This window comes from Lithobates pipiens, unplaced genomic scaffold (assembly GCF_037356315.1).
Source record: "Lithobates pipiens isolate NorthernLeopardFrog02 unplaced genomic scaffold, aLitPip1_a1.2 Scaffold_8, whole genome shotgun sequence".
In the NCBI taxonomy this organism is placed as follows: Eukaryota; Metazoa; Chordata; class Amphibia; order Anura; family Ranidae; genus Lithobates; species Lithobates pipiens.
In genome coordinates, this window is record NW_027507903.1 from 225,016,490 (window position 1) to 225,085,434 (window position 68,945).

Sequence of the window (68,945 nt, forward strand, 5' to 3'; positions counted from 1 at the left end):
GGAAATTCTTCATGAAACACTAAATCTAATGACAGCAACAATTCTGCAAATGAGCAAATTTCAGTGTTTTTGGATTTGATTACATTATTGAATATTTTTTATTATTATTTATTATATTATAAACTTTATCATACCCGGAATGTCTGCTAGACTCTGGTTTGAACAGATTTAAGAGAGTTATTCCTAAGAATTACAGGACTGCAATATAAAACGCCAAATTTCCATGCAAAATAATTGTACCGCTTTCAGCACCTAAAACCAGAATGAATCATACCGCCAGGGAGGTTAATGAAACACAATCTACAGGGATAGAGACAATTGTAAACACGCACCCGCACTCACTCAGGTTGAACTGGATGGACTGGTGTCTTTATTCAACCTTACTAACTACTAACTATGTAAAAAGATACCAATGCTTATTTGAAAATGTGACCTTCTTGCTATAAACCTCACAAACATGATGCTGCAATTTATGGATTGTCAGTACCACAGGATCACAAATCCCTAACAAAAATATACTTGAACTTGCTGTGATCTTGTTCTCCCTCTGTGAGTGGCCCGGGTCGCACACCAAAAGTAACATTAATGCCTTGCGGCATATAAAATAACTGCTGATTTGCCAGATCCAGTATGGGAAAACAGGTTAGCAAAGTGCAGTTTGGAGTTTCTGTGGGAACCTTCAAATGTAGTCTGAGAATCTGTTTTATATTCTTCAGTACTTCTGTCAGAATCATGTTTTCTAGATGATTCACCCAGCCAGATGGAGAGATAGCAAACTTGTACAGTTCAAAACCCACATAATCCTCTAACGCATTTTCCAAAATAATCAATGCTATGTGCAATTCCTATCACATCCCAAAATCACAGCAGCTGAGCGTTAAAGTCAAAACAGTTATAAAGTTGTGACTTCCTAGTCTTTAGATTGGGGTTGGTCTGAGAAATAAGAGCATTAAAGTTAAGACAGCTGTACAGAAGCAATGCATAGATAAGGCACGTATTAAAAGTGCATAAATGAAATGGTTCTGTTCTTGATATATATGGGATCTGCATAGCTGCATTACAGTAACCTTAATATATAAAGGCGGATTTTTTTTTAAAAGGAGTATCTGTGTTAACAAAATGTGTTATTATTCACTTAAAATATCCAATTATGTAAAAAGCTCATTCCTGTTCGCTACTTAAAAATTTACCACAATTTTTAAGTGAATACTCTCAACTATCTTAGTAAATTAGCCCAATCGGTAGTCATATTTATTTAGTGTTTAAGCTATTAAACTTTCCAGTATGTTTCGGGCTGGATGCCAGCACCATAAGCCATGTGTTAGCCACTCAGCCATATTTTCATCTATCACACATTTCAATAAATGCAACATTTTATTTTACAATTTATGTCTTTATCAGGGATAAGCAGGGTTATTATGCTGAAAATATCTCTCACCACAAAATTACCAATTTCATCCTCAGTAAAATCTTGCAGAAACAGAAACCCTCAGTTTTGCATATCAAGCTGCTAAAATTAGTTTAGTTTGTTTTATTTAGTATTCTTTGTATTTGTTTTTCAAGTTCTTTTTGTACATTTAGTTATTATTTGTGTACTATCTTTGAATGTATATGTTTATTTTTATTTTCATTGTAATTTCCTTTCTGTGAAATAAACATAAAATTATTATGCTAATGAGGGAACATTTTAGGCACATAAACAAGTCCAGTTTAGGTGGGTCAATTGTACCTCTAAAAAACACAGAAACCACTTTAATGGCAAAATTTCTTCAGAAAACTCCTGAAATAAAAAATCATAATTTCACTCATCCCTAGTCTTTATGTGTGGATTTTGTTTTCGATATTTTGGAAAAAGAAATCCACATATTCATACATGTCCTATATCCTTAAAGTGCTACTATAGTCTATTTTTGTTTTCTTTAAAAATGACAAACATGTTATACTTAAACATTTCAGGCTTAAATCCGAAGCCCTTAAGTCTTTCTTTCATTTCCATGAATTTATGACGGAGGTGCGCTCGGTTGTTGCCTTCTCTTGTCCATCATTTACGTTCTTATAAGGAAGGGTGATGACAGCGATGTGAATCTGAAAGTCTCTCCCACTGCACGAATATTATCCAGGTGGTCTGTGGAAGCACTATTATCAAGTTGATGGTTGGATACATACAGGCTTTAAATAAGCTTGTCTCTGGTAAGCGTGCAATTCATGTGGTGGTGGATCATGTGTTGGTGGTGTCTGTTTAACTACAGTTTCTATTCACAATTTTTGGATTTTATTGGACTTTATTTTTCATTATCAATATTGGACTGTCTTGTCACTTTATACTAATAGTGGTGTATATATATCACATACATATTAGTAAGCACAGCTTTTTTCTTATTTCTATGTTATACTTACCTGCTATGTGAAATGATTTTACACAGAGCAACCCAGATCCTTCTCTTTGGTTCCCTCTATGGTGCTCCTGGCTTCTCCCTCCCTATGGGGGCACCCAAGCCAAGCCACAGCTCTGTGTGTCCATTCAGACACGGCCCCACCCCTCTCTCTCCTGATTAGCTAAATTACTTTGATTGACAGCAGTGGGAGCCTATGGTGCTGTTGCTGTATCTCAGCCAATCGAGAGGGAGAGTCCCAGGTGGCTGAGGCACTCGAACAACATTGCTGGAGAGAGATGGGGCTCAGGTAAGTATTAGAGAGCCTACTACACACAGAAGGCTTTTTATCTTAATGCATAAAATGCATTAATATAAAAAAAACTTTTGCCTTTACAATCACTTTAAGGTCATTCTTATGACATGGCTGAGTACAGTGCTCTTTTGAACCATGCTACACTGTAGTTAAACTTGAAATTCTATTCCTCTTTCATGTTACAGTAAAAGTGTTTATCTGTATAAAGTTCAATTCATTATGAGAGCAAGGTGGTCATATTTAGGATTCCCAAGCAAAGCAATGGTCTCTTCTCCTGTGTTTTAGAAGAGATTTAGATTTCCCTAAATCAGTAGCAATTATGTCTAACTTAGATAAAGGGAAAAACAAAGGGGAAATGATTATTGCGGTGCCAACAGAAATCAATCAAAATTTTGTTAAAATGGTAAATTTTATTACAAAAAATCAAATACATGTAAAGCACACATACATTTCTAAAAATTAAACATTAAAAGGGAGCACATAAGATTTCCTAATGGACAAGTTGGTAAAGGTCTGTGTATAGTTGCGGGTCAGGTCTTCCCTACATGTTTCACCAAGACATTGGCTTCCTCAGGGGAATAGGACGTGACCAGTATAGGGAAATATCTCTATAATGAAAGAAGATATTACATAACATATGTACAGATTACAAGTGTAACATAATAGATACATGATGCATGAAATTGAGAGTTAAAACAACATGGCATGACAAAATAACCCCTCTCACAGCACAGTTGGGAATCAACACCCCAATGCCCCAAAAGACCCCATACCTACCCCAATTTGCCCAGCTGTCAATGTCGGCAAGGGATCTGCCAGAAGGGCAGCTACCTAACACCTACGTCGTGTGGCTGCAGGGGGTAAGAGGCGGCCAATAAAAAACTACAATAAAAAAGGATATAGTTAGATAGAGACAATATAGCTCACTCTGAGCCAATATTAGTCCTAAATAGGTGGGCCAACATGGCCTCAATACATACCAAGATTAAATCTAGAAGAAATTCGAAACTGGGGCGTTGAAAGAGCAAGAGTTGGTCCAATCAGTCAGGGACAGATTGGAATAATTGATGTGACTTGGGTAGAGCAGCTATAGGTTAAAACGAAATATAAGGAATACTAAAAATGAATAAATGAGCTAATACAAAAATCAGGGGTAAAATAAATAAATAAATCAGAAAAACCAAAAAGAAGGGAATATGAAAAAGAGTAGTAGACTGTGGCTTACCAATCAAAGGTAATGGATGTATCTAGGCTTCAGGAAATTAATCAAATAAATGATAGGCAATATGTATAGAGCAGTGCCTGGGTTGAAAGCCAGACCACTCCAAAACTATCCAAATAAAGGATCCTGCAATGTTGAGAGCAAAAACAAGATAAAACAAAAAAGGTTGCTTTAAGAATATAGTCTAAAATAGCGGGGATGTGTGAAGTCACAGAAGGCTCAATTAAAGTACTGACCTGGTAGCGCGCAGCATGTGTTCAAAGTGGGGGGCGGGTAGGGTGGGGGGTTGGGGGATATTTATGCGGGCATGCCTGCGGTAACTTGGGTGTTGTATATGGCTTTGGCTTTACTATATATGTATGAGATGACGAGTTTTTGTGAATTGTGAAAGCTATTGTAAATCTTTAAAAAAATTTAATAAAGAGAAATTAGTACAAAAAAGTACTGACCTGGTGTAAGAAAAATGAAGGTAAAAGCGCCCCTGGAACCAGCGATAAGCCGATGGCTTAGCCTGCCATTATACACCCCACCAGGTTGGCCTGTGACGCCACCGACCTGGCGCGGACAGAGAGCGACCAACGCGCCTGTCCGATATCCACAATCCAGGGCTACAATCCCCATAAGGCTGTGCGTGATGTAAAGCGTGTTACCTGGCCCAATCAGCGTGGCACGGGGGAATGTGGGCAGAGAAAAAAGGTGCTATCTAATGAGAGGATAGATAGTGATGGAACAAACACCAAAGGGGTAGGTGTAAATAGAGGCCAGATGGTTTGAGAAGGAGATGGGGGGAGATTGATGGTCGGTAGATGGGCCTAAATGTCATAAGACAAAAAGGCCCTTGGGTGTCCATACAGCCAGGGGTGGTGATAATTTGGACCACCCAATGAGGCGAACCCCATACACAGCAAAGGCAGCAAGGACAACAAGGGGAGACACAGGACAGAATGGAGAGATGGATAGTGGAGTGGATAAGAGGGGATAAGAATGTGGGACAGGAAAATGCTGTACATAGGCCCAATGCAAGCAAAGCCCATCCCACAGCATACAGAGTAAAAACTTTCAATTCATGCAGCATGTAGCACATGTAACACAAAGTTAACAAGGAAAAATGCATACAGCAAAAATACAAAAATAAGCAAAAATGATAAAGACATTGGAAACAGCAAAGAAACAAAGAAACAGTTGCTATAAAGTCTAGTAAACATATATTCACAACGATTGAAGAATAAGAAAAAATTAAATTAAATAGTACCAATCTGATAGATGACAGTGGACCTGAAAATTGTATAAGTGGATTCTAAAGGTGGTAAATAGTGAATTGCCAAATTGAGAGTAAGGGGAAGGGTATAGGGATACTCGTTCCGGTGGAATTGATTATAGGCATAAGGTACCATAACAGAAACCAAAACAAATCAAGCAGAGGTACAGTACAGTAATGGGTCCAAAGAGATATATCAAGATACAAGTATGAAAATGATTGAGTGTATATAATAATTTATAGGCATCTTCGAGACTATAAAAAGGACTTGAAACTGATATATTAATTTAAACCCAGGTACTTGATGGTGTCTAAGGTATGTATCCACTTGGTTTCTAACCACAGCAGAGTGGTATCAATTCCTCCACCCCACATATGTAACAGTGCATGTTCAGGTGCAGCAAAACGAACGATGCTATAGTCAAAATACGTTGACAGCCAATGTATCTATTCAAAGCAGTGGTAGCTAATCGTTTAACCCCCCTGACAGTCTTCCCGAGTCTGGCTCGGGGTGGAATTTTTGTACCATTAGCGGTAACCCCGAGCCAGACTCGGGACTGCATCGCTGGATCCAGGAGGACGCTTACTTACCTTCTCCCTCGGATCCAGCGATGTCCCCCCGCTGTACGAGCAAGCCGTGTCTTGCTCGATCTATCACGGAGCCGATCTCCGTGCCCTGCGAGCGTTGCGACGCACGGGGACGGAGATCGGCGCCAAATTCAAAAAGTGAAACACACAGTATACATACAGTATAATGTAATCTTACAGAATACATTGCTGTATGTAATAATTTCACATCCCCTTTGTCCCTAGTGTTCTGCCCAGTGTCCTGCATGCAGTTTTATATTATAAAAACTGTTCTTTATGCCTGGAAACTGGAGATTGTCCATAGCAACCAAAACTGTCCCTTTACATCAAAAATGGTTTTAGACCAGCTAGAAAATAGCGATAATAAATTAGAATCACTTGAAGAATTGAGCGACAGTGATTTGTGGGGAGATCCGTCATCAAATACTGAAAAGTAATGACAGTGACAATTCTGCAACTGAGCAAATTTCAGTGTTTTTGATTTGATTACATTATTGAATAATTTTTATTATTGTTATATTATTATTTGGTACAATTATTTATAGTTATTTATTATATTATAATTTATGATATAATTTTTCAAACTTTATTATACCCGGGATGTCTGCTAGACTCTGGTTTGGACAGATTTAAGAGAGTTATTCCTAAGAATTACAGGACTACAATATAAAACGCCAAATTTTCATGCAAAATAATGGTACCGCTTTTAGCACCTAAAATCCAAAATAATCGTACCGCCAGGGAGGTTAAATAGGGGCTTGACATTGTCCCTAATTCTCTTAAAAAAGGGACTTTTTGTCTTGCCGACGTAAAAACATCCACATTGACAAAAAGCCAGGTAAATGACTCCCACAGTTTTGCATGTGGCTCTGTGTTTAACTGTGTAAACATTACCGTTAGGAAGGATAACATCTCTAGAATTAGAGATAAAGGAACATATATCACAATGCCCGAAAGGGAATGTACCTCGAGATATAAACTTATCAATATTTCTGGGCAAGTGGTGGCTAATTACCAGGCAGTCCTTGGTAGAACGGGACTGTTGGTACGTAACCTCGGGGTAGGGTTTAATGTATTTTTTGATGGTGCTATCAGTAGTAAGTAAGGGCCAGTTTTTAGTTAGGATGTTTTTCATTTGTACATGTTGTTGAAAGAATTGAGTAACAATTTGAACCAGTTGATCAACAACTGCCGATCTTTTAGAGTGAATAAGGTCTTTTCTATTTAATTTAACTACTTTATTGAATGCTTTTTCAAAAAGGATCTACTATATCCTCTTTGGTGTAGTCTAGAGTGTAGATCATTAGCTGCATGATGGAAATCAGCATCTAATGTGCAGTTTCTTCTAAGTTGTAGAAACTGACTGTAGGAGATCCTATCCAGCAGTGGACTTGGATGTGCACTGCTGGCATGCAAAACTGTATTGCCGGCACAGGGCTTACCAGTGATGAGTGGAGATTTCCCACAGCATCAGTGTGAATTTGTAGATCAAGGAAATTAATCCTTGATTGACTACACTCCATTGTAAATTTCAAGTTGTAGTTGTTAACGGGCAGTAAGTTCATCAGCCGTGAGAATTCATCCCTTATGCCGGTCCAAAAAATTAAAATATTGCCTATACAGAGATGTCATGCTAAGACATGCTGGAGTAGGCCTAATAACCGATTGTTGGCAAAAAGATCCCTCTCCCACCCCCCAGGTACAAGCTGGCATAGGAGGGGGCACACTTGGTCCCCATAGCCACCCCCTGTACCTGGAGGAAGTGGGAGGAACCAAACATAAATACATTATGTGTAAGGATGAACTCCAATGGCTGAAGGACGAACTGGCTATAGAGATCAGAGGTTGGTCCATGTTCTTTGAGTTGGGTATGAATAACTTCATCTCCCTTTTTATGGGGAATAGAGTTATAAAGACTCTCAACATCAAGAGCTACCAACCATGTATTGGGAGGCAGTTGTTTGCCATCAATGTTGCGAAGCAAGTCAATGGTGTCTTTGACGTAAGAGAATAAGGAGATCACATGAGGGTGTAGATATTTAGCCACTAAGACGCTGGCATTTTTAGTTAATCCCTGGCAGCCTGATACGATAGGCCATCCGGGAGGATGGTTTAATGATTTGTGCACTTTGGGTAGGGAATATAACGTAGGTGTCCTAGGATCTTTAACGTTAAGATAACTCCAAGTATTTGAGTCAATAATGCCACTTTGATAGGTCTTGAATATTAAATCATAGTATTCACGAGTGAAATTTTCGACTATGGTTTTAGAAATGGGGCGATACCACTGTCTGTTGTCAAGAATGGTGGGACACATGCTTTCATATGCCTCAACATCCATGACAATGACATTGCCCCCTTTGTCAGCCAGCTTAATGATCAATTCAGAATGACATTGGAGGTCCTTCAGAGCATTACCGTGTTCAAAAGATAGATTATGTAGATGTAAATCATCCAGATCCAGATTTTTAATTTCCGAGGTGATCTGTTTTACAAATGCCCAAATGTTTGGGTTTTTATGAAGTAAAGGAAATGCTCGCGATTTAGGTTTAAAGGAGGTTGGGGGAAGGAGACACTGGGGATGGTGACTCCAGGCAAGGTAAGCAGAGGTGACTCCTCATCACCAGTGTGTCTCTCCTCCCAAAGCAGCATCAGGTCATCCATGGCCTGAAGCTCAGTCTGAGAATATTCCATGGGTGGGAAGTCAGACTGTTCCAATGAAATAGGTTTGTCATAGATAACCTTGAACATGAGCCTTCTGGCAAACAAATGTATGTCTTTTATCAATTGAAAACTATCAAGATCTGTAGAAGGACAAAAGATGAGTCCTAGTTGCAGATCATGAACCTGTGCATCGGTAAGATGTACCGAGGAGAGGTTTATTACTTCTAAACCTGAGGTTCCCTGATTGGAGGCGGTAACGTTGGATTCAATGCTAGTTCTGGAGTTTTCACTAAAAAATTGGTGCAATTTTTGGATCAATGGATTGCGCACTTATAGGGAACATAGTGGACAGAGTAGGTTCACTTACCCTACATGTGGAGGAACATGAGGTGGAAATAGGTGCTGGTAAAATGGTGCCCAGTGCATGATGTGATAGAGAGTTGGGTATAGAAGGTATAGTGGATGGTCTTCCAGAAAAAGGTGTAGACGAGTGCACAGTAGTGGTGTTAGTACAAACCACCGGAGGTTGGCGTATGCAAGTAGGTCCAAAGTGCGCCTCTTACCGCCTGCAACCACATGACGTAGGTGGTAGGTCACCGCCCTTCTTGCGGATCCCTTGCCGACATTGCCAGCTGGGAAAATTGGGGTAGGTATGCGGTCTTTTGGGGCATTGGTATGTTGATTCCCACTTGTGCTGTGAGAGGGGATATTTTGTCATGCCATGTTGTTTTAACTCTCAATTTCACGCATCATGTATTTACTATGTTACACTTCTAATCTGTACATATGTTATGTAATATCTTCTTTCATTATAGAGTTATTTCACTATACTGGTCATGTCCTATTCCCCTGAGGAAGCCAATGTCTTGGCAAAACATGTAGGGAAGACCTGACCCACAACTATACACAGGCCTTTACCAACTTAGCCATTAGGAAATCTTATGTGCTCCCCCTTTAATGTTTAATTTTGATTAGAAATGTATGTGTGCTTTACATATATTTGATTTTTTGTAATAAAATTTACCATTTTAACACATTTTTGATTGGGTTGTGTTGGCACCGCAATAATCCTTCTCCCTTTGTTTTTTCCTTTATCTCAAATAATTACTGGGATGAGGTGCCTTATCTATACATGACCATACCTGCCACTTTTTGCAATTTTATGTCTACTTTAGCTTGAGAACATATATAGATATACTCAGAAGATGACCATAATTGCACACAGGCCACTAGTTTTATATATATATATATATATATATATATATATATATATATATATATATATATATATATATATATATATATATATATATATATATATATATATATATATATATATAAAATACCAAAAAGTCCCCAGCACAAAGATCCATGTAGTAAGGCCTCCAGCTTCCAATCTGATCCTGGATACCAGTTTGGCTTCTGTTTTTGCCTAGGCCTAATGTACTATCTTTTGTATTTTCCTGATCATTGAATGATTGGGTAATATCACATTTGAAAATGCCAGTGAGTATTCAGAATCAGATTAGTGAGCTAATGGAGATGTACAGTATATGATGACAGATTACGGTTGTCAACTGCATTTTGTGCAGTGACAAATTCAAACCATCCAAAGGGACTGACAAAAGCTCTAGTGTGCTATGATTTTGTGATTTACCTAATTATCTTTAGACCTTTTAACTCTTACTGTTCTGCCTGCTAAAAACATGTAGTAGCACTTTGGCCCCTGCCTTCTGCTGCAGTAGATGACTGGCAGCATTAATAACTCAGAAGAAGAGCATGAAAATGTAATATTTAAAGTGGATGTTTAATCTGCTCATATTTTTCCATCGCTGCATCCTCTTTCCCTCCCTCATAAACATGCTAATGAAATTATTACATAAAAGCTTTCCATTTCATTGCATAGCTTATTTAGACCCAGTGGCATCATTAATAGGTCATTTTGCTTTCTTTATCCAGGGACAGTAAAGCCCCATACATGCAGGTCGAATGTGGGGCAGCATCGGCTGGTTCAATAGAAACCAGCTGATATTTGGCCCATGTGTACTGCAGATAGTCTGACAGAAGCCAGCCTTTGGGGCGGCTTCTGTCGAGGTAGCATGACCGAAAAAGGTCTGCCGATCAGCTCCCAATCATTGCTCCCAGCCAATGGCTGAGAACGCTGACGAAATGTTCTGGCGGGGGGGGCTGTCCCCCTTCCAGAACACAATAGATTAGCAGAGGTGATTGCTGTACTAACATTGGATTGTTAGTATAGCAGCTCCGACCTATGCTGTCAAGGTTTTTTTCATTCAGCCAGCTGGGCTGAACAAAAAAAATCTACTAGGCTTAAGGAGGGGGAGGAAAGCGCTAGATGATGCTGGGTGACCTCCAGCCAGGGATTGAAACTAACTTGTTGCAGCTTCTAATACACATGGTGAGAAGCTAAATGCAGTGAAATCAAGTTATTTCAGTACAGAAGAGAAGCCTGGTCAACTGTGTAATACTGAATGTAAGGCTGAAATTCAGCTTTACAGAGAGGGGCAGTGGAATATCCAGAAAGTTAAAACTTGTAAGATAAAAACAGCAAAGAGTCACTGCCTGTTGGCCATTTCTGATTTGTGATCACTTGGATATGTCTGGTTGCCAGATATCACTGATTTCCAAGAAAAATCACACTCTAAGTTCTCATTTTTTAATGGTATATTTGATTATGGTATATTTAAAGAGTATATGTATACATACTACAATTGTTTTGGTAGCATATGGGAGGGTTAAAACAATATTTGTGTTTTTCCATTTTTTCCTGGTAGACAAGGATATCTTCCCAGTGAGAGGAAGCTCCACTCCTAGACAGTCAGAAGGGAACAAGGGTCCCCATTGAAAGACTTCTCTTCCTGTTCTGGTTATTGAAGTCATCCTCCTTTTCATAGTCACTGCTATATCCGTGCTTGCTGCAGACACGACATCTTCTTTGGGGGGGCTCGTTAGGTAGGGGTACTCTCATGCAGCCAGCTTACTGCATTTGGTTGGGGAAGGTGAGGTGGAGCACCATCTGGAAACAGAAGGGCTCTAACGATCTCTTCCTGGAATTTAAGGAAGGATCCAGTCCATCCTGAAGCTCTAGCACATGAGTGTTCAGCAAAGCCAACTGAAATAAATAAACAGACACTTTCCTGAACCAGTGTCTGGCCTTACTGCAACTAGTTATGGCGCCAACAACTGGTTGTTGAGGTCCACCCCTCCCATGTTAAGGTTATATTCATGGACACAGAGGGGTTTCTCCACAACACTAGCCGCCGCAGTAATTTGGATCGTCATGTCTGCATGAAGGGAGGTAAGAACGAAAACATTCTTATTATCCCTCCACTTCATAGCGAGCAAGTTATTACATTTCAAGCGGGGTCTCTCCACCAGCCTAAGACAAGAATCTACAAGCTGCTGGGGAAAGCCCCGGCGATTAGATCGCATGGTTCCACATGCTCCAATCTGATGATCAAACAAGTGACTAAAAAGTGGCACGCTCGTGTAATAATTGTCAGTGTACAAGTGGTACCCCTTTCCGAATAAGGGTGAAACCAAGTCCCAACAATCTTGCCAGAGCTTCTTATGTAGTCAGGGCAGTTTGTCAGCTCTACGTGACTATGTTTGCCCTCGTAAACCATAAAACTACATGTATAGCCTGTGGCCCTGTCACAGAGCTTATACATCTTGACCCCGTATCTTACACGCTTGCTGGGAAGTTACTGTTTGAATGACAAGCGGACAGAAAACTTAATCAGGGACTCATCAATGCAGACAACTTGATGGGGAGTGAACAAATCTGCAAAATGTTGATTGAAGTGGTTTACGAGGGGCCAAATTTGTAGAGCCCCTCCAGGGTCTCCATGAGGACGACAGAGTTCATTGTCGTTGAAATGCATGAACCGCAAAATCTGCTCATATCGTACCCTGGTCATGGAGGCAGAGAACAAGGGCATATGGTGAACTGGGTCAGTAGACCAATAAGACCGCAACTCACTCTTTTTAGGCCCATGAGGAGGGATAGGCCCAGAAAGAGCTTAAATTCAGAAACCGTAATTGGTTTCCAATCTCTGGCAAGAGAGGACTGGGAAATAGTGCAATGTATTGACCAGCGCAAAAATTGCTTTGGTCCACAATAGATCTATAGAGATCTTTGGTGAAAAACAGCGAATAAAAATCAAGTGACGTAAAATCAACTGTTTCCACCTGAATGCCAGGTTGGCCAGTGAATGGGGGAAGTACAGGTGCTGCAGAAGTGTGTTTGTCTTCTTCTTTGTGGCAGGGGGACACTACTTGTTCTTGCCACCTCACCAGCTTGAACTGCACTTATGGGACTCGCCAGGTCACCATGTGATACTGCAGTGCTGGTTTGACTATGACCAGGGTGTACTAGGCCACTGGCTCTTGCCAGTTCACCAGAAGGATGAGCGGCACTAGTACTTCTCTGCTCCATACAATGGACATATGGTTCTTGCACCTCAATGACAGAAGAAGAAGATCGGGGTCTGGTACGCCTGACCTTTGCAGTGACCACAACCCGTCGTCCGAGCTATCTGTCATGTAGCTGCTGTCGTCTACAGGATCGTATTCTGAGCCTAAATCTGACAAATGAGTGACTTCCTCTTCACTATCTGTCATGCTCAGAAACGTGTAGGCCTCTTCACTAGAGAACCTTCGGTTTGCTGTTTTGGGCTCTAAATTCAGCACTAGTGAGACTTACAGGTAAAAAAGCTCCTGACTGTAAGCGACTATATCAAAACGCTACCAAAAAAACAGTTTGGGATCACAGGGATCAGGCTCGACTCTGCCAACACTGCAGTTATTTGTGTTTAGTGATGTGTAAGTGACAGTGATCGATCGATACTGCACTTGGATGGGCTGGGCTGGGCGGAGGGGAAAAGCGCAGATGCTAGAAGGTATCTGGGCTGATCCCTCTAACACTGCATTTTTGGGAACCCTAAACTGCTGGGGATGCTAGTATAGATCTGATCAGATCAGATATTGATCCGTTCAGATATTATACCACTAAGGGAGGTGTATGCTGCGTGCATGGGTGTTAGCAGTACTGGCACTAACCTGACACTGCCTGGGGTGACGCAGACCCTATCTGACCCTAAGACTTAACTTATATCACCCGCCGGGTGATCAGGGGAGGTTAAACCTTTATTAGGTAATAAACGGCGGGACACTATAAAAAACAAACTAACTAACCAGCATCACCCATAAGTTATACGGTGATCACTTGTGAAAGGGGTAACTAGGGGGCAATCAGGGGGTTAAAACCTTTACTAGGTAGTATATGGGGTACCAAGCCTGTCGATGAAACCTTAATAGTTACCTGCCTAACTAGCGTCAGCTGTGACACTAATACGGTGATCAGAAAAAAGATCGCTTAGTGGCACTGGCGACAGGGGGTGATCAAGGGATAAACCTCTATTAGGGGGGGTTAGGGGGTACCCTAGACCTAAAGGGGCCTAACACTAACTGACCTACCACTTATAACAGTCACAAATGACACCAATGCAGTAATCAGTAAAAAAAAACTGCTATTGGTGTCACTGTGACAGGTGGTGCAGGGGTGGTGATCGGGGGGGGGGGGTGATCGGGGGGTGAAAAATGTGCCTGCGTGTTCTACTGTTAGTATAGTGTTGGTGCAGACCTACTTGATGTCTTCTCTCCTCGGCACTGGAACGAAAAGACCGACACAAGAAGAGATGACAACACTTCCTCTGCTTCTGTTTACAGTTCAGAAGCAGAGGGAGTTTCTGATTCACCGGGAGTGATCCTGAGGGGGTGGCCATGAATCAGTGGCCTCCCCCTCAGCACGGATCGCTCCTGGAACAATGCTGACCACCTCGGGCATGCGCCCCCCTGCGCACTGGAGGCAAATAGTGTACCCATACGTTACCTTGCCTGCCCGTGCCATTCTGCCGCATTATATCTGCGCGAGGCAGTTGGCAAGTGGTTAATGGACGCATTTTCTGGGACCCGAACGGAGGAAGTGGGAGCTGGGTGCCTCTAAAAAGAGAGTATCCACTCCTCCCCAAAAAAAATACATGCCAAATGTGGCATGTCAGGGGATCACCATCACTTAAAGCGGAAGTTCCATTTTTGGGGGGTACTCCGCTTTAATGAGGAGGAATCTACACTAAATTGTGAGGTAGTAGGGCTTAAAGTCTGCTCCTACTTAGGCCGGCCATACATGGTTCGAATCGATTCAAACTGTTAATGAGCAGGCTGAATGTACCAAGCAGATCGATCGATCGATCTGCTGCATTGATGGAGTCAAACGGTAGGGCTTTGGCGTGAACAGAGGAGTGCACGGATAGGACAACTGTGATGTAGAGTAGAGGCTTTGATGTATAAGAGTAACTCTGATAATATAGGGGTGTCTGATAACTCAGTGGAGGGGGGCTCAGATGTATGGGGAAGACTCTGATGTATAAGAAGGACTCTGAAATATAAGAGGAACTCTGGAGTGCGGGACCTCTGACATGATGGAGGGCCCCTGGTGTGAAGGGGGCTCTGACATGATGGGGGGACCTCTGATATGATGGGGGGCTTCTAATGTGAAGGGATAACTTTCGATACACATTATTCTAGACTCAGGTTTTACATTGATGAAAAAACATTTTTATATGTTTTTTTATATTTTAGACTGGGTGCCTTGGGATTTTGCACACTTTTAAATCTGAATTCCAGGAACTTAGCAACTTTGCAAAAAGCTTAAGCACATTATGCATGCAGCTCAATTAGGTGTATGTCATCTCTGTTTATTGCACTCCCGGAGGATACACCCTGGCTGTGAAAGGAGAGAAGCACACACAGCAGCTATAGCTGCCCCTCCCCTCTGCTGCCTGTTCACAGAAGCCTTTGTATTTTGTGAATGAGTTTACAAAATACAAAGGCTTCTGTGAATGGGCAGAAGAAAGGGAAAGGCAGGCATAGCATTTTCAGCAACTCTGCTTTTGAAGGAATTGAGACCACAGCGAGCAGCGTTGGAGCTCCATAAGTTATCTTCCTGGAGCACAATAAACCTTTCAGATGTGAAATATAGACATAAGAGTATGAGGCAACTTAACATACGGTATGCCTGCTGTTTTTGAAAAGTATCTGAATTTTCAGAATTCAGCTTTAAAGGCTGCCACAACCGAAAAAAAGTTAAACACAGTTACAAAGTGTTCAGGTGTAATAAACTGAACTTTAAATTAAGTTAAACAGTGTGTTATGTTTATGTAGAACTTTTGTTACAGTTTATCCTCAATAAACACATTCCTAAAATAGCAGGTGTCTAAATAAGATTGTATTGACTGCTGTAAAAAAAAGGTTTGCGGATTTATAAATTAGTGAACAGTAGTTTATAACTGATATGTTGAAACACAAAAAATTCTGATTATCCCAAGTATGACACCCACATTTTAAGTTTAAATAAACATGAGGGCCAGTGAACCAAAGCACTGCAACCCAATTTCCAGGCTCCAGGCCTCTTATGTTTAGAATGGAACAATCCCTGAGGTACAGCCTCAGGCTGTCTAAGCTTAATAATGAGGTCAACCTTGGGAAACCTATTGCTTAGAACACTTTTAACAAACAGCTGATTTTGCAGCAGTTGCAGAAATGGAAGCAGGAATTAAGATTCACTAGTTATGTTTCTGTGACTCTCAGTTATGGGTCAGTGAGTTTTGTAAATAATTCAGAAGTCTGCTTCAATATTTTTTCACTTATCATTTATGCATTGCATTATCTGTGTATCCCTCAAAAGAAAGGCTAGTACCAAATAAGAGAATTTCCTTCACCCGGTATCCAGGCCGTTCTTTCACTTCTCCCTGTCACTGTCAATGATAACGTCTCAGCAGATTTCATAGAGCGCGTGCTTACCTAACAGCAATTGTTCTCAGACTGCCCTTTATAATCAAAAATTGCTATGGTACACGAAAAGGTGAGAATGTTTTTGATGTTGTGTGTAGACATTTCTGTAGCTTTTCAATTAAAATTCTTCAAATCACACATGAAGATAAAAGATAGAGTTTAACCAAGTAAAATTAAAGAGTTAGTTTACCTTTCCACAAAACTGCCTATGCAGGTAAGGCATAACTGTAGATGAAAACCAACTGTGCAGCTTTGATTAAAGATGGATAATGCCACTGTAGATGTAACCCATTGATGACCTCCTGGAGCCTGGCCAAAAAACCCACAGCAGCACTGAGCTCACATTTGAATTGGAGGGAGCTTGCTTCTATGATAGTAGGGTCAAGCAGCAGTAATGGCAGTGATCACCTTAGCAACATCATAGCAACAAGTAAGGATGAGGGAACACCATTTCTGAGAGTTGTCTGCCAGTTTCTGGGAGGTACTTGAGGTACTTAAATGGCCTACACCTATCAGGGGCATTATTCAACTTCAATCAAAGCTGCACAGTTGTTTATCACCTACAGGTGTAACTTGCAGTACTTGCATAGGCAGTTTCTTGAAGCAATGAACTAACCATTTAGATTTGATCCCCATCAATGTCACTAGTTGCTGTACAACCCCAGACTTCATTGTGTTCAGCCAACAAGTTAAGTTTCTTTGGGGAATGCCAAACTCGTACCAAGCCAAACAAACTGTTCTGGTCTATGATTAGTTAGACATTTTTACCAATTATCCACGGGTAATCGCAGCATGATTACATGTGAACAACCAGTAATGGTTGCAAGTGCTGTAAGGCTTCCATTGCTTTGAATGGGGCTTCCCACCCACAGATATTCACAGGAAACACCGCACACGATGATAATCACAGTCGGCCCAAGGCTCAAGTGTGAATGAGATCTTATTGTCCAAGCTTCCTCGGTTTGTTCTACTTAGTTTTTAATTCTCGTACTGTAGCTGCTCTGTTACTGAATGCTCTTGAATCAACCACTATTTTCCAGTTCAGTAAGAAACCCTTTTTACTGAATATAGTTGATCTTGATGTTGTTCAATAGTTAGTTAAATAACCTAAAAGCGTTACTGTTAAGCTTTAAAATATATATAATGAGCATAAAAATCTGCAAATTACTTTCAGAATCTTTCTTCTGGACCTGAAACGGTGAATGGAGACGTACCGGACTCCTGCTGTGAGCCGCTGCGTGTTCTAGTGTGAACCCAGCCTTAAGCACAGCTGATAGGCTAAATCGTTTCACTGAACAAAACAAGGTTTTGTGGGTCACAAGCTAATGCCTATAATTATTATTAGCCAGCATCAGACACTCTCTGCCCTCCTATCTAAGTGATCTCAGGAAACAGCAATCGCCTGTGTTTTAAATTGTTAAAGATGTGCTATTGTGCCCCTTAATGTAACACATTCTGCTCTACCTTCATTCTTCTTTAATAAGGATTAAAGGGTAAAATATAAAAATCCCTTTAAATAACATGCTTGGAGATAGTTTTACGGGATGGCTTGGGGGTGGCTTCTTGGCACATAAAGTGGCACAACTGTAGGATATACACCAGCAAAAGTGACATTTAAAAAAAAAATAGTGGCCACTAAATGACAGATTCTTTTTGTAAACAAAGAATCCAGGAGATCCCTGGCGACATCATGGGCCACATACAATATGGTCATTAATAAATGTCAATGACATCACCCAGCATACCCATCCCGTGTGTTGACATTTGGCAGCCAGCTATCATTTGTGGCGAGAGTCCAGCAGGAGAGGATTGTTTTTGTGTTTTGGGGGGTCATCAAGGAATTATTTGTTGTGATAAATTATGAATCTACATTGCTGGACTATGAGAATGATGTTGGATGTACATAGTGAAACATGTTTTTAGGGTGTCTGCATGTTTACTTACAAATTTTATTTGTGAATGAGTAACAAGAGGTACTATGTATTGTCCAGCAAAGGTGACAGAAGGCTGATAAAAAACATTTAACACTGACAATGGTGAGCTTGTATTAATTTGTATAAAACCTTTATCTAACTGTTGCTGTAACTGCTTAAAGTGGTATTAAAGTCTTAAAAAAAAATAAACATGTTATACTTCTCTCCTCTGTGCAGTGGTTTTGCACAGAGCAAGCCTGATCATTTTCTTCTCAGGTCCCTCTCTGGAGCTGCTGGCTCCTCCCTCCTGCCAATTGCCCCCACAGCAAGCAGCTTGCTATGGGGGCACCCGAGCAGAGCTGCGGCTCTGTGTGTCTTTTCAGCCATGGCCCCTCTTTCTCCTCATTGGATCACTGACTTTGATTGACAGCAGCAGGAGCCAATGGCATCCACTCCTGTCTCAGCCAATGATGAGGGTGAGTCACGGACAGCTGAGACTCTTGTGCAACATCGCAGGATCGAGATGGGCTCAGGTAAGTATTAAGGGGGCTGCTGCACACTGAAGGTTTTTTAATCTTAATGCATTCTATGAATATTCATCTAACAAACTTACATACTCACCCATGTGTATGCAGCGTTGGACAGATGCTGCAGCTGTTCCTACACCGGCTCTAAGATCAAGAACTGAGCGGTCACATGACCACTGATTAATCAGTTCTTGGTTTTTACTAAGCAGAGAGTGGTGACTATTAATCACAGACTCTCTGCTCTGCCCCTCAAGTGATAACTGGATCACCAAACTGTAAAGAGAACAGGAGCAGCTGGCTCAGGCTCTCAGGTGCATTGGGAGGCTGAGCCAGCTGCTGGACAGGCATTTGGGTAAATCCCAACATTATTGTCAGGATCCCTGCACAGCCAGCTCCATGATATCAGTGCTGGATGTACACCAGCATATTAAATCACTTTCCAGCTGCTTGGTTGGTTCAGTTGTAGGCTCCAGTAGCCTTTTACTGGACTCATTATGTTTTGTTTTCTAAAGAAAACATACAGTGTCTCTAATTCATTAACATATGGCAGTCTATTTGTGCTGTTTGTATTTTCTTAATAAATGGTAAAACAGCCATCATGTCCATCACCCCATAGTTTAATTGATCACTTATAGTACATTACATAATTGAATTTCCCTGTTTAGGCTGTTAACAAAAGATGGATTTTAGTAGATTAATTACATTATTACTACTTAACTTCCAAATCTACATGAAACCTGCTAAATCAAATGTTAATTGCCCTGTTTTGATAGCAGGGATGCCATAAAATATCCTAGGTATGATTTATACTAAGGATATGCGTCAAAGCTTTAAGAGTAGACTGAAAATAAAGCAGCAGTGACATCTAGTGGAAGCAGCTTAGTTTAGGTCCTAAGTACATAACGACACAGAATAAAAACTTTGACATGATCATCCTATGACTGCATAATAATACAATTTCAAATACAAACTTCTTAAAAATGTAACAACAGCTGCACTAAACACAAATATATTAGACACTCCAGAGCAATTGTAGGCCAGTAGAGCAGAAGTGAAAGAAAATCCCCAAAAATGGTTAAAGGAGGAGAGGGAAAAGCGGAACATCCTTTTTTTTTCATTGAAGTTCAGCTTAGCCCTTGTTCCCATTGGAGAGGTTTGTCATGCAATTTGACCTTTTGCCAGCAATCGCACTGTTCAAAAATAAAAGTAGTTCCTTTTGGCAATTTTGGGTGCGACTTGTATAGACATCTGTGCATGAAGCTGCGCAAATGTCTTCCAAGTCACACCCGAAGTCACACTGACATGTGGCTTTGAAATCATGCAATTTCAGATGAAGTCGCATGATTTTAAAGCCAAAGTCAAAGTGAACGAGGGCTAAGGTTAGTAGGGAAGTCACCTCTGAGAAGTTTCAAGGTGATGCGCCGAGGTTTTTCCATTGAGAATGAAATAATGAAGTGTGATTTTACAATAATCTTTTTTTTTTTTCTTTTTTTTTACACAACGCAAGCCACCTTGAATTGACATTTTACAGCAGGTGCCTACAGATATTAAACCATTACACAAGCTGGCTAAAATTATCCAAAATGGTTGCCTATTGTTACTCTTATATCAGAACAGAAATGGCTGCTATGGTTCTCCTAACATAAGGATGGCACCGCAGATGCCTGTTGAGATGTCAAACTCCATCCAAACTATTTTTAGCAGTGTGTTGTTCCCCTCCTTTCTAGAGTGCTCCAGAAAGGTGTCTCCAAAATAAAAACAAGCCATAGTGTCAGCTCAGTGAGCAGTGATATAAGCACCAGCAACAAGCCACAGGTGACCACCAACATCACGCAGTGTAAAGGGAGCGACAATTGGCGCTTGGTGATTGGAACTCAAAACCCTTCTCATTCAATGCACAGATAGAATAAACAACGTGTCTGTGCAGTGCCTTGATGACTCACTGAGCTGACACTTTGGCTTGTTTTTACGTTGGAGACACCGCTGCACCTTTCTGGAGGACTCTTCTATTCTATCCTCAGGGTATCTTGTGGTTTACCTTACTCATTCACTATTCAACCCAGCCTCCTAGCCACGTACAACTCCTTGGGTTTCTGGGAACTGAAAACCATCCCTTGAAGATTGCTGCTTATTGTTATACTCTATATCCACACTGACACAATCCTCCTCCTCTTTTTTCTGTGTGTTTGGCAGGCCCACAGGAATGCTATCTGGATAAAGAGGGCCTTGAGAGGTAAGGAAGTCCTCCTCTTCTTCCCTCTATTCTGCCTCCTGAGCCCTGTCCATGATTCCACAAAACTTGTGCTCCAACATGAAGACTAGAGGGACAGTGTCACTGATACATGCATTGTCGCTGCTCACCAACCATCCTTGTGGCCTCCTCCAATGGTGACAGGTCAGTGCATGCATCTTTGATCAGTAGCCACTGGCATGGTGAAAAGAAGCCAAGCTCCCCTAACCCTGTCCTGGTGCCATGCTCACACAGGTACTCATTGATGGCCCTCTGCTTTGTGTGCAGCCACTGTAGCAGTGCCAACGTTGAGTTCCACCTGGTGGGCATGTCACAAATGAGGCGGTTTATGGGCAGGTTGCATTTCCTTTGAATGTCAGCCAAGCGAGCACTGGCATTGTATGACCGGCATTGTATGACCACAGACTTTTCTGGTCTGCCTCAGGAGATCCTGTAAGCCTGGGTACCTGCTCAAGAACCGCTGCACCACCAAATTCAAGACATGTGCCAAATATGGAACATGGGACAAGTGCCTGCGGAGGACAGAGTGAAGGTTGTGTCATTGTCGCACACAACCATTCCTGGCATGGCGTCATTCACCTCTGGGCCTGACCCTGCAGAGCTGACAGAATTTCTGCCCCAGTGTGGCTCCTGTTCCCTAGGCAGACCAACTCAAGCACCGCATGGAATCTTTTAGCCTGACTGCTTGCATAGCCCCTTAAATGCTTACCGCTGGTTCAGAGGATAAATCTGCAGAAGAGGCCATAGAGGTTTAAACAGAGGAGGAGTGGAGGAGAGAGCTGTGGAAGAATCACCACTTGCATTTTGGAGGCGTGGTGGTGAAACAAGCTCCAACAACACTGAACCCTGTCCTGCATCCTTCCCAGCTGCCAGCAGAGTTACCCACTGCACCGAGAAGGAAAGGTAACATCCCTGCCCATGCCCACTGGTCCATGAGTCAGCAGTAATATGCACCTTACCGCTGTCTGCACTGTCTAACGATACCAAAACATTGCCTTCCACATGCCGGTAGAGAGCTGGAATGGTCTTCTGTGAAAAGAAATGGCATTTTGGAACCTGCCCCTGAGGTACAGCACATTCCACAAATTCACGAAAGGGGGCAGAGTCTACCAGCTGAAAAGGCAGCAGTTGCAGTGCTAGTAATTTGGCCAAGCTAGCATTTAGATGCTGAGCATGTGGATGGCTGGGACCGAATTTCTTTTTACAGTTCAGCAACTGGGGTAGGGAAATTTACCTGCTAAAATCAGATGGTGGTGTACTGCTAGCAGATTGTCTGAAAGTACTTGGGACACCTATTGCTATACCTTCATTCCTCTCAGTGCAGGTTTTTGAAAGGACTGGAGGTATAGTAGGGTTGGAGATCCCAGATGAGGAGCAAGGGGAAGTCCGTCTTTTTCTTTCATGTGGGTCTTTCAAGTGCTGTTGCCAATGGACTATATGGCAGGTTGTCATATGTCCAGTCAAGCATGTGGTGCCCAATGTGGCTGCTGTTCTGGCCACACTTTATCCGCTTCAGACATAGGTTGCAAACAGCAACGGTGCGATCTGCTGCACACGTGTCGAAAAAGGCCCACACCAAGGAACTTTTAAAAGTCAGCGGGGAGTCAGCAGCGCCCTGCGCCTCTGTGATGCAATAAAATGGCTGCCCTTCAGCTGCCCCCTAGATGACATCATGCCTTATTGGAGTTGTTCCTCCTCCTCTCTTCTCTCAGGCACCCAAGTACAGTCAGTGACCTCATTATGCCCTCCCTCCTTATCACTGGAGCAAACTTGGCAGCATGCTGCAGCTAGGGGAACATGACTGCAACATGAACATGACTGCAAGTTCCTTATCCTTCTTGGGCACCGCCTCTCTCTAGGCTCACGTTACTCCCTTCCTCAACCTGGGAACCAACATCAGAGCCTTCAAATAACTGTGCATCCCCCAGCATGTACCCAACACTGTGGTCAAATAATTCTGGGGACTCCTCCGTGCATGATGATGGGGCTATGGAAGGAGTGACTGTGGACAAGGAATAGGCTGCTTTGGCAGCTGCGTTGGAAGGCAAACTACTCTGAGCCTAGGTGACAGAGGATAAGGAGGATGAGGACGGCTTTGTTATCCACTCCACCAGCTCTTCTGCATGTTCTGGCTCAATAACATGGCCAGCTGCAGAAAAAAAGGACAAGCGTCCCTGAAGTGTATTAGAAACAGTACACCACAGAATGCACTGTAGATATAGGTTACACTGGATGCAGAGTCAGGGCCGCTGATAAGCCAGTACAGCTGACCCTGTTGTACTGGGCCCGGCCAGCAGGGGGGGCCCGAGCAATCTTAACAGCATTTAGAATAATAAAGAAAAAAGTCTGACTACACAGGGCTGACCGAGGGAGGAGGAGAGCATCACCACAGGAGCCTGGATATCACCTCTCAGATAACACACGGGTCTATGGATAAGAGAAGAGTGAACATGTATCCGGACATGTATTCCTATCAGCACCCGAGCCTCCCTCCCCCCTCCTCGGGAAGGACAGAACATCGGAGCTCTCCTCAAGGCAAGATAACAGGTGACAGATTGCATTCTTCTCCTGTGATCACCGTTGTTCTGTCTCTGTACAAATCTGTGCTGTAAACTTGCACTGTACCTCAGCAGGACAGGTCTGGTGGAAGTGAAACTAAATTCAAGAATATGTTAGGAAAATAATGGGACTTTTCAGGTACTACACACAGATGCATTTCACAAAATCATTCTTTTAATATATGTGTATGTTGAATATATTTATATAGCACCTGAAAAGTCCCAGTATATTCCTAACATATTCATAAAGTTGAGTATTAACAGCAAAGAAAGTGTGTTCACTTACCTGTTTCCATGCTCCAGCCAGCTGCAGAGCCCTCCTCCTCCACCAAACCTCAGCCTCATCACATCGCAAGGGGGCTGAAGTGTGAGCAACTGGGCTTTAGTCAGTAAAACATACACAAGCGCTGTAGGGGACCATTCAGCGCTGGAAGAAGCCAGCTAAAGCAAGAAATTGGGTAAAGCTGGGTACACACACATCAAAATTCAGTTTAACAGTAATCAGACAAATTTTGATCTATGTGTAGCCCTCCTTGTTAGAAGCCAATCATTATACCACCTTAGTATATTCATATGCCATCCCACATACCGACTCCTACCACCTTTGATCACTTCAAATCACTGAAGTGGTCATTGTGGTTAGAGTGTTCCTTTAATATCTCTCAGAAAAAGTTAACCTTTGTATACTGATTCCACTTCATTTGATCATCATCTAGTTGTGTTAAATTGGTGGGGGGGTGCTGTCTGTATACCCTAGCCTCTCGGTATAGGGGCGGGGCCAGGGATGGGGCTAAAGGGGGCCCCGTCAGGTAGGCTGTACGGGGCCCCATGATTTCTATCAGCAGCCCTGTGCAGAGTATATATATATTTACACTGCCTGCACTGACTGAATATACAGTAAACAATATATAGTCTATGCTAAATGCAGAGTATATATATATATATATATATATATATATATATATATATATATATATATATATATAAAATCAAATACACTGCCACTGACTCAATAACCTGCCTGCTTGATCTAAATCAAACTATCTCTCTGTCCATATCAACAACACTACACATGGCCTCTGTGTAAGCAGCCTTATATAGTGTGGGGCGTGGACTTAGTTCCCCTGAGCCATAATTGTCTAAAGGCACCTTGCCTTTGGCCAATTATGGGTCTCTTAGCAGAGGGTGCTGTGATTGGCCAAAGCATGCCGGTCAGGTGCATGCTTTGGCCAATGATCATACAGCAATGCACTGCGATCTCGCGGTGCATTGTGGGGCGTTCTGTGGTGCTCAAATTTGTCACAAACGCCCCATAATGTTCATTCTTCGGCAAACAGGCAAACACCCAATGTTCAAGCCAAACTTATGTTCAACCCGAACATCAAGCTCATCCCTACCCACAGCAGTAAAATCAGTCTGTATATGCAGTAAAGCATTCTTGTTATACTCACTGTGGAACCTAAGTGGTTAATTCTCTGCATTGTGTAAAAAGGCTGTTTGATCCTATCTTTTCTGATTCTCCCCTTCTTTTACTGTCTCCAATCCATTTTCTGATAGAACACAGCCTTGGGGGACACTCAGCACATGCTCAGTTTGGTGTTAATTGCTAGAGAGGTTGTTTTTTTTACAAGCTTTAACCAGTGCTCTTCCAGATACTGATAGAAGTCACAAGACTGCTATATACTGGTGATGGGAAAGGGTACTTAGCCATTTATATTTACTAAAATAATTGCATTTCCATGTTCTGTGTACTGTGGGAGACCAGGAATAGTGAATGTAGGGGTTTAGTAACACTTTAAACTCACATTACCCCCATGTATACAAGCCAGTCACAAAAGGCTGGTTGTTTGTGTCCCTCCAATCGATCCATTACTGCTGTGTGGTTTTGTGTTCCTCCAGTAGCAGACCAAGAAGACTGAGCTGGGGAAAGTCCACAGAAGAGGCTGGGGAGACCACAGTAACCGCTGTATGTAAGGGCAGCCAGTAACTGTCAAATCACCGGTGCCTGTGATCACCAGTCTTTTGTGACAGGTTTGTGTACATTGGGGAAATGTGAGTTTCATGGATTACTTTATGCTTTGTCCTTACTAAAAAGATGTGTTTACACTAGAGGGAGCGCTTGACTTGTTTTTTCCCTTTTCTCTTTGTCTTAGAAACACATTGCTGTGCAGACTTTGTCAGCGATTTAGGGTTAAGCAGCTGCACCTGGTGGATCTTGTTCTAACAGTGGATTGATGGGATGTCTCACTAGCACAGGAGTGGATTACTTTCTCTGTGACCTCACCTGCTTGGAATGCACTGCTGGTGGTCGCCATGAGATACTGCAGGGCTGGTGTTTAAAAGGTCAAGAGGTACTTGGTGCTTGCCAGATCACCAACAAAATACTGCAGCGCTATTACTGGCACTCTGTTGCATATGAGAATAATTGTGCATTTCTAGCACCTTAACAACCTAGGGTCAAGTACTCCTGATCTTAGCAGAGGGACGCTAACTGACACTGATGCTAACTAACATTGCTAGTAATACAGTGAACAGTAAAAAAAATTCTGTACACTGTACCAATGACACTGGCAGGGCAGTGAAAGAGTTAACTGGAGGGTGATGAAAGGGTTAAATGTGCTTAACTAGGTGTTTGCAAGTGTAAAATTGCTGCTTCAACTTCACAAATCTGGTCTTTCTTCTCTCTCTGGATGAAAAGGGTTCCGAGCAGTGATAGCCTGTCCACAGGGGGTGCATGGGCACCGGCCCCCTACAGCTAGTCACAAAAAATGTGAAAATTTAGAATAAAAAAGTTAAAAAAAAAAAAGGTTGTTTAAGTGCACTGTGTACGGGCGCCGGACACAGTGCACTATGAGCAGAGTGACGTCTATTCATTCATGGTCTTGCAGATGAGATGCTTCATGTGGCTGCTTTTGGGAGCAATGCACCACAACACTCACATATTGCAGTCATTCTACTGTTGTGCTATTTTCTATTGGCACCGCCGTAAGACATGAGCGGTGCTTTCTTCTGAGCCACGGCGTCGGTTCCAGTTTCTCTGTGCCAGTGGGAAACCGGAAGTGATGCCCCGGGTCTGTGGATGGAACGCAAGGCCCGATTAGCGCATTCTTTCAGACTCTCGGCCGGATTGGTAGGTTCAGAGAGTCAAACAAAAAATAAAATAAGTAAAAGATAAAAATATATTGCCTTTTACTATATTGTTATATTTGTTTAAAATGGTTTACCAGGTTGAGGCTGAGCTATATAACCTGATCTGTAATGCTGAGCTATATACCCTGATCTGTGAGGCTGAGCTGTATACCCTGATCTGTGATGTTGAGCTATATACCCTGAACTGTAATGCTGAGCTGTATACCCTGATCTGTAATGCTGAGCTATATACCCTGATCTGTGATGTTGAGCTATATACCCTGATCTGTAATGCTGATCTATATATCCTGATCTGTGAGGCTGAGCTATATACCCTGATCTGTAATGCTGAGCTATATATCCTGATCTGTGATGTTGAGCTATAAACCCTGATCTGTGAGGCTGAGCTATATAGCTATATACCCTGATCTGTGATGTTGAGCTATATATCCTGATCTGTGAGGCTGAGCTATATACCCCAAACTTTGAGGCTGAGCTATATACCCTGATCTGTGAGGCTGAGCTGTATACCCTGATCTGTGATGCTGAGCTGTATACTCTGTCCTGTGATGCTGGGGCTGTATACTCCTGTTCTGTGATTCTGGGGCTGTATACGCTGTCCTGTGATGCTGAGCTGTATACTCCTGACACTATGGGTGGAAGCAAGTGGAATACAGGGGACAGATTGGGTGGATTCTAAAAGGAGTGGTGCTTATGAGAAGTGGGAAGGGTCAAAAAGGAAGGGCGGGGTCTGGTTAAAACTTCACCAATCACCACAGGTTCAGGGAAAGAAGAACCATCCAGAATCTGTATCTGTGTTTAATAATTGACACAGGCTGTGCTGTGATTCTCTACAACCTGCTGCCAAAATTGTTCTGTAGCGAATCAGCATTCAAGGATGATTTGTTTTAATCACTAGCGAACCGCCCACAGTACATTTACATGTATGTGATCCACTCTAGCGGGTATAGGGCACGTGCGTTTCCAAAACCCTCCCGACCCCCACTCCATCTGTGCTGTGATTTGCTACAGACAATCAGCAGGCCAAAAATCACTGGCTGGGACTTGCTGCCAAAATTGTGCTGTAGTGAATCACAGCACAGATGGAGCAGGGGGGAGCACATGCCCTATACATTTTAGAGTGGATCACATACATGTAAATGTACTGTGGGCAGTCCACTAGTGATTAAAACAAGCCATCCTTGAACTCTGTAGCAACAGAGACTCTGAAGTTAGGTGTCTTATCTGGAAAGGCTGGCAGTTTGACAAGTCCATGCTGCCATAGAAAATAAAGGGGCAAGAGCTATGATTTCAGTGCCTCCATTGTAAAATTTGAAGATGAATGTATCCACAATGTCTTTAGTTACAGATGAATGGGTAGATATGTGATAGTACTGAACTTAATAGGATAAAGAATTGGTTTTAGAGTAAATCCAAAAGGGGGGTTGTTCTTCTTGAGGGAGGTGAGCCTTTTGGGAAAGAGGTATTTGGAGACCTGGTTGAGAGCCTAGGCTGCTGTCTCTCTGATTCATAATTAGCAAATCACTTTTCAAAACATTTTCAGTCCACTGCCCTCACTTTTATCATGTCACTCTGATGCACAGTTTCATTATACCCCCAAGTCAGGCCATTCAACAAGCTTTTCTCTGATTAACCCACAAGTGGTTATATAAGCTCTGACAAAGCGTAAGCATATCCCCCAAAATACATTGGCTACACTAGGGCAGGGGACTCCAAACTTTCTAAACAAAGGGCCAGTTTACTGTCCTTCAGACTTAAGGGGGGCCGGACTGTGACCATTGGGTGTAGAAAAGGTCCAGACATCAGTGGGGAGAAAATAATGCCTCATAATTTGTTTCAGTGGGAATAATTGTGCTCCACCGTTGGAGTCATTGGGAGTAACTGTGCCCCATCATTGGTGTCAGTGGGAGGAATTGTGCCCCATCATTGATGTCAGTGGGAGGAGTTGTGACCTATCATTGGGTTCAGTGGGCAACATTGTGGGTGTCATTGGGAGGAATTATGCCCCATTGTTGGTGTCATTGGGAGGAATTATGCCCCTTCATCAGAGTCAGTGGGGGGGGGGGGGAATTATGCCCCATTGTTGGTACCAGTGGGTGAAACAGTGACCCAAGGGCCGAACATGAGCAAGCATCTGGCCCCCGGGCCTTAGTTTGGAGACCACTGCACTAGGGAATGGGGGCTTGTTTTAAACTGCTTTTAGTGCTTGTTCAGAATATGTAAATATTTTAAAGTGCATGATATGGGCACAGGTACAGCCTAATCTTGACTTTATGAACAAACCATAATGTTAAATAAGGGCATATTTCAGTGATGGAATGTGATTTGTGAACTTAGGCTCTTGAAGTAACCATATTAAAGAGAATGACAAAAAAAATGCTAAATGTCTGAGAATCATCAGCACCACATCCCTTGTTTGAAAATTACATAACAAAAGAACCAAGATATGGGATTTTTAAGGTGCCAAAACACAACAAAATATAATTAAAAATTATGTAAAAATTTTATTAAAAACATATAAAAATCAACATATTTTTGTCAAATATAACCGTACAATACATAAACAGATACAACTGATTGGATTTCTACATGTTTCGCCATAACAACGGCTTCCTCTGGAGAACTTTTATCAGGCACTGCATGTATGATCACTATAAATTGAAAATAACAAAATTTAGACGCAATGAAACAAAAACATACTTTAAATGATAACAAACATATGTATTACAATATTAAACCAATTTCTCAAGTGTGCAAAGGCCTGTGCATTATTTTATAGGACTCTTTTACCTGGATGTTGATAAGTACTTAACATTAAAATCCAATGAATATTTTGGCTCCAAAACCACAGGGATGGACTGATATGTATAATTGATGAAGTCACAGAGAGAGGCACAAAGACGCCCCCTATTGGCCCATCTAAGAGGGAGGTGGTATGTGTAAGTAATCAAGACAAGACTAAACTGCAAAATAAATAAATATTTGTTTTCTGTCTACCTGTAAAAACAGTGGGCAGCAATGAGTCCTGAATTGGAGGGTAACAAATCTAAACATGTCCCAGTTGTTTTCCTTTCCCACACTAGGAGAGGGAGCAAGGAGTAATTTTCAACAAAAGGTTGAAAAGAACTGCCATGGATCTAAATCAGAAAGTGGCATGTAAGCTACTTCTAACTACTAAACACTTTATGTTAGCTTCAATCAATTCCCTCTTCAGTCGAAAGGACTACTTACCTTGTAGGATATCATGCAAAGAAATCCTCTACCTCTTCTGTGCTGAGCCACTGTTGAATTGCCATGGACTGGCACGCTATGTACCCCCTCCACTTCCACCAGGGCATATGGCATGGGGCACCAATAAAGGGCCAGTGCGCATGCATGAGCAGCGTCGTAAACAACGTCACACGTCGATCGACGCAAAAACATCCCGTGTCAATGATGTGGACCAAGCGCCATGCTAGAAACAATGCCCATAGAAGGGCATGGCTAAGGAGATAGCCATCACCCATAGTGAGACATCATTGAACGAGTAATCACAAGCACCATCCGAACAGCGACATCCCACTATAGGGACCAAGCAATAAGCGCTGCCCAGTGGCGCCACTCCGGCAAGCCATACAGGAGCCCCTGATGCTCACCCAGGATGATGCCCCGGGGAGTCATCCTGGGTGAGCATCAGGGGCTCCAGTATGGCTCGGTCCCCATAGGGGGATGTCGCTGTGCGGACAGCCTTAAAATCCCATATCTTGGTTCTTTTGTTATGTAATTTTCAGATTAAAGAGAAACTCAAGGCAAACATTACAAAACATAATTTCATCAGGTACACAGTCAATTAAAAATGATTGTGTAGCACCCTCATAGCTAGGCTGTTAGGCAAATTTTGTGTTTTGGCTGCAGTCACAGAAGAAGTAATTGTTTGGTCTGGTCTGTTCAAGGTTTCACAGGCTGGGAGTTTAATTTCCTCCCCTGCCTAGAGCTTAGGGTGGGAGAATTCAAATTCCTGGCCTGAATATTTAGTAAGGCCCAGAAAACCCCTGGGCAGGTATGGTCATATGGTGGCTGGGTTACTGTTAAACTGTTAAATAGGCTGGAACCCTGGCATAATGGACTCTTTCTCTTCCTGTGGGTCCAGGAGCTCAAGGGAAAGGAGACTGCTTGCCTCTGCCCCCCCCCCCCATCTTGGACTGGAATCTGGGCTATTCTGTTTTCTGTGAAGGTTATATCTTTAGACTGATCACTGCCACTATCTGTGAGTAAAGCCAAAGCCCTGTGTGCAGTGTCTAATATGTTTCCCAGCTGGGAGAGGATACTGTATCGCTACTGTTTAGAGATAGAGTCTTCTGAAATTTAATTTATTGAGCCTAAGTGGATGAGATACTGCTGTGTGCCTGGCTGCCTGCACTGATTAGAGAAAGAACCTGTGCACATCTACAGTGGCTCCTGTCGGGGTAGTGGTACAATTGCATAGAAAAAAAAGTATAGATTCATGTCTGTCTTTATTTTACTTTATTTGTACAGCATGATTCAGACTGGAAGCAGAACGGTCATTACTCTTATTGCATTGTGCAAAACACACTCTGGGGAATTCATAAAGAGTATCTATAGCACACTTTCCATTTCCACTGTGCCTCTGCATGTCAAATGTTGGTGTAGGCAACCTCTTAGAAACAGACACCTTAATGTATGGAGCACTCTGTGTGGAGAAGCACTAAGGCTGAAGGGTATCTTTGGACAGGCACTTTGTCTCTGTACACCAAGTTTAAGTTGGTCTTAACGTGATTGTAAACCTAAATAGTTTTTTTTTTCTTAACTAACAACCATGTTATACTTATGTGTTCTATGCAATAATTTTCCACAGAGCAGCCCTGTTCCTCCTCTTCTCAGGTCCCCCACCAGTACTCCTGGCTCTTCCCCCCTGCCAAGTGCACCCCATAGCAAGCCACTTGCTATAAGGGCACTTGTGTGGGCTCAAAATCGAGCCATGCTCTGTGCTCTTGGGGGGAATGGATCAAGATCAGGCTCAGGTAAGTAAAACGTGTGGCTGGCGGATGGAGGGGGATGGAGAACTGCATACAGAAGGCTTTTTACCTTAATGCAGAAAATGCATTGAGGTAAAAACCTTCTGTCTTTAGAAGCACTTTACCTATCTACAGTTTCATTATATACAAACTAGAAATACAAAATGTTTGAATGTATTACATCTATACCACCATTTTGTAAAAATAGTGCTATTAGGAACTTCCTGAATCTGCTGCTTGTGTTGGTAAAGATACTGAAACTGGTGGCAGGGATTTTTTAAACTGGTACAAAACTTTTCAAAGGGGGCATACCGCCAGAAAAAAGTGTTTTGCTGGTGCTTTGTGGAATTCCTGTCATTGTGAACATGCTTTCAGGTGGGAAGAACTCAGGTGCCATTATTAATGTGCTGCTGCTTCATCAAATCAGCACGCTTTAGAACAAGAAGTGACTAAGGAAGCAGAAAATCTTAAGCAATTTGCAAGATATTAAGCCCCATACACACTATCAGTTTTTCTGCTGAGTTTTTCTTTCAGATTTACCAAAACCATGTAGTAGAAGGGCCTGCCTGATTGCATACAAATTGAAACTCCTAAGGTTTGACCTCATATTATATGGTTTTGGTAAATCTGAAGGAAAAACTCAGCAGAAAAACTGATAGTGCGTATGGGGCTTTAGGATGGGTAATGTATGTATTAACTGAGGGATGCTATAATGATAGTGTGCTACTTCTATGTGGAGTATATTATTAAGGTGTTTGTGAAAATATGTTTTTTCAATTTATGGTATAGGTATATTTAAATCACAATTGAATCTAAATTGTATGCCAATTTGTTGTACAAGATTCATGAAAAATTCCCCTAAGTGCTTCAAAATGGAATCTGTTACCTTTGGTCACATCATTTTATATGTCCTTTATGTTTGTGAGAAATAGTAAAGAGCTCCCCATAATTGGCATTGGGCCTAAAGTTTGAGGTATCTCGACCATTGCTGTTCCCAGAACACCAGATTACCAGCAACCATATTACTTTGAGAAATGGCATGGCCCAATATACTACATCATTGTCTGGATTGCAAACAAAAGCCTTGGACTGGTAGGCACTTTCCCTATAAGCATTATAAAACTTTATTTGCAATTTTGACAGGATTGTATCTTTAATGTACTTGTTCAAAACCTCTAAAAGTATTACTGCTCTTCACTTTGAAATGATGTTGTATTTTTAAGGATAAAGTATGTTTCAATATATACACTGTTCCATTAAAAATACTTCAAGTCCTGTCAGTGTAGTTTGCCTTGATGACACTTTAAGTCTCTAAGAGATTGTTCTGTGCAATCAAGCTTGAGTCGTTTTACTAATTGTACTGCCTTGCTTGATATTTTCTTCTTGTTCCTGTTGTTGTGTGGCACTTGAGACGAATCACTGTCACTGCGATCGGCTTGAGATTTCTCTTCTAAATGTCCATCATTTACACATCTATTTGAAAGAACTTCTTTTTCTTTGGAATTTCGCCATTTCATTCTTCTGTTCTGGAACCAGATTTTAACCTGTTGATGTAAAGTGAGCTTTATAAGTATATAGTCAGAATAACCTGTGCTTGTCAGCAGAGCATACAGAGCATAACGATTTCATTCTGTAAGGTATTCATTGGAAGGATGACAAATACAGCTTTATGGAAAATATAAATATGGAAAAATGTAAATCTCAGCAATTGAAGTTTGGCGCTTACTGTATTGTTGATACTTGGCCTAAGTATTGTGTTGGCAGCTCACCTAGTATTTATTTTTAGGCCTTCAGCGCGCAGGTTTCTGCTCCCTTTTTAATACTGTATTGTTGGGGCTGTACTATCAGTTTTAATAATGCAGAACCCATCCACATATGGGACACATCTCAGAGATGATTTATTGATACCTAGAAAATTTCTATAAATAATTTCAACTTTAAGTTCCAGGGGTATAGGGGTTGAAGGAAATCGTATTATTACTAATAAAGTGCTGACCATAACAGAGCAGCCCACAACAGTTCAAGCAAGTCCATACATTCTATAAAACACTGAAAGTGTTGATATTCACAGTATATCAGTTTCCAGATTGCCTGCACTTCTCGAATGTGTTGGCTAGGGTGACTGACTTGTGTGCCTTGGAGGCAAGATGCTACAGCACTGTCCTTTTCAAGGTAAAGAATACTGCCTCCACCAAATCAGTGCACAAAAAAGATCATCAATGCCCAACTGAAATCACAGAAATATATATGAAATCAGATAAATAAGGTGAAGCTGTGTTAATTTCAGTCAAGCAATCATGTGTTATCAAAAATCCTGGGATTTTCTTTCGAGAGGTCAAAAAGGTGCGAGACGACTTTAATTTGGCTTTAACAATATTCTCATCTTACTCTAAAGTGTATATCTATTTTTTTTTTGGTTTGGATACAGTAGGGAATTGTTAAAATCCATTTCAGTGTATTTTTGTAGTCTGTGTCTCATTGGGAAGGTTTCTCTTTGGTTCCTCTCCCACAGATACAACAGGAAAGGAGAGAAAATCTCTATAACGTAAGGGGATTCCCCTCTTAGATAGCTGTGATTTTTATTTCTTATCACTTTCTCAGTAACAATGGTATTTAGGACAAACGGAGAAGGCAAATCTACCTAGCAAGAAAACAAACAATAAATAAAAAGCTCTAATGGTATACAATCAACAAAAAGATAAGTTTTTGCAACTGTTGCAAATGTCTTCTATTTCATAAAAAATGGCTGAGGTTAGCTATAAGTTCTTAACCAGATGGCACTGCACACACCGGTGGAGTTATGCCACGTTTCCCACTCACTCTACTCTTTGTTGGAGAGAATGTGGGGAGGATGCCTCGCATGTCAGTATTTGGTTGTGCTGCGGTTGATCACTGTTAAACGGGGATCTAATGTGAAATTTAACCCATGGATGGCGCTGTTTCATTAAACATTCAAACTATTAGGCCGTACTGGGAACTGGCTCTGAAGAGTTAATGATATCTGTCTAATTGAGGAGTTCACGCATATTACCTGTTCTTCCCCCGGTCTTCATACTAAGATACGAAGTATGTTTGTGAACGTTTAAATCCTCTTTCTTTTTTCTGAATATTATAGCTGGTTTACCTCCCAATGATAATCTTATAGGGTATAAATCTAATATTGCGGGGTCTAAAACCTCTGACGCAAGCCAACTGGTATCAGATCGTGCTTCTTCCCCACTTAACCCCCACTCTTTCCTCTCTCCGTTTACACTCTGGATTTCTCTTCCTCCTTTTCCTCCCTTCTTTCTAATAAAATGGTGTCAAAGTTTGCGAAATTATTGGTATTGTTACTTTTGTTACGTAGGATATTTTGTTACGTAGGGTATTGTTACATAGGATATTTGATTCATCTGCTTTGGCTCTTACAGCAGCTTGATATGATCTACATTATTCCATCGCCATGTACGAGGTGAACCTTGCCTCCTTTTTTTTTAGATTTCTTGGTTAAGCAAATAAACTTTGTACCTGTTGTATTTTTGTGCTTATTGAAAAGTTTTGATAAACAGATATTAAACAAAAAAAGTTGCAATGTTCTGGATACGAGGCACTGGAAAATGTATATAATGGTCGGATATCTTTTAACTGCATCTGATTGTTGGAGCTCAATGGTCAAGAGATTAATAGGCAGTTTCCAGCTCTATGTGCTTTTTTATTCTTTCTTGTTTTTTGTGTAGACCTGATGATGGGAAGTGTTTTTAACTCCCAAAACAAGTTTGATATTTTTATTCTGTATTATAGTAGTTTTGTATTAAAAAAAAAAAAGATCATAAATTTTCGATTCTTTGGCCTTCCTCCTGCTCACAATAAAAAGCCTATTGAAGTTCTAACTCTGAAATATTCAATCCAAAACAAGCAAATGTTTGATTATATAAATTAAATACTTTAACAAACATATATTAATTATATAGCTAACAAACAGAATATGGTCACAAATTACACACAATTTAGCAAATCAGCTATGTCAGATCCTGCCATAGTTAACTTTACCTGAGATTCCTTCAGAGAAAGATTAACAGCAAGCTTCTTTCGATCAGTTTTGCTAATGTACTTTTGCTTTTGGAACATTTTCTCAAGTGCTTTCCTCTGATCATCTGAAAAAACTGCACGTCTCAAAATCACACGTCTCGTCTTGTTGTTTGAATCATTTGGTAACAGAGAAAGTTCGCTTTCATTTCCTATAAAAGAAAAATGTTTCATTAGAGGAATATAGCATTTTGATAATGCAAAAATCTAAAGTATTTACTGAATTAGATTCATTGCTTCTATACAAGCCATACAAAATCAGTGGTGTAGCACCAGTGGAGCCCCCCCCCCCCCCCCCGGTCTCTCAGGTAACTACTGACATAATGATCTGTCTGTAAGGGTTTAAATCTTCCCATTAACCATTCATGAAATAGGGGCATTCTTCCCACTGACCACCAGTGAAACGGAGAACATGTACCACAGTCTGCCAACGTAGGGGGCATTCTTCCTCTCACTGAACATAGAAGTAGAGGTATCCTGCTACTCTAGCCATTGACTTAAGACAGTCTATCTGCATTTATTTTATGGCCATAATTATTATAATTTTGTTATATAAAGCTGGGGGTGTTAATGATCTGCCTTGGGTGTCAAATACTGTATTAATATACCACATTCTTAATTATTCTATTATTATATCAATAGCTTACTGAACTTACAGCGGTTCCCTGAGAACTGAAAAGTATTTAATGTGTTGCTCCAGGGTAAAAAGGTTAATAAATCCTGTACTGGAGGATGCATGAACATGTTAAGTGTTTAAAAAAAGAGGATAAGCAGAAGGTATTCAAAGGCAAGATGTCTTCCAGCTTGGTTTATATTGTAACTTCTACTACTAACTTCTATTAACACATTGCCTCGTGCATCAATTAAGAATATATTTGAGAAAATTATTCAGCCTCTAAAAATAATTGTGATGTCCCTGCATTGAATTTAGAGAACAGTTGAGGATCATCCATCACTTTGTAACACTAATGATGTCCCTGCATTGAAATTAGAGAACAGTTGAGGATCATCCAGAACTTTGTAACACTAATTTACCTTATCGTAGCATCTGTCATCATCAGTTATGGTTGGTCTTACCCTACATGCATCCCTATTTTTATGCAATCTGTCAAAACTAGTACAGCTATCAAAAGTTACCATCTATTCTGAAGAAGATGCCAACTGTCATTGCTGTCAGATTCTTTAAAAAAAAAAAAAAACCTGATTGTCTAGCTGTCATGCTGAATCAATGGCTTCAGGAATTTACAGGCACTGATTTAGGACAAATATGTAATTCTGAATTTTTTTATTTATCTACTTTTTTTATGAAATCTACCGTATATACTCGAGTATAGGCCGACCCGAATATAAGCCGAGGCCCCCAATTTACCCCCAAAAAAACTGGCAAACTTATTGACTCGTGTATAAGCCGAGGGTGAGACATGCCTGTCCATCCCTGTGTGTGTGTCCGTCCATCCCTGTGTGTCCGTCCATCCCTGTGTGTCCGTCCATCCCTGTGTGTCCGTCCATCCCTGTGTGTCCGTCCATCCATCCCTGTGTGTGTGTGTGTCCATCCACCCATCCATCCCTGTGTGTGTGTGTCTCCATCCATCCATCCATCCATCCCTGTGTGTGTGTGTCTCCATCCATCCATCCATCCATCCATCCCTGTGTGTGTGTGTCTCCATCCATCCATCCATCCATCCCTGTGTGTGTCTCCATCCATGTGTGTGTGTGTGTGTGTGTGTGTGTGTGTGTGTGTGTGTGTGTGTGTGTGTGTGTGTGTGTGTGTGTCCAGCCTACCTTTGTCCCGAGCCTCCGTCCCGTGCCTTGCCTCCTTGCCTCCGTCCCGTGCCGTGCCTTGCCTCCTTGCATCCGTCCCGTGTCGTGCCTTGCCTTGCCCCCGTCCCGTCCCGTCCCGTGCCGTGCCGTCCCGTGCCCTCTTCGTCGGCGGCCATTGTAAAGTTCAAAAGCTGCGCCGCCGCCTTCGCCTGTGATAGGCGGAACACTGAATTTCCCAGCAGCCTGTGTTCCGCCTATCACAGACGTCGTATCATCCTCGTCCGTAGTACGAGGATGATACGACGTCCGTGATAGGCGGAACACAGGCTGCTGGGAAATTCAGTGTTCCGCCTATCACAGGCGAAGGCGGAGCCGGAGGCGCGGCTTTTGAATAGAATGGCCGCTGTCTGTCTGCTCGACACGCTGATCGAGCGGGCAGACAGCGATGACTCGAGTATAAGCCGAGGGGGGCACTTTCAGCCTCAAAAAAGAGGCTGAAAATCTCGGCTTATACTCGAGTATATACGGTACTAGTTATTGGTCATAATCTGAAAAAAGATTTAGACCATAACACCATTATGACCAGTGCTGGGACACGGTACTCTGACACTTAAGGTGAAGATGCCAAAGTTCACCCTCTCCCTTCACCTGGAGCTGGGATGGGTTCCTGCTTGTACATCCCCACCTACACTGACTGGGCTGGTGTACCATGCAAAAATGACAGTCACTGTCTGCTGGCCTTAAGTTTACCAGTTTTTTGGTCAATGGAAAACTGAATGACATGAGAGTAAGTTGTGGTGTGGTAAAACTAGTGTGATTCAATTATGACTGCAATGAAACAGGTTATCTATTTATTCATAAAAGGTGCAAATCATTTCTGCTATTTGGGTCTTTTGATGCTTTTATAGAGGCAGCAGAATTATGTTTCTGGTATAAAGTGTTTTTTTTCCAAATTGGCACTATGGAAATTAAAGAAAACACATTTTAAATGTTTACATGAGGACAATAGTTTGATTTGCACATAACATCAATTTGTGAATAAAGGCTACAACTGCTCCCTTCATTCATGAATGAAAGAAGGACCTTCAAACAAACCAGCACTGAAGATTATACCCAGGGCCGGTGCTACCACTAGGCAAATTAGGCAGCCATCTAGGGTGCACTGCCACCTAGGGTGCAACTGTGGCTGCTGTATATACAGCTCTCTGGTGTGGAGATGACACAGCCTTGTGTGTAAAGCCAGGGTCAGTATGACAGGACACACAAGCACAAGGAGGGGGGAGGTGTGTGAAGACGGCACGGCTCGGTCACTGGGAAAAGCAGAAGATTTTTGGTGGAGCGGTTCTGCAGTATATATATATGGGAGAGATCTAAGCTCCCCTCCTACCAACAGTACACAGAGCAGCCTGGAAAGGTCTTCTGCCTGACTCCCAACACTCATGCTCAATACACAGACTGCTGCTTGTAAATGCTGCCCTATACACACCACTGGCCCCTGAGGCTTTACATTGCAGCACATCCACCCCACTGACTGCTCTGCACACTGCGCTCTGTACACACTCAGCCCATCCCCATTATAAGACCCAGTACACAGTTCCTTTGGCTTTCTGCAACTTTCAGTACAGGATGGTATGATATCAGCGTTCAGTTCAGCTCTTCCATCTGATAACCCCAAGCTCCCTGGAATGTTCCTCCCAGGTCACAGCGCGGCAGGTTGGAAGCAGAGGATGGGGGTGAGTGATCAGTGTCCAGCTACACATGCTATTACTGAGATCAGTGCTGTGCAGGGCGGCCAGTGTGTTGGCTCTCTTTATGTTTCTTTCTTCTACTGGTGACCACCCAAAGAAAACACTGCCTACAGATCAGGCTGCTGCCCACTACTAGTCCCTATGGATTCTCCTGGTTACTGCTGATACTAGTACAGCCTGGGGGTGCAGCATTTTTTTTTTTTTTTCTCCTTCTCTCTCTTTAATTTAATTTGTTATTGTTTCAAACAGAATGTGAACAGGGAAGAAAAACAGATAATAATTGACATGTAGCATCCACAGGATACACAGTTCCGAATAACAATACATGTCCAATAAGCATAATACAAGTAGATAACCAAAACCCCGAATGGGGGCAAATTCTTTGTGAGAAACCAATTGCTGATCTCAAGGCTTACCCAAAGGGAAGCTGATTACACTATAGTAAACGTTAGTGGCAAAAGTTGAAATCTAATCAGCCTCTGAGATATTGGTTACCACTGCATAAGGGATGGCTTGTGGAAAAGCTGGAAATACAGATCATAGAGAGAGAAAGTTGCATGGAAGCAGTACTAAAGTCATATTAAAGCTATCATTGGGGGTCAGGGGATGAGAGGGGGGGGTGGTTAAGGGGGTAGGAAGAAGGGTGAGGTGAGGAGGGAGGGGGGGGGGAAGGAGGAAGGGTAAGGTGGGAGAAGACGGGAATGGAAAGGGCAAATTTAGGTTTTGCCTTGGGTGTCAAAAATCCTTGCACCAGCCCTGATTATACCAGTGTAATCTGCAGGACCCTGCTGTCAATATGAGAGCTGGAACGCTGTTCTCTGTGTCTCAGGGCCTGCCTTTGGCACCCCTGATACAGAGTGGGACCGAACGGACACACTAACAGCAGAGGCCATTGATTACACCAGCAGTGGCTTTCTCAGTGTAGTTGGTTTGACAGCCAGGTCTTTAAGTGCTGAATACAGCCAACAGAACCAGGATCCGCAGAACCTGAACGACAAACTCCACCACCACAGAAAATGAGGTTGGATTCTTTCTTGCCTATGTCGGTTTGGTCCTGAGCACAATGGCAGGCAACCAGCAATTTTCTAAGGAGCTCATCAGGATAGCCTCTGTATGTTTTTGTGAATAAATAAATAAGTAAAGTTGCGCTATGGACTACTCACCTTGTGAGTGCTGAAATTTGAAAACAAATGAAACATTTTTTACATTAAAATTTAGGTATAACCGTGAATTAGTGGTAATAAAATTTACAGGGGTTAGAGCTGCCTGTACCTAGAACCTCCACCCCCTGATATGGGGGGGGGTATTAAGTTTGAAAGATATAAATAATAGGCTATGGCGCTAAACCCAAAATTATATAGCTGGCATATGATAGCCTGTCTATAATATATATATATATATATATATATACATACTGTTAGTGATTTATCTGCAAACTATATAATGCAAAATTATGACTCAGTGCTGAAATACTAATTAAGCCATATAAAATGAAAGTGAAAAGTAATAGTTGGTATGTGCAAATACGTGCTGACACTGCTGTGTCAAATTAATATAAATTCCATATAATAATAACATCAAACTTCATTCAAAAATTCATACAAAAATAATTAATGCCAAATCCTTGTGCATGGGAAAAAACTTTCAGAGCCGCATAGGATCACTATAAATGTCCCTTAATAATGTCCTAGGTAGCAGTGACACAAAATAAAGTGACTAGTGCAAAAAGTGCCAATCTTCACTGCAGAGAAAATAATCGCATAGGATCACTACAAATGTCCCATAATAATGTCCTAGGTTGCAGTGACACAAAATAAAGTGACTAGTGCAAACAGTGCCAATCTTCAATGGAGAGAAAACAATCGTCCCCGGTGCACCACTCAGTGTTGTGGTAATGTGAATGCTCTCACCAGAACTTGTACCCCTGTGGGGTTGGATGGGCTTTCACAGTATGAGCCACTGTGCTGCTATCTGGATGCTGCTGCGTGGCTACGTTACGTGCACCCTTCCTACAGCTAGAAGCGGCCAGCGGAGATTGTTTACATATAATGCAAACTGTTTAATTTGCAAATGTGAGTAGTTTTTTTTTACTTAAATAAATAAAACGATTGCTTAAACGTACTACACCATGGATGTGTTTTTCCCTTATATGCACATATCAATGGAGTCTGTATAAATTGAAGAGTGAACATTTCCCCAGCGCACCAGCAGCAGCATCCAGATAGCAGCACAGTGGCTCATACTGTGAAAGCCCATCCAACCCCACTGGGGTACAAGTTCTGGTGAGAGCATTCACATTACCACAACACTGAGTGGTGCACCGGGGACGATTGTTTTCTCTCCATTGAAGATTGGCACTGTTTGCACCAAACCTGGATTCCTTTCTGATTTTCTTTCTACTGTCATCTCACTTCAAGCAACAAATCACGCACATCCTTGTAGGTGCTGACTTTTTCCCAGTTGGTGGGATGTAGTCCATGAAGTGATGACCAGTCAGTTGTTTTGGGCTGACAATGCCAACAACACAATGTCCAGCTCCATTTACAGCCATTGATGGTGTTTGGTGGTTCACATAAATATGTTCGGCAACTTTCAAATTAAGTCAGACTGAATCACAGGTTTGTCACTCTTTTTTTGAGCAGAATGTAGGTATTCCACAAGCCTTGCTCAAGAAGATGCCTGAAGATCTTCTTGTAGTACTTCTTTTGCTGTTTCCTCATTGCTGGGTAGAATGTCATTGCTTGGTCAGCTCTGTCGACACCTCCCATGGTGTTATTGTATTCTATCACTACTTGTGGCTTCATGATTTCTTTCTCACTTTTTGTGCGTGCCATAACAGTGGAGGTATTATGAAATGTACTCATTAGGCATACATCTTTCTTGCCACGCCATCGCAGTGCCATCATTTTGCCTTTCTGCCAGGCAACCATTTTTCCAGTCTTCAGCTTCTTATTGCCAAACATTGGCAGCATGTCCCATCGGTTAGCCCTAACAGTTCCATAGGCATCTGTTTTGTTTTGCAGAAGAAACTCATAAAGTTCAGGAGACATAGAAGAGTTGTCGGTAGTTACGCAATAGCCCTGATTTAGCGATGGCTCAATGAGTGAAAGGACAGAAGATGTTGCCATTCCATAGTTGCTGTATTTTGGATTTAATTGTGTTCCTTTTCCAGAGTATATGACTGAATTCCAAATGTAGCCAGTTGATGATTCGCGTAGCATGTAGGATTTTATGCCAAATCATGCTCTCTTTGATGCAATGTATTATACCCAGCTGAGCCTTCCCTTGCAGGTCATTAAACTTTCATCTATGCTGATATCTCTTTCTGGCACATAGCTCCATTGAAAATTCTTTACAATCATTTGCGATACTTCCCAAATTTTCTTTTGTTTTGGTGCAGGATAAGTAGTTTCATCAAATTCTTCATAGTTTTCAAAGTGTAAAAATTTAATGATCAGGGAAAATCTGTACTCTGACATGACTGTGCCAAAGAATGGACTGTCAAGTAATTTAATAGTTGTCCAATACTACTTCTGCAGGGGTTTCCCCACCACTCCCTAAAGTATTATTAGGCCCAGAAATTTCCAAATGTCATCTTTGGTCACTGGTTCCCACTTTCTGCTTCTTGAAAACTTCCGATGCAGAGAAGCTAATTGTTGCTCTTTGTACCGGTTTGTCTCAGTAACTATTTTTTCAATAACCTCATGGGTCAGAAATAATTGTAAGTATGCCAAGGGGTTGTCGTGTTCAACATTTACTTTCATACCAGATGCTCCAGTAAATGGGAATCTTGGGGGGGCTGCCTGATCCATACCACCGTCAATAGATCACCAAGTTTGCACATCACTGAGCTCAGTCACAGAATCATCGCTGTTGTCACCTTCAGTGTCTGATGATGAATTTCCCCAGTAATCACTATCGCTCAATTCTGCAAGTGATTCTAATTCACTATCGCTGTTTTCTAGCTGGTTTAAAACTGCTTTTTACCTAAAGGGATGCTTTTTGGACACTATGGATGTTCTCAAGTTTCCAGACAGAAAGAACTGTAAAAGTGTGGGCAGAGCACTGGACAAAGCACTAGGGACAAAACCAAGGTGAATTGATTTGATATAGTAATATAATCCTAACAGATTACAATGTATTGTGTGTAAATCATATAAAATGAGGAATGGATAAGGCGATTTTAACGGTGCAATATAATCAAATAATGAGAGAGAATTGTAAACCAAAGTATAACATTTTTTATTTTTAATAAGTTTAAAATTTAAAGAGCACATAAAAAAATATGTATCTCCATAAAGACATAGGCACAAATTCATACATATGGTGGTCATAACAAGCAGGTCAGTTTACGAAAACAAAGCCAATGCACATTTTCCCGACTTGTTTTTCTGAGATGCTTCTTCAGAGGATGTGCAAAGTAGGTCAGTAATTTCAAGAGAAACTGTACAAATATGAAAGAAATGTCATGCTTTGAACTTTTTTTTAATTTCCCACCCGGTTCCGCCCCCTGCATCTTGGCACTCGCAGGGAAGGAAACCCGGAAGACGGATGCCGGCATAGGCCAGAGGACACAGCAGGAGGACATCAGGGGATTGTAGGGACAGGGTAAGTAACACTACAGGCATACTACAGTGTAACCCCGAGCGTGGGGTTACCGCTTTTGATACTAAAAATTAACCCAGAGCCAAACTCGGGATTACTGCCAGGGAGGTTAAGTAAACTAATCTTTGAAATTTGCACGGATTTTAGAAAATTTGTTTACCTTTACCCTGAAGAATTTTTTTTTTATAAAAGTTAAATATTTAAAATAAAGTGTTATTTTAGTAGACATATTAGTCATCTAAAAAAACAGTACCAGAGTCTTTGGCAACATTTGCTGATCACTTTACAGCTGTAGTAATAAATGCCTTTATAATTTGAACAACAATATTGATTTGACTTTGTAGAAGACCACCTTGAAGTGGCGAGGAAAAGGTTTAGTCATGGTTTTCATTTTTGCATTGTCCTTCAATACCTCCTTGTTAAATGGACAATTAATAGGACACTGAGAAATGTTCATCGGTCTAGGTTTATAAACAGTCCTTGCAGTTGATAATGGGACCTATGTATTCAGCCACTTTCTCTATATACTCATCTCACGCTTCTAATCCCTTTTCAGGTAGGAGACCTTATAGGGAAAGATGAGCTTAAAGGAGTCTATAAAAGTCATTTTCATTCACTGCTTTATTTTTCAGTCAAGTATTTAAATGGGGTTCAGAGCTTTCATTGAAATGTGACACAGGATAAAAGATTGCATATAGATCTCTGCTTTATGCCAGTACAAAAGGGCAAATGACCCTTGGTAAGGTCTTTTCAGTATAAAATGCTTTCTAAAGTTCATCTGCACAGTGAAAAATTGTGGTTAAGTCGCGTGTGGATGAGTAAAGAGAAAGTGCCGATTGGTCACGGTCCTGTCATCCATTCTAATGCAACCCAGGCCCAGTGAGAGGCTCTGTGGGAAAGTGTCAGCCCCCTGAGAGACGGCCATAAGCCTGCAGGTCATTAAACTAGCACTATTTACTGCCTCGCTTGTCACAAATCATTCACTTTAACTACCCTTCAAAATATAGTAATGCCAGTAATATTAAAATATATTGTCTGCACACATAAAAAAAAAATATATATAAAGAATTGTGATTAATATTACAGTGCAAGAATAATATTTATATCTTATACTATTTTATCTTATTTCATTCTGCCTGTATAAGTGTCCAAACTATTCTTTTATCTATTGTAAACATGGGTAATTCTGTTTTCTGGCATTTTTATTTTACACAATTTTTTTTAGGTTGTTCAGCAATGGTCTATTGTTCCCACAAGGCATGGCAGATCTTAACATTTTCCACAGGGCACAGGCAATACTTCAAATGCTGTACACTTCTGTAATAAACACAATTTTTTTAATATTATTTTATACTTTTTCTTCCAGGTATTTTCTAGAAAGAATACATTTATACTTGTTAATTCATATAGATTTGTATTTAAGATTTCTTAGATTTCTAAGTTATAGATTCAAATATCATGATTAGGATTTTATGTACACAGTATATTTGAATGTAGTTATAGTACATAACATATTTTTTACAGATAAAAAATATTTCCTTTAACTTTTTTTAGTTTAATTTTATATATTATTGCATCTTGAGCTGTGTTTATTGTGAATAGGACAGTTCTATATATCTTTGCAGCAAGGAAGCTATTAGCTTTTTTTTTTTTTTTTTTGCCGGTTCATTTCCATTGGAGTATTTTCAATTGTTCTCAGCGCTCACATAGGATAAATCTTCGGAAGAGACCCTGAATGAGACTGCTGTGATTTTTCTTAGGAATCAGGCCCTCTCCATTGCATCACCAATTAGCTTTCTTGAACCCATTAAATCCTGCTGCTTTGGTTTACAAAATAACTGAAGCATTACTGATGAAGCATAAAGACTTACTTGAAAAAGCAGTGGGGGAGGCAGAATGCTGACAGGACCCACCACAGCATGCCGGGTAGAAGGGCAGGGACTGCAGAAAAAAGTATTTGGAAACACCTGCAAAAAGTGTAGAAACAGGACATGGTAATTAATGGTAATTTCACTAGTAAAATATTTTAGAACTACAGAAAATCTCAATATGCGTATATAATTTGGCAAGAGAATTAATAAAATGTATTTTTCTTGTTATAATTTGTATTAAATAAATTAAAAACACTGTATTGCAATCATGCCAAGGTGTCATTCAATTAATAAATATAAGGGTGTATAATGAATAAAACATGAATATTAGTACATATGAAAGTTATATGCAAGTAATTTACAAAGTGAAAAATACCTCCAATCTAGTTGTGTGCAGTTGTGTGCACTTTTTAAATTCCTGAATCTCTGTACACATTGGATATTCAAGAAATATAAAGGTTCACTTTACTTAGCAAATTACCCCTACCCTAAAAGTATTTCTTATTTCTGTTTTATTATACTTTTGTTTATTGGATTAAGTATTATTTGTGCAGATTTCATATGAAAATGATGGTAGGTCTTCACATTACAAGTTGTTAGTAAATTCGGTTAATCTAGCAGATAAGATCTGAAATGTGTCAGGATTAGATGGAAACGATGGCCATTGTAAGTCTGTACATTCCCCACTAAAAATATAGTGTTATCTTTATGGAAAGTTAAAACCTACTGTAGATTTCAGGAGCTGGTTGAACAAGCAGGTCGGATTTGCCCACCCTCATTTATGGCAGTTTCCTGAACACGAACATATAGTTGGGGGGGGGGGGTAGGTGTGCTGCAAACACCTCTGATGCCACCTCTCTAAGCCCTTGTACACACGGTCGGAAATTCCGATGGAAAATGTCCGATCGGACCGTGTTGTCGGGTAATCCGACCATGTGTGAGCTCCATCTGACTATTTCCGTCGGAATGTCTGACCAACAAAGTTTGAGAGCTGGATATAAAATTTTCCGAGAACATGATCCAATTGTACTTTGTCCGATCGTTTGTAGAGAATTCCGATCGGACAGTGCCACGCATGCTTAGATCAAATTACGAGACCAAAGCTATTGGCTACTAGCAAGAAGGTAGTCCCGCCGTAATGAACGAAGGTCATCACGTTCTGAACGATCGGATTTTCCGACAACTTTGTCCGACTGTGTGTATGCAACACCAGTTTCGGACAAAATCCGTCGGAAAAAATCTGACGGATTCTGTGGTCGGAATGTCTGACCGTGTGTACAAGGGCTAATAGGAAAGTAATAGGTTATTTAGCATGCTTGATCACATCTCCATCCAGATAAACCTTAACCATAGGCTTCTTGCTGGCAAACTATGGATATTAGATGGTACCTCTTATCAAGTGTCCCTTTCGGTCACAGTGGAAATGGATTTTGAAAGCTGTTCCCAAAATAATGGAGGATGGCAAAGTCATCAGTAATTCCTGTGGGCTTCCTGCAGCTGATCTTTCTCCCTTACTTACTTGCCGTGCCATCATCTGCACTGTGTCTCTGCATGGAGGCGTACATCTTGGTAGAAGCAGGGCTTTGCTTCCTTGTATCAGAGTCTTCAGCAAGGATAACAGTGACACAGTCAAGACAGAAGTAAACTTCACTTCAAAACCTCCCAAAACTAGCAGTCCAAGGCAGCAGAGCCTCAGATCTAAAGCTGCCGGTATACAGCGTTAAGCCTGTAAGCACAGAAGTGCCTAGGCATCCTTAAATACCAGGAAGTGCACTATTTTTTTAGAAGGAATTCAAGACAAAGGGTACATATTTAGGAGGGACTGCATATGTACAATTTACAGTTCTAAATGTTTCCTTTAACATAGCAAACCTTTACTATCTGAGATGAATCTGGCCTTGGGAACAATTTACTAAAGATGAAACATTCCATATTTACGTAAAACTGGCCTAAGAAAACAGTTTACCAACGGTAACTGCCGGTTCACACATCAGACATTGCATGTGATTCGCACCGCACTGCTGTGCAGATCACATGCGATGTCTGTGCGATGCGAATTGAGTCATACATATTGTATGGCTGAATTTGCATTGCATTTGGTCCAAAATCGTGCAGGATCCTTTTTTTTGTCCGCACCAGAATCGGATCGTACTGCGATATGCGAAGCGATCTGGGGGCATCATTAAATTTCTTTTGACACACAGAACAGTTCGCATAGGACAGTATGTACTGCCTGTGAGTTCTATGCGCTGCGGGAACTGGCACTGGAATCGTGCTGGTTCCCACATCACGCTGGTGTGAACCAGCACTAAAGCAACACCTATCATGTATTCCCATTAAACATCTGGTCATGTGCATTAAAAATCCCCATGCACCGATTGTTTAAATGCAGTTAACACAGTTTAAATGTTTCTTTACTTTACATCTAGTGAATCACACCCCTAAAGAATAAATAAATATGGTACAGTAGCATTATAATTAAAGTGACAGAGAGTATTTCACTTAAACATGATGTCTGGATGGTTGAGGCACGTGGCTGCTTTTATTGGATATTTTAGTTAAGATATCTGTCTATAAATTATGTTTCTGTAAAGTTACAGTGCAATGATTATAATTGTAAAATAATATAGTGCAATTAGGGTGATATATACAGTATCTCACAAAAGTGAGTACACCCCTCATATTTTGTAAATATTTTATTATATCTTTTCATGTGACAACACTGAAGAAATTACACTTTGCTATAATGTAAAGTAGTGAGTGTACAGCTTGTATAACAGTGTAAATTTTCTGTCCCCTCAAAATGAGTCAACACACAGCCATTAATGTATAAACCACTGGCAACAAAATTGAGTACACCCCTAAGTGAAAATGTCCAAATTGGAGAACTCTTCCACTCCTCCATGATGACATCACGAAGCTGGTGGATGTCAGAGACCTTGCGCTCCTCCACCTTCCATTTGAGGATACCCCACAGACAGGGCTGGACTGGGACAGAAATTTGGCCCTGGACTTCATCCAGACCGGCCCACTTACATTTTGAGTGTCCCGTTAGCACTCCCTTACATCAGAGTGTCCCATCACCAGCCCCCTTACATCAGAGTGTCCCATCAGCAGCCCCTTTACATCAGAGTGTCCCATCAGCAGCTCAGAGTGTCCCATCACCAGCCCCCTTACATCAGAGAGTCCCATCAGCAGCCCCCTTACATCAGAGAGTCCCATCAGCACCCCCTTACATCAGAGAGTCCCATCAGCAGCCCCCTTACATCAGAGAGTCCCATCAGCAGCCCCCTTACATCAGAGAGTCCTATCAGCAGCCCCCTTACATCAGAGTGTCCCATAACCAGCCCCCTTACATCAGAGCGGCCCACTGAGCCATCGGCCCACCGGGAAACTCCCAGTTGTCCCAATGGCCAGTACATGCCTGCCCACAGATGCTCAATAGAGTTTAGGTCTGGAGACATGCTTGGCCAGTTCCTCACCTTTACCCTTAGCTTATTTAGCAAGGCAGTGGTCTTCTTGGAGGTTTGGGGTCGTTATCATGTTGGAATACTGCCCTGTAGCCCGGTCTCTGAAAGGAGGGGATCATGCTCTGCTTCATTAAGTCACAGTACATGTTGGTATTCATGGTTCCCTCAATGAACTGTGCTCCCCAGTGATGGCAGCACTCATACAGACCCAGGCCATGATACTCCCACCACCAGGCTTGCTTGTAGGCAAGACATACTTGCATCTGTACTCCTCACCTGGTTGCCGCAACACGCGCTTGACACCATCTGAACCAAATAAGTTTATCTTGGTCTCATCAGACCAAAGGACATGGTTCCAGTAATCTATGCCCTTAGTCTGCTTTCTTTAGCAAACTGTTTGCGGGCTTTCTTGTGCATCATCTTTAGAAGAGGCTTCCTTCTGGGATGACAGTCATGCAGACCAATTTGATGCAGCATGTGGCGTATGGTCTGAGCACTGATAGGCTAACCCCCCATGCCTTCAACCTTTGCAGCAATGCTGGCAGCACACACATGTCTATTTCCCAATGACAACCGTTGGAAATGACATTGAGCACCTGCACTCAAATTCTTTGGTTGGCTATGGTGAGGCCTGTTCTGAGTGGAACCTGTCCTGTTAAAGTGCTGTATGGTCTTGGCCACTGTGCTACAGGTCAGTTTCCGGGTCTTGGCCATCTTCTTATAGCCTAGGCCATCTTTATGTAGAGCAACAATTATTTTTTCAGATCCTCAGAGAGTTATTTGCATGTGGTGCCATGTTGAACTACCAGTGGCCAGTATGAGAGTATTGGCCAGTATGAGAGATTGAGAGCGATAACACCAAATTTAACACACTTGTTCCCCATTCACAACTCAGACCTTGTAAAATGGCTAATTGGGCCCAATTTGGACATTTTTACTTAGGGTATACTCAATTTTGTTGCCACCAGTTAAGACATTAATGGCTGTGTGTTGAGTTTTTTTGAGGGAACTACAACTCAATATTATTACCACATATGTGATCTTTTCTTTTTCTGCCACCATATGTACTTATGTATACTAATTGTTAAAATGCAATAAACACATTTTACAAGAGTTTTGAGGGGACAACAAATTTACACTGTTATACAAGCTGTACACTCACTACTTTACATTGCAGCAAAGTGTCATTTCTTCAGTGTTGTCACATGAAAAGATATAAGAAAATATTTACAAACATGTGAGGGGTGTACTCACTTTTGTGAGATGCTGTATATATGCCAAAGTTTCTGAAAATATCTTTGAATACATGTACATAATGCAAGGCCATAGCCAAATAATCAGCAACAAAACGGTGGTTTTGGTGCACTTCCCATAAACTTATGTATAGTGAATTTTGTCGTTTTTAATAGAGAAGGTGGGGGGAGGGGACCTTTGTCAGTTTTTTGCTGCCTGTGTCCTGTAAGGGATATTTCTCTTTATTTTCTGTCTTAGAAATGCAACAAGAATGAGGAGAATTCTCCTCAACCTAAAAGGAAGCTGTCACTGGAAAATTTGTCCCCTTCAGTTGGAAGATTTCCTCCTTGCCTCTTGCTTTCAGGGCAATTAAAAATTGTTTTTTTTCCCCCTCACTTTCTTTCTCATTGACACTGTACACTAGGGCTAAAAGAGAAGTGAATCTCCACAGTGGGGATACATACCACAGTAAAAGCTTGGCAGAGGGTCCAACCCTATTCAAAACTGAGAAAAATGTGGCCTTTACATACACTTTAAAGGAAATTTTATCCCCAAAACTTTTATATACTGAAGTTTACTATGCCTGCAATGTAGTGGCTGCATTTGTTTTCTTTTTTAATTTTCCTTCATTTAATTTATGGGATCTTGCCAATAATACACTTTTTTGTGCTTGGGTGACAATCTTTGCTCAGTTGGAGCGCTGTTTTAGCATTGTCACCCTATGAAATAATGTGAATTATGACTACAGCATACCCCCCCCCCCCCCCCCTTCCTGCTTTTTTTTTGCTCACATTAAAAAGGTAAAGCTAAACATTTTTGATGATATATTTAACAGACCTAAAATTAGCAAATAGTAGAAGTTCAATGTTAGGGTTTGAACAGTAGCTTTAAATCAATGCCACTTTGTTGTGAATGGCCTGGTAGAGGTATATAGTCTATATATATGTATATATATATATATATATATATATATATATATATATATATAGTCATTTTTCAAAATGTTGAATTCTTAACTACAATTAAATATTAATCTATTCACTGACAAACTCAGCAAAAAAATATTATGTTGTGGAATTACTAAATTGCTGCTCTTCCATGCTTTTTTCATAAGTGACAGATTGTCCTTAGGTTTTAACAACATCAAGATTGTAGCAAATTCATTATAGCAAAACTATCATTCAAAATGCTGATGTTGTTGAAGCACTATAGTAAATGAAGAATAATACCAACAAACAACATTCCTAAATTAATGTCTGTATTACACAAATTCTGTAGTATGTCTTATGTATATAAGAATGTCTGCAAGCATACAATTATTGTTTCAGAACAGATGGTATATGCCAGATGTTGCATTGGCTTGTTTCAGGAAAAAAACGTTAAATCATTGTCCCATTAATTAATCATATTATTGTTTCATTATGTGTGAATTATGTGGACACTTCCAATTTATAAATAAACATATTGCATCTTGAATACAGAGCATTGTATTAAATACTATTATGTATCCTGTTTAGAATCAATTTCTAAGGAGCAATATGAAATGCTTCTTAAAAACAGCATACTATATAACATACATTTCTCAATATGCAGATATTATATAGTAATATACAAATGTTGCAGTGCCATGGTGTTTATATACCTATTACTAAAGTCATTCTATCATTAGTGAATAGAGAATTGTTTTGATATGCAGGAGCCAATTTGAGAATTGCAATATTTCAAATTCCAAGGAATGCATGCATGCAGATTTGTCAGATGTGTATATAACCATACAATTCAGGAATCCAGATTGGCTGGATCTCTAAACTGCAATTTCCTTCACAAATCAGACAGATTAAAAGTAATGAATCCATTTGTGAGCTTTCTTTCTACAGTACAATCCATAATATTATGGCAATGATGATGATTATGAATACTATGATTGCTATTACTGTTATTACTACAAATGTATCTAGAAATCTGACAAAAACCTTATGACCCTTGGGTACTTGCTTATGTGACTAAACATAATAAAAATAATAATAATAATAAAATAATAATAAATAATATAATATAATATAATATATTATTACACTCTTGAATTCCTGCAAGCAATGAGACAGATTCAGTTGACACTTGCTATAACAAGCCAACAAGCTTTCTCAGGTGCAAAACCAGGTTACATTGTCAAAAAGATGTTTTCCAGAAGGCTGGAAATTTTCTGAGAAATAAATTTGTTCTGAATCATAGATCCAGTGGCTGGCCATTATGGTGCTTGGCAATTATTGCAAGAATAACCAGTAATTGGATTATTATTAATATTGTAACATAAACTACGACCCAAGTATGGCTAGCCATTTCTGCTTTCTAAATAAAGTTGATACATATATTTGTAAATATCAGAAACATACCTGAATTGTGGTGGTAGAGGGACTCGATATGTGGATAATGAGCAGGCAGTCCATCTGATGGTTTAATGAGGTGAAAAGCCCAAGATGTAGGATGTGTACCCCCTGATGGGCTAATTTGTTCTGCTGCAGGACACAGAGGGGTTGAAGAAGCGCTGTTGGCCACTGGGACATACTTTGGAGCCGGTTTTGCCACATCTCTCAACAAGTTATCTATTAGAAAACTTCTTCCCAGACCCCCATAAACATGGGGAGTTGCTGTATGGTGTACTGATGCTGAATATCCCATGAAGTTCCAGTTCATAGAATGAGGTGGCAAAACTCCAGACATAACTTCAGGATTAGACCTTACAAAGTTATCTTCCGTTTCCCAGCTTCCTTTCTTGATAGAGCAGCTGTGCTTTGGCTGCTTCAGTTAACTAGAACAAGTTGCTGAGTAGTTTTTGTACTTAGAGGTGCAGCCATACAAGCTCTCCAGCTAGATAAGACAAGCAGCTTTTCTGGGAGAAGGTGTGTCCAACTCATTCATTATGTCAAATGGCTATGACATTAACAACAATCAAGTGCTGCCCAGCAATACCGGCCTCTGAAATGCACTTTCCACAAAGTGCTTGCCTTTGTGTGAGAATGTATTTACTCCCACTGAAAATATTCAACTAGTGGGATGATTAACTAAAGAAGCCTTCATGTCAGCTCAGTGTTCCCTTCAAAGCCCAGCTAATTCAGAAGATTTTGTTTTTGTTTTAATTTTAAGTATTTTTTAAATGTTTTGAAATGTAAAAGCACCTATGCACACAAAATGTCAGGTATATACATGCATATATGCAGTCAGTGTTCAGATGATAACAGCACAGTGTGTGGTTATAAAAGGTCACAGCAGATAAGTAAAGTAAAACTTTTTTTAAATCAGAAAGGTTTTTATTGAAGATTTGTTGAAACAACATCTTCCATGCACACATATATAAATGATTTTTTCATCCTTATACATATATACATAGCGGTTACCTCTGGTGGTGTTACATATCTCATTGCTCCATACAATCATTTTTTTTTATTTCCCCCTTACTCCCTCTCACCACAGAAAGAAGTTACATCCATCCCAGGCTATAGCTGTCCTGGCCTGGAACAATGCCCTGGAGAATGCGACTCTGACCAATTCTTCAGGGATTACATCCTCCAGGACCCCCAGCAAACAACATATAGGGTCTATGGGTACCTTTGTTTGAAACACCCCATTGAGTGTACCTACAACTTCATGCCAGTACCTGTGGAGTTTCGGGCAGCGCCACATCAGGTGAATGAGGTCTCCGCTGTGTCACCGGCATCAGCAGCACAAAGGGGCCGCTGATCTGCCCATCCTGTGTATCTTTATCAGGGTGTAGTGCACTCTGAGTATTATGCAAAGTTGGGAGACTTTTTGTGTTAAATTTAAGGAACATGTGGGTATGGATTTTAGGGCTTCCTCCCACTGATCCCCTGTAATCTGGCCCAAGTCTCTCTCCCATGCTGCCATCGACTTGCAAGGATATGCTCGTAGATGTTTTGTAAGTAGCATTTGGATAGCATGTGGATATAATCCCCTTAGTTACATTGCTGGATTGCAGTACCTGGAACACCGGAGTGAGCGACACTTACCACTCTCCCTCATCCCTCTGAGCAGAAACAGCATAACGAAGCTGAAGATATGGGTAGAGCATAGTATCCAGAAGGTTGGATTTGGCTTGAAGATCTATAAAGGACAGCAAGTTGCCACCACCGAATATGTGAGATAGCATAACCACACCATGGGCATGCCATCTGGGCTCTCTCTGTAACTTGGCCAGCCCAACATAGGTACAGTTGCCCCATATTGGACTGAATACGTAAATCCTTGCACTCCTTGTAGCTGTCTACCCTTATTCCATATTTTTTGCACTAGGGAAAGCGTTGGGGTTTGTTTATTAGATTTTGTGAACATTTGTGCCTCCAGACCCATAGGAATGGTCTCAGCACCTGTGGCAAACAGCATCAGTTGCGCAGCTGAGCCCATTGGTTCACGTGTGTTATGGAGCCGAACAAATGTTGCAGCTGAGCTGCAATATAGTACACTCAAGGGTTGGGGACCGCCACCGTCTTTAGGTTGCTACAGCAACTCCAGCCTGACTCTAGGGGCCTTATTGTGCCAAAGCAGTCGCTGGAACAGGATGTTAACCACTCTGAAGATCTTTAGGTGTATTACTACTGGTGAATTATGTAGGAAATATAGTAATTGGGGCATTAGAATAATTTTGATTAGGTTTGCCTTACCAGCCAGTGACATCTTTAGGTTGTTCCAGGTGTTTATCTTGTCCCGGAAATGGGATAGTAGGGGGTATATATTTAGAGAACTGTAATCACTGATCTTGTGTGTAATGTGTATGCCCAGATACTTGAAACTGGTAACCACTGGGAAGGGGCAGGAGTCGGGAAGACCCACCTCCTGGCTCTCATCCAATATCATCAAGGCTGACTTGGCCCAATTTATGGTCAGACCAGAGTAGTAACTGAACTGCTGTATTATGGCCATCGCTCCTGGCAGTGATTGACTGGGATCTCCCAGGAAGAACATCATGTCATCTGCATATAACATGATTTTTTCATGCATAGCTCCATATTTGAACCCGTTTATCTGCGGACTGTTCCTTATCTGGGCCCCCAGTGTCTTTATTGCGATTGCAAAGAGCATGGGGGACAGCGGTGACCCTTGCCTTGTCCCTCTGCCCAGAGCAAAAGCATGCAACATCCTATCCGCCACTCTGTTTGCCTGGGGGGGCACGTATAGTAGCTTTACCCATGCAATGAACCAGTCCCCGAAGCCAAACTTATCTAGCGCCACCCACAAATACCTCCAGCTGACACTGTCAAATGCCTTATTGGCATCTAGGGATAGGAGAGCCCTGTGACCCCTGTTATCCGCCTTTCCATGCATGTTCATGAACAGCTTTCTAAGGTTTATGGCAGTAGACTTTTGTGGCAAAAAGCCAGCCTGATCTTGATGCATAATGGAGGATATTATCCCATTGACCCAAAGTGCCAAGACTTTGGCAAGGATCTTTACATCACTTTCAAGTAATGAAATGGGCCTATAGGAGCCCGGGTCAACTGGATCCTTCCCTGGCTTAAGCAGCAAGATCACATTTGCTCTGGTCATAGAGTCCGGTAATTTACCTTCTGTCAGACAGGCATTAAAGACCTTTAACAGTTGCGGCAGTATTTCTTCACCATATTGAGTATATGCCTCTATCGGGAGGCCATCCTCTCCTGGTGCCTTACAGGTAGGAAAAGAATAGGAAAAGGAAAAGAACATCTGCAGCTCCTCGAGAGTTATGGGAGTGTCTAATTGTCGTCTAGCCTCAGCAGACAGTGAGGGTAAATTAATGCTCGACATGTAGGTGGTCAGGTCTTCATCCGAGTAGGTCTCCCTTGACCTGTATAGGTCTGTATAAAAGGTGGCCAACTGGGATATAATGGCCTCGGGAGAGTTACCAATTTGCCATTAGTGGCACGTATAGCGCCAATGGCCGGTGTTTGCTGTTGGGACTTTGCAATCTTTGCTAGTAGGCGGCCCGTCATCTCCCCCTCCTCGTAGAACGCCAGTTTTGTGAAGAACCTCTTGCATTCCACAGTGGAGGATCTCAGGCGGTCCAGGGAATCCTGAGCCGACATCCATGCCTCCCTTGCAGAATCAGTAGGACTAGTCACATACGTTAGTTCTAGCTGTCTCACCAGGTAAGTAAAGTAAAACTTACACGAAAAATGTGAATCTATATTTCTAATAGAGCAAATAAGATAAACTTTACTGCAAAATTGTATTTCCTGTGATCATAAAGTGATGTGGGAGCATGCTGTTATATGTCAAATTGCACTGTAGATACCAAGCAGTTAGTAGGTACCTGGAAATAATTTGTATGCCCTAAACAAACTATTTACTAGTTTAAGCTAAGAATGTTCAGGTTTTTAACAGCTATGCAATATTTAATGTGTATTGATTAATGATAATTAAATGAAAGTTTAAACATAATTTTAGTTATAGATGGAGTCTGGACTGAGTCAGCCTCTGGCTTTTCTTTTACCCCAACAAAAAGACTTACTTACCAAAGTTCCTGACTCTGTTTCTGTCTACCTGAAGGTTTTGGGTGTATCTGCTCACCTTTGTGTGTTCTCTCTTTTCCCATTTCCCATAATGACTCCCAAATGATTTCCCAAAAAACACAATAGAGAGAATGGGAGCCCTCATAACAGCTACAGCTGGTACACAAATGTGGGAACTCAGATATTTCAACAATAGAGCGTATCACAGGATATCTATGAAATGTTTTTTTTTTTTGGTTCAACTCTTCAGTATCTAACAAAACTGAAAATATCAATTTTTGGTAGACTTTTTTAAATAATCACTAACTTAGGCTAAATCATGTAGACATTTTAGACCTTAGTCTACCCTTAGTGCAACCGGTATTGACCTTTTTGTATTTAGCATAAAATAAGAATGTTCCCACTGACCAAAATGTAATTCTATGTCATTAAAAATAGCTTTTTTTTTATCTTTTTCTACCCAGCTTTTTCTGTAGATCTGAAATACAACCATTTATATTTCTGAAAATAAAGCATCGGCTGCCCTCAACAAACAAAAAAAAAAAGCATAAGTGAAATGGTAACTATAAAGGGACATTTGGGTGAGATTTATGAAGGCTTTCTCAGTGAGGCTGCTTAACATGCATAAACAGTTGTGAGCAGTATACAACCATGTCCCTGGATGGTGAAACAGGACCCACATGCTGTGCATGGAAATTGCCCTTAACAACATTGGCTATTATCTCACTGATCGAAAGCCAAAGGTTACTTGTAATCCAATTTCAGGTTCTCATCATTTATAAAACTGGCACTTCTGCATAGAACTACTATGTTTGACAAATTTGGGATTTTGTCTTTGATGAACTGAGGTGTTATGTGTTAGTCAATAGTTTAGGTTGTATGCAAGCGTTTTTAAACAATAGAATGCAGGCAAAGTTTAAGCACAAGCACATTTAAGATTCATAGCGGAAAGCCAGTAATAATGTATTCAGAGCTCTGCAATCAATTCTGGCCCATAGCTTCTTAGAAACAGCTAAGAAATGCAGCCTGATTCTAAAATGTTTTTGATATTTTCCAACAGTTTAGCCTTGGGTGATATTGGTAATGCCTACACACTGATACTATGAAGTCTTTTAGTATACTTTTACTGCAAGGCATGTGGGAGGTTTTCAACAAAAAAATGTACAAAGGTATTAATGAGGTTTGGTTTACTCAAGGTTGTTTAGAGTCATTGTTTAAATTAACCTCAAGGTTACGCTACACAGAGATGTGCAAAGCAAGCAGCTGATAACAAAACCATAATGCTTATTTGGCGGAAAAAAAAATTAGAAAGACCACTTTTAGTCATATTCCAGGTTCTCAGTGTTTTTAGACTGATGAGAAGTAGTATGGGCACTTATATGTCATCTTTGTATGATATGTATGCATGATACTTAAGCCACAGCGTACATTTGCAGCCAGTTACAGCATAGGAGATGGCAGCAGCGAAGAGGAAGTGACAGATGCCAAAGGCCATGCCCATCCTAAATATGTTTTTTATACCCTTGGCCTTTAGATGTTACCAATTACATGCTACTTTCTATATGGTTCCTGCTCCTGTTATGATATACTCAGAAGCCTGCACACTATTATGGATGCCTTAAAGCGAGCTCCATGCAAAAGGAGAAGTTCTGCTTTAACCGGTTCCCGACCAGCGCACCACGATGTACGTCGACAGAATGGCACGGGCAGGCATATTGGCGTACATGTACGTCCAATCTTCAATGCCGCCCTGCCATCGGGAGCGCGCCGCCGGCGGCGCGCTCCCGCGCTGGTCGGGACCAGTGGACTCGATCGCCGCGGGCATACCTGTGATCGTCTCACGGGACGGCTGCATGGAAGAAATGCCGTGTAAACAGCATTTCTCCATTCTGTCTATAAACTAGTGACGCTGATCTCTGCTCCATGTGATTGGAGCAGAGATCAGTGTTCACTAAATGAAAGCCCAACCCCCCAACAGTTAGTAACACACCCCTAGGAACACTTAACCCCTACACTGCCACCCACTGGTTAACCCCTTCACTGCCAGTGTCATTTACACAGGAATCACTGCATTTATATAGCAGCGATTACTGTATAAATGACAATGGTCCCAAAAATGTGTCAAAAATGTCCGATGGGTCCCCTACAATGTCGCAGTCACAATAAAAATCGCTGATCTCCGCCATTACTAGTAAAAAAAAATAAAAAAAAAATTAATAATAAAAATGCTATAAAACTATCCCTATTTTGTAAACGTTATAACTTTTGCGCAAACCAATCAATAATCGCTTATTGCGATTTTTTTTACCAAAAATATGTAGAAGAATACGTATCGGCCTAAACTGAGGGAAAAAAATGTTTTTTTATATATTTTTGGGGGATATTTATTATAACAAAAAGTAAAAAATAATGTGTTTTTTTCAAAATTGTCGCTCTATTTTTGTTTATAGCGCAAAAAATAAAAACCGCAGGGGTGATCAAATACCACCAAAAGAAAGCTCTATTTGTGGGAAAAAAAAGGACATCAATTTTGTTTGGGAGTCATGTCGCACGATCGCGCAATTGTCAGTTAAAGCGACGCAAGTGCCGAATCGCAAAAAGTGGTCTGGTCTTTGACCAGCAAAATGGTCCGGTGTGTAAGTGGTTAAGGACTCGCCCCCTGCTTCTCTTGAAGAATTGGCACTTTTGAGGAGCGCACGGGGGCAGGTACCCAATTTTGACAGGTACTCGGTCCTACTTTCGCTTTGGTCGTCTAAGCGATCTGAAGCGTGAGCTCTCCTCCCTCACCCTGCAGTCTTCTGGGACATGTGACATGTACCAGAAGACTGCTTGACCATTCACGATGCACAACGCTGCTCGCACATGCACAGTGGGCACCTGGCTGTGAAGCCACAAGTTGTCACAGCCAGGTGCCCATAGTTAAAATGCCAACACAGAGGAAAGAAGCCTGCAGGTGAAACCAGATTGGATGAGCACACTCTTTTTTTTACAGGAGACTGGAACTCCTGTTTAACTTGTTAATACAGCACTCCATAGATACTCTCAGATTACAGGACACAGAAAAATGTTTGTCAGCCTGGTAAGCAGCCTGGTGAGCTTGCGATGCCTTTTTACTGCTTGGATTTGTATATTTAGGAATATATATTTGCTGCTAATCAGGAGGACTCTATCACCAAATTTGGGGCACTACACAACCATTAATTTAAAGACTTGTGCCTAGACACATCATACGTTCCCCATCTCTTGTTCCAATTGTATAAATTATTGGTTGTTTCACCGTTCCTCCATACATGTGGAAATAGGAGGAAGATCTGCAGTTGACCTTGTCTCTTCATGTAATCCAAGACAGACTCAATGATGTTGAGATCAGGGTTCTGTGGGGGCTAGTCCATCACTTCCAGGACTCCTTATTCTACTTTACGCTGAAGATAGTTCTTAATGACATTGGCTGTATGTTTAGGGTCATTGTCCAGCTGCAGACTAAATTTGGGGCAAATCACGTGCCTCCCAAGAGCAGAATTACAAAATTTTATGCCCTGGTATAGGATTCCGACCATAAGATCTTCCCGCGCACATGCAAACTTTGCTGGAGATGTGGCCAGGAAGAAGGTTCTTATTTAAATTTTTTCTGGAATTGTCCAAAAATCCACCCTTTCTGGGACCAAGTACGCCAGCTGATATTTAAAAAAATGTAAAACTCCTCATTGAACCTAGTTGTTATATTGACTACATTGTGACTCCTCATTTGTGTCTGAGTTGCCTTGTCATTGCTATTGATATCGTGCATGCAGTTTGTAAACCCTTGTCTGTTGCTAAATAAAGAATTTAGAAAAAACTTTTTTTCTTTAAGGGTCTCCATGTCTGATCTTGCCCCTAGGTATTCCTGTACCATGTAAATCAGACGCTGGCGATGGTTGCTGGAACCGATCAGACCTTCGGGCTGCAGACTAAGGAATTGTCTGAACGTATCGGTCAGACTGCCACTTTCTCCACACGTTGTCCAAGAGGATCAGAAAATTGTAACCTCCCAGGCTCTGCAAACAAATGCATTGCACAAACCTTTCTGCAAGGCCTCCCGAAGATGTTTCATCCTCTGCTCCCTCTGCAAAGGCTGGATACGTTCAGCAACCTTACCTTTGTAACGTGGATCAAGAAGGGTTGTCAGCCAGTAATGATCCCTCTCCTTGATACCATAAATCCGAGGGTCCTTTCGCAGGCTTTGCAGGATCAGGGAGGCCATACAGTGAAGGTTTGCTGAGGCATTCGATCTGGAGTCCTCTGGGCCACCTCCTCCCAGCCACATGCAAGTCCATGGGTTTCTGGGGAAACTGTCTGGATAAAGGAGGCCTTTAGAGGTAAGGAAGTTCTCCTCTTCCTCCCTCTGTTCTGCCTCAAGTGCCCTGACTCACCATCCTCGTGGCCTCCTCAAATGGTGATCGGACAGTGCATGCATCCTTGATCAGTAGCCACTGGCATGGCGAAAAAAAGCCAAGCTCCCCTGACCCTGTCCTGGTGACATACTCACACAGGTACTCATTGATGGCCCTCTGCTGCATGTGCAGCCACTGCAGCATTGCCAACGTTGAGTTCCACCTGGTGGGCATGTCACAAATGAGGCGGTTCTTGGGCAGGTTGCATTCCTTTTAAAGGTCAGCCAGCCGAGCACTGGCATTATATGACTGGCAGAAATGCCCACAGACTTTCCTGGCCTGCCTCAGGAGATCCTGTAAGCCTGGGTACCTGCATTAGAACCGATGTACCACCAAATTAAGGATGAGAGCCAGGGAACATGGGTCAAGTGTTTTTGTTGCAGTGCAGAGATGAGGTTGGTGCCATTGTCGCAAACTACCATTCCTGGATGAAGCTGGCATGGCATGAACCACCTCTGAGTCTCCCCCTGCAGAGCTGACAAAATCTCTGCCCCAGTGTGGTTCCTCTCCCCTAAGCAGACCAACTCAAGCACCACATGGCATCTTTTTGCCTGAGTGCTTGTGTAGCCCCTTGAATGCCTACGGAGCACCGCTAGTTCCGAGGAGAAATCTGCAGAGGAAAAAGCCATAGGGCAGTGGTCATCAACCCTCTCTTCAGGGCCCACTAACAGGCCATGTTTTATGTATTACCTTGGGGAGATGCAGACTAGAATACTGCAATCACTGTGCAGAAAATTATAACACCTGTGATGTATTTCAATTATCTTGCAAACCTGGCCTGTTAGTGGGCCCTGAGGACAGGGTTGATGACCACTGCCATAGAGGAAGAAGAAGAGGAGGGGGTGGAGGAGAGAGATGTGGCAGAATCACCACTACTAGCATTTTGGAGGCGTGGTGGAGGAACAAGCTCCAACAATACTACCAGCTGCCAACAGTTACCCAGTGTGCCGTGAAAGAACGGTAACATCCCTGGCCATGCCTGCTGGACTATGAATCAGCGGTAATATGCACCGTACCACTGACTGCCCTGTCCAACGAGGCAAAGACATTGCTTTTCACATGCCGGTAGAGAGCCGGAATGGCCTTCCGTGAAAAGAAATGGCATTTGGGAACCTGCCACTGAGGTACCACACATTCCACAAATTCACGAAAAGGGGCAGAGTCTACCAGCTGAAAAGGCAGCAGTTGGAGTGCTAGCAATTTAGCCAAGCTAGCATTCAGCCGCTGAGCATATGGATGGCTTTCGACGGTTTAGAAACTGGGGTAGGGAAATTTGCCTGCTACAATCGGATGTTGGTGTAGCGATAGCAGATTGCCCTCAAGTACTTGGCACATCTAATTCTACATCTTCATTCCTCCCAGGGTAGGTTTCTGAGAGGACTGAAGGTATAGTGACGTTGGAGATCCCAGCTGATGAGGAGCAAGGAGAGGTCCGCCTTGTTCTTTGGTGTGGGTCTTTTAAGTACTGTTGCCATTGGACTGCATGGGAGGTCGACATATATCTGGTCAAGCATGTGGTGCCCAGGCGGCTGCTGTTTTGTCCATGCTTGATACGCTTCAGACATATGTTGCAAACAGCAACGGTGTGATCTGTTGCACATGTATCAAAAAAGGCCCACACCAAAGAACTTTTTAAAATACACAGGTAGTCAGCAGCGCCTTGCACTTGCGGAGCTCTGCGCAGTGATGCAGTTGGGTGGCTGCCCCCTGGAGGGCATCCTGCCTTGTTGGAGATGTGCCTCCTCCTCTTTCTCCTCTTTCTTCTCCTCCTCTCTTCTATCAGGCACCCACGTAGAGTCAGTGACCTCATCACCCCCTCCCTCCTCGTCACTGGAGCAAACCTGGCAGTATGTGGTAGCTGGGGGAACATGACTGCCAGTTTCTTCTCCTTCTTGGACACCCCCTCTCTCTGGGCTGCCTGGGCTGGCATGTTACTGCCTTCTTCAACTTGGGTACCATCATCGGAGCCTTCAAAATGCTGCGCATCCTCCTGCAGCATGTACCCGACACTGTGGTCGAACAGTTCAGGGGTCTCCTCCGTGCATGATGGTGGGGCTAGGGAAGAAGTGACCTGTGACATTGAGTCGATGGAATAGGCCGCTTTGGTAGCTGCATTGGCAGGCAAACTACTCTGAGCCTGGGTGACAGAGGATGAGGAGGATGAGGACGGCTTAGTTATCCACTCTACCAACTCTTCTGCATGTTGTGGATCAACACAGCCAGCTGCCAAAAAAAAAGACACGCGTGCCCCACAGCCACGTGCTGAGGATGCACCGTGTCCACAACCAGCACTGTTGGCTGTAGACACAGAGCCTGCTTGCCCTCTTTTAGTGGTCTGTGAGTGTCTGCCTCTCCTTGGTGGCCTTCCAGACACGCTGTAAAATGTTATTAGCAAAACACCGCCTGTAATTTACTAGAAAATGTACACCAGGAATGGCCTGCAGTCAGATATAGGCTTGGCTAGACTATAATGCAGTGGGTAAATATATTTAATGCACTGCAGATCACTGAATCACCTGCCTGAAAGTGTATTTGAAAAACGTACAACAGGAATGGCATGCTGTCAGGAAAGCCTTTCCAGCAAACTTCCAAGCAATCTGGGGGTCACAATGTCTGTGCACAAGAGAACTGTTTGGCGCATGCACATGTACAATAGCTCAATTAACGGTGCACGGGCGCCCGCTGGGGCGCACCCGGAAGCACGCGCGCACCCGCTGTGACTGCACTTGGTGACAACATGCGCTATTTAAAGGGGACTCATGCCTTGCTGTCTTGCTGCCCAATCAACAGCGTTTCCTGCGACCCCTGCTATCTGTTACCTGATTTACCTTATCCGTATCTGACTTGGCTTGTTCTGCTCACTGCCCACCACGATCCCGGCTTGGACTTTGACTATTCTTTGAATTTCGCTTTGGTACCTGATCTGCAAGCCTGTGTTTGACTCTGGCTGTCTTCTCTACCCAGTATCCTGCCTGTTGTCCGTATCCTGCTGCTGGACTACAGGACACCTCCCTGCTGTCCGCTGTATCCTGCCTGCTGTCTGCACCCTGCTGCTAGACTACAAGACACCTTCCTGCTGTCCGCTGTATCCTGCCTGCTGTCTGCACCCTGCTGCTGGACTACAAGACACCTTCCTGCTGTCTGCTGTATCCTGCCTGCTGTCTGCATCCTGCTGCTGGACTACAAGACACGTCCATGCTGTCTACTGTACCCTGCCTGCTGTCTGTATTCCGCTGCTGGCCTACAGGACACCTCCCTGCTATCTACGGTATCCTGCCCTCTACACCAGCTACCCAGTCAGGCACTTGTGCCCCTTTGTACTCTCGAGCCCCTGTCACCTCTAACAGGGGTTCCCAAGTCAGAGGTATACGAGGGGCCGCTCCCTGCATCCCGGGCTCTGCCTTAAGGTACGTGACACCTGCAGTCAGATATAGGCTTGGCTAGACTGGAATGCAGTGGATATATATGTAGGAGACTGTATATATATTTAATGCACTGCAGATCACTGAATCACCTGCCGGCCTGCCTGAAAGTGTATTTGAAAACATACAACAGGAATGGCCTGCAGTCAGATATAGGCTTGGCTAGACTGGAATGCAGTGGATATATATATATGTAGGAGACTGTATATATATTTAATGCACTGCAGATCACTGAATCACCTGCCTGCCTGAAAGTGTATTTGAAAACATACAACAGGAATGGCCTGCAGTCAGATATAGGCTTGGCTAGACTGGAATGCAGTGGATATATATATATGTAGGAGACTGTATATATATTTAATGCACAGCAGATCACTGAATCACCTGCCTGCCTGCAAGCGTATTTGCAAATGTACACCAGGAATGGCCTGCAGTCAGATATAGGCTTGGCTAGACTGGAATGCAGTGGATATATATATATAGGAGACTGTATATATATTTAATGCACTGCAGATCACTGAATCACCTGCCTACCTGAAAGTGTATTTGAAAACATACAACAGGAATGGCTTGCAGTCAGATATAGGCTTGGCTAGACTGGACTGCAGTGGATATATATATGTAGGAGACTGTATATATATTTAATGCACTGCAGATCACTGAATCACCTGCCAGCCTGCAAGTGTATTTGAAAACGTACAACAGGAATGGCCTGCAGTCACATATAGGCTTGGCTAGACTGGAATGCAGTGGATATGTATGTAGGAGACTGTATATATATTTAATGCACTGCAGATCACTGAATCACCTGCCTGCCTGCCTGAAAGTGTATTTGAAAATGTACAACAGGTATGGCCTGCAGTCAGATATAGGCTTGGCTAGAGTAGAATGCAGTGGCTATATATATGTAGGAGACTTGTAAGAGAAATAGCCGTGTGGGCAATTCCACCAGTAACCATCATGGTTGCGACAGATGAGTTTCTGTGCACTTGCACGCATACAGATGCATGAGAGCCAGGTCACGGCAGTCTGCGCGCGCTTATGCGTGCACCGGTGCGCGCACGCCATGACATTGTAGGCACACCCCCAGCCTATTTAAACCCGCCACTGACACTTGCAGTTTGCTGGATTATCAACAGCTACCTGTGTTCCTGTGCCTTGTATTCTCTGAAGACCCCTGGCTTGACCTCTGTTTGGCTTGACCTGTGATCCTGTCTGTCTCCTCGCTCTGACCCTGGCTTGCTGACTACTCATCGATCCTCTGCCCTCTGTGTATGACCCGGCTTGTTCCTATACTTCTCTCTGACTGTCTTCTGGTATCTGACCCTGGCCTGGCTGCCGACCCTGTTCCTGGTTTACCCTGTTGTTCCCGATTCAAGACTTCTCCCTGGTTCCCCACATTGCTACCCAGCGCACTCCAGCCACCTACAGCCAACCAGCCAGCCTGCAGCATTCCTGGCAACCCATGCACCTTTGGGCACCACTTCCCCTCTATCACTCCCAGGGGAGCGCTGCACTCAGCCGCAAAGGAACGCCTTCTCAGAAACCCAGCCTCACACCAGAGACTTGACAGTATAATCCAGCCATGACTGAGGCTGACAGAGGTGCGTCTCCGTTGGAGGCTTTGAGTCAGCAAGCCACTATTCTGACCCAAGCAATTCAGAAGTTACAGGAAGGCTATCTCCAACTATAGAATAAGCTACAACACCTGTCAGAGTCATCTGCTCCTGTGAACCCAATTCCAGCTTCTATCAGCTCCACAGTATCTACTCAAGAACAATCCTCTGCTATTTCCTTGATGATGTTTCCTCCTCCAGAACCCCGAGTTCCTGAGCGATTCTCCAGAGACCGGAAAAAGTTCAGGTCCTGAAGGCTATGGCACAATTGTATGAAGATCCCCAGCGTACAGCCACCGCCGAGATTCCATTTGGACATATATTCCCCCTCTGTGAAGTAGAATTAGGAACACTAGAACAATATTTGGACGAAAATCTGGCAAAAGGCTTCATCCGTCTTTCCTCCTCACCTGCCGGTGATGGCATTTTCTTTGTCGAAAAAAAAGACAAGACTTTAAGACCATGTGTGGACTATAGGTAACTAAATAAGATCACCATAAAGAACCGTTATCCACTTCCACTGGTCCCTGAATTCTTTCAGAGATTTCGTTCAGCCCAAGTATTCACCAAGCTCGACCTCCGGAGTGCCTACAACTGTTCTCATCCGTGAGGGGGATGAATGGAAAACAGCATTCAGAATGAGGTTTGGACTCTTTGAGTATCTGGTGATGCCTTTTGGGCTCTGTAACGCTCCGGCAACGTTCCAGCACTTCGTAAATAACATCTTTTGAGAATACCTGGACTACTTTGTCATCATCTATCTGGATGACATCCTCATATTCTCAGCCACCTTGGAGCTCCACCGGACTCATGTAATAACAGTATTACTCACACTAAGGAAACATGGACTTTATGCAAAAGCGGAGAAGTGTGACATGTCCTTGATGACGCCCTGGGGGAGGTGTGAAACGCGTCAATGTATTTCCGGGGTTGAGAACCAGTTTCTAGCAATGCTTCTCTTCAAAAGAAACATTAGACACAGTTTATTAAAGTGCATCTATAGACAACAGATTTCTTTAAGTTTGAATAGAGCAGGGAAGGATTAAATCTGGTTTGTGTCTCCACTGGGGAGATTCACCCTTTGTTTTTTGTGTTGATCATTTTCACTGGGTCAAAATGTTAGGGGAAATACAACATTTAGAGTTGTCACTAGAAGAAAAAGTGATGAAAAATCTTTTAACGAGGACACTTGTTCCAGGGAAAGTGTCCAATTAGAAAATGACCTTCATTTTAAAGAATTTTTTTCTCATATACAGTTACAAAAGAATACAATGGTTGCCAACTAAGTGCAGCATTAATAAAAACCTTTAATGATTCAAAATAGAAAGCCAAATGCAAACTTACATCTAGTAGGAGTATGATATGCTTATCTGTAATCATAAAGGAGATACTGAGGCCAGTCCACCTGGGGAGTCTGCTTCAGCTGCAGCCGGAAGTGTGGCAACAGACCCTCCCTCGTTGTGACATCACTTCCACTTCCGCATTCCACAGTGATTTCCCTCCCTTCCCGGATCGGCAGAACATGGTTCCCTGCCTCCTTACCACACTGCCACCTGAAGCTGATGCAGACTCCCCAGGGGGACTATCCTCAGTATTTACTTTATGTTTACAAATAAGCATATTATACTTTAAATGTGAGTTTGAATTTGACTTACTATTTTGAGTCAATAAAGATTTTTATTAATGCTGCACTCAGTTAGCGCCCCCTTTGTGTTCTTTTTGTTGCCTTATAGAGATATGTTCATGTCCCTGTTGGAACTGCCTATCCGAGTGCATACCTTGCCGATACACATGGAATCTTGTGGGCTTTTGTAAGATTTTTTTTTGGACTCTCATGAGTAATCTATACCTACTGGTGGAAGTTTTATTTCCCTACCATTCTATGCCCTACTACGGATAATTTTTTTTTTTTTTTGCATCCCTTGGATAGAAAGCAAGAAGAAACCTCCTCAAAATGTCACAGCTAGCAAAAAATACATTGGCAATAGCTTTCAAGCTTTCTTACGCTATACAAAACTAAAAAGAAACATTTTAGCTATACATACTCTTTAGGCTATAAAAGATCATTACTGCCCATACAAACTTTTATTTTCTGCAATGAAAGCCAATAGGAGCTGTAAATAACAGTCACATGGCTGAGAATAAGGAACAGTGTGACAAATAACACATGCATTACAGCTTAGTAAATTGAGCCTATAGGATCTTGGACTTTATAATAAAAACAATCTGTTTTTCCTTCTTAGTCCAACAGAGCCTGCAATCGGATAGCTTGCAGGAAAAATAGGAACAAAAAGGAAAAGGAATCCATTTACAAATGATCCCTCACTTTGGACAGACTATTAATTGTTATGCGAGCCTGAAGAAAAGAAGACAATGACCATTGCCTTGCACCAGGCTGTTTGTCTGGTGAATATTCCTCAGTGCAAATGTTAGTAATGTGTGAGTATTTATTGTATTTCTATAAAGTCTTAATGAGCTCCATGGGAGAGAATTAAACCTTTTGCTTCTTCACACTGTG

The 68,945-nt window shown here is 41.9% G+C and overlaps 1 protein-coding gene across 1 annotated transcript; it reads right to left on the minus strand.

The window, feature by feature from the left end:
- Positions 1-29,172: 29,172 nt before the first annotated feature.
- Positions 29,173-53,266, minus strand: DBX2 (developing brain homeobox 2). Its single transcript, XM_077472881.1, has 4 exons — positions 52,853-53,266; positions 45,757-45,852; positions 35,736-35,923; positions 29,173-33,250 (listed from the first exon to the last, which is right to left on the minus strand). Exons 1-4 carry the CDS (start codon positions 53,178-53,180, stop codon positions 32,984-32,986), a joined length of 879 nt encoding a protein of 292 aa, XP_077329007.1. The 5' UTR covers positions 53,181-53,266; the 3' UTR covers positions 29,173-32,983.
- Positions 53,267-68,945: the final 15,679 nt, after the last annotated feature.

What these genes read in the sequence shown, in the direction of transcription:
- DBX2 (XM_077472881.1), bottom strand. Translation starts at nt 53,180, where the DNA reads ATGTCTGGAGTTTTGCCACCTCATTCTATGAACTGGAACTTCATGGGA. An exon ending in CCTCTACCACCACAATTCAG is followed by an intron (nt 45,853 to 52,852) that starts GTATGTTTCTGA and finishes CACTTTTTGCAG; the next exon opens with GTGTTTCCAAATACTTTTTT. An exon ending in CTCCCCCACTGCTTTTTCAA is followed by an intron (nt 35,924 to 45,756) that starts GTAAGTCTTTAT and finishes TTTCTTTTATAG; the next exon opens with GAAATGAAAGCGAACTTTCT.